We start from the raw sequence: 72089 nt of genomic DNA, 5'->3' as shown, positions 1-72089 counted from the left end.
AAAGGCAGAGGGCGGGCAGAGGAGTAGAGGAGTAGAGGCTGGCCATGAGCATGTGGAGAGAGATGGGGGAGGGAAATGGGGAGAGAGGGGGAAGGGGACAAGAGGACGGAGTAGGGGCAAAAACACAAGACAGATAATTATTTTCTAAAAAAAGCTTATACACCTAAGTTGCACAAGTGTACACATCTGTGTGTATTCACACACTTTCTTCTGTAACAGGAAGTAGAATATAGAGAAAAGCCGGACAAATTCTCTGCTCTTGAGTCTTCCAAACTGAAGCTTTAACACAATGCCAGGAGTGGAATTCATTCTCATTTGAGATCTGCTCCAAAGTAGCTTTCTGAGACTTTGCTCTGGACTCGTACCAGGCAACAATTTCCTCAGTCTTTCTCAAATAAGATTTATTTATTTGAGGATGCAGCTTCTAATTATTTGACTGAATGTGGGAATCCTGAAGAAGTTGTCACCAGTAAAAGATTTACAAGCATACCATCTTCCAAAGCTCAATTCACAATAAAACATGTAATGAATTGAAACTGTTCCTAGACGTACATGTTTATGTTGGTTCTTGTGATTTGATTGCAACTTCAGACCTGATCACACAGCCTGCTCACTTTGCAGTGTACATGCCTACTCTGAGCTATTTCAGTGGGACTGGGACTATTTCAGTGACTTTACTGTACATGAGAAATGTTCCACTCTGCTAGAAACATAATGGTTTAATTACAGAAAGCAAAGGTTTAATGTTTCCCCACTGTCATTCCTCAGCATGAAGCATCAACTTAGTGTAACTTTGTATTGGAATGTTTTATCTTAAAAGTGCATACTTGAGTTTCATTAAAAATAACTTAATGAAGGGCTACAGAGAAGGCTTAGTGGGTAAGAGTGCTTTCTCTTCTTCAAGAGAGCCTGAGTTTGACTCCTAGAACCCACATCAGATGCCTCTCAAGAAATTGTAACTCCAGCTCCAGGACATCTGTCATTTTCTTCTCGCCTCTGGGGTCACTCACACTAGGAGGCATACATGCACATGCACTGACAAATACACACACATGTACACACACTCACACACACACACACACACACACTTTTTTAAAGAAATCATTTAACTTAATATTGACTTGCAATTAGGACAGAATTTCCAAATTTCCAATGATTTCTAAAATGAACCTAAGCCTACTTCTACAGTTTTATTTATACTATGAGTTGATACTAAGCAGTGTGTGTAGCACTGACAATTATACAAGCACTGAAGATGCTCTATGTATTAATACTCAGCAAAGATTTGATTCTGTATGTAAAAAATGAATAAATGTGCCTATCTTATTGTTATGTAAATTCACTTCCATCTTTAATAAATGTTAAAATTACAGGTATATTAAAGAATTGTTTTAATGGTTGATTTGGATACCTATTTTATGTACCTATATATCAGTGCAGGTAAAAATGTATTAATGACAAGGGCTCATGAGTGCAGAGTTTAGGAAAGCCTACTTCCATTTTTAAGAAGGTTGCTTTCAACTAGGTAAAACAAATCCAAGTAGATTCAAGATAAAGGGGTTTATTGTCAGATATTCCAATGCTCCAGCTATTTTGAACACCACAGACAAGCATCAGCTGTTGGAGTAAGAGGTCTTCTACCTTGTTTGCTTCTGTGAGCTGTGAGATATCACCTGAATCCATGTATAGCATTTCTAGACATAACAATATCAACACGGAAAAGGAAAGAGACCATGGTTCTATTGAATGAAGACTCTTGTCCCTGCCCCTTTCTTAGCACCCACAACCTGATATTTTTGATGGTCCATAGGTCAGCCCTTTCCTTCTATCACCAAGCAATAATTTACAAATAAAGCATAAGGCTAGAAAATTTTAGGATCTATTGACGGCAATACCAGAATGTATTACCGTATTGACAATCTACTGATAATGTTAAAAGGGGGCAAACCCAGGAATGTTCTCCACGTAGATCTACAAGAGGAGAAAATGGCTTTTTGAACCTGTCCAATACTGCTCGCTTTTAATGTTGTTTGATTTGATATTTATCTTTTTCTTGGACACTTTCACTTAACATTCATTTGCCAAAATATTGAATGTTTTGACAAACTTCTGGAAAATTGATGGGCCCAGCAGTTTTTGAAATTCAAGGTCTAACTCCTTTTGATGATTTAGTAGAGCAAAAGGTCATGAGAGTTCAACTAATTTCATTTAAAATTCCCTTTCTAATGTCCAAAGGATAAATCATCAAAGATTAATCAGTGATGACTGGGTTGTTTCCCCTTGTTTAAAATGTCTAAAGACCTGAGAGCAGCTGGTCCCATCTCTTGTCCCTCTTTCTCTGATTTATTTTGTGAATGACTGCAGAATGGATCACCTTCTGGTCCTACATCACATGAAACCTGCCATTTATTCTGATCAATCACCCTGCTTTGTAGAATCTTGCTCAGCTAAGGTAAAAGCCTTGCAGAGTCTGGTCTTGGAACTGCTCAGTCCCTTCACCGTGCTGAGCCCATTCCTCCTAGACCATTTGTAGCTTTACAGTAGCCCCGAGCTATCTGATATAACTGAATATCAGCTAAGTACAGCATCCTGTGCGAAGGTTTGGGGAACCATGTGCAAGGCAACCATGATGCCTCTTAGGCTGCCTGGAGTCTAATAAAAGATGAGTCCCTGGGGTCCACAGGGGAGAACAGTTCATAGCTGTGGTGTTCATTGCTCTATAGCAGTTATGGCCCAATCCCCAAGGGTCAGTGTGGGGCTACCCTGCTAACATAAACCACCTGATCAAGAAGTCTGATTAACTTTTGACCCAGAATTAGTCCTGTTTAAAAGAAATGCAGGGACAAAGGTGGAACAGAGATTGTAGGAATGGCTGACCAGTGACCAGCCCATTTTGAGACCCATCACCTGGAAAAGCACCAATTAACGATGCTACGTTGTGCTTTCAGAGAGGAACCTAGCCCTCTAAGAGGCTTTAGCTAGCAACTGACGGAGACAAATGTAGATACCCACAGACATTGGACAGAGGTAAGGAACCTCTGTGGAAGAGTTAAGGGAAGGACTGAAGGCTCTCAAGGAGATGGCAACCCCACAGGAAGACTAGCACTGTCAACTGACCTGGAACCCTGAGAGCTCCCAGAGACTGAGCCACCAACCAAAGAGCATACACAAGGTGATCTGAGCCTTCCCCCTGCCATGCCACATGCAGCAAAGGACTGCCTTGTCTGGCCTTAGTGGGACAGTATGCGCCTAATCCTGCAGAGACTTGATGCCCCAAGGTGGGAGTATACCTGGGGGGGGGGCAACAGGGCTGGAATGGGGAAAGAACTCTGTGATGGGGGACCAGGAGAGAGCAGCACTTGGGGTGTAAACAAACAAACAAAGAAACAAACATAAAGCCTGATTGCTTTGCAGTATCAGCATTCCATTTTGCAGATGCAGAAGCTGAGGCTCTCAGACCTTCAGGAATTTTTCCTATAGAACATCATTCAGTGGGCAGGAAAGCACAAGTTCTGAATGTGATCCTTTAAGTTTCGAACATTTTGGTTCCCATTTAGTTTTCTCTGCATCCCCAAGCATGAGAGAAGTTTACCCAAGTGTAATACAATATATCTAATGGGGAGCTTCAGGAAAAGATTATAGTTCCTTTGACAATAGAGGGAGCAAACAAGAGTGCCAGGAGCAGGTATCAGCCCTTCGTGAGCCATGTAGACAGAAAACGGAAGTCTGTATACTTTGGTTACTATGTGAAGTGTCCTTCAGAGATAAGAGAAAACTGAAATGGAGAGCAAAGTTTGAAGACTATGAGCTCCAACTTTCCCAGCTTGTAATTCAGTACACTAGAAGTTTCTATGGGAGGAAGCATCTTCTATGGTTTGTTCATAAACTTAAGTCAAGATAACAAAAATATACAAACATACACGACCTTCTAGGGATAAGAGCAGGATTTAACACTCCTCTATGACTTTCACAGTAAAATACAAAGGATTACAAGTAGAAAGTTTGAAGTTTATATCCAATTAATGAAGATAAAGGGACTTCTCTGTTCTTTCTTCCCTTGGTCTTTTAAGGAATGGTGCTAGGCAACAGGACAGGACTGGTTGTGCAGAGTTTGGCTCTACTGTTCAACTCCAAATGAATGATTTAAACAGTATGAACTTTAGATAGGTCAGATATGATCAAGCAAGCTACAGAGAAGTAAATATTCAGGGACAAACAAGCAGTAAAACAGGCAAATGTTTGAAGAAACTTCAGTGGACTCCAATAGTAAATAACCTATGGCTCCTATCACTGTACCTCCAGATGATTGCCAACACTCAAATTTAGTGTTTAATTCGACAATGAGGAAAGAAGCAGTCTAAATCCCTGTTATTTATTGCCTTGTAGGACAGGCAAACACAGGGGACATTTGTTGGAAAATTGAGCAGTACTCTACACCACAGTCCATAATGCTACTCTGTACATGAATTCAATTTTAAGGTCTTTGAAGATTGCTAATATAGAGATTAATTTCAAAGACGAAGAGACTGAACTAAATGGCGGGATTGTTCTTGTGAGATTTGTTAGCTCAGCTTTATTGCCAGATAAAATGATAATGGCCTTCGCCATGCAGATATTCACGACATGTCAAAGTGATAGAATAAGTGTCCATAGAGTACCGAACTACAAGTAGGACATTTATGACCACCCCATTGTCAAAATTCAGGGCCCATTACAGAAGAGAACGCAGAAAGATTGCAAGAGCAGGAGGTCAGGAATGAAAACAGTGTCCTCTGGATATAACTAGGCATTTTAATTTATGTCAATAGATAATACTGAGAAAATATTTAGTGCTGAAAGTCGAGTATAAGTAATTAACTGCATGAGAAGGTCTTCAAACAGCCACTCTTTTCCACTGTCCTCATCAAATTTTCAAAGGATCTCTCTGCTATAAAGAATCGAAGTCAGTGAACAACAGAGACACCAGCACATCCATGTTATTATGAACAATGTCACTATTCATAAGAGTCAAGTCAAGGAATCAGCCTAAATGTCAATCATTGGGTGACTACTGACGGGGACCCCTGAAGGAATCAGAAGAGGAAGTGAATCACATTAAGGGACGAGAATGAATACCCAGGTACAGATTAACTTAGTTAACCTGGATCAGATTTTGGGGAATCTGCTGTCAGGTGGCTCATATTTACAAAACAGTAGAATCTGGGAAAAGGTTGCCAGGCAACAATCATTCCAATGCACGATAAAGTAAATGTGTGACTATATAGAACCTACTTTATAATGTATATGTGACCATGAGGGTGTCTTTATAGCTAAAAGATTTAGAGTCTGTTGTGGTCTCTGATCAATAGCGTGGAGAGCAGGACATTTTAAAGTAAATGTGAAAGTCAAGTACATCTTCCCTAAGGATGGGTAATGGTCTAGGGAAGGAAGAGTCTGGGATAATTATTTTGAGGAATTTGGGTGTGGTCTGCCTTTATAGCAAAAGGTGGGTGGGTGATGTCTGCCTCCACACATAGCAAAAAGATTATCAGTTCATTAACAAAATCCACTCTCGGCTTTCTTTTTTTTTATTATTTTTTTTTATTAACTTGAGTATTTCTTATATACATTTCAAGTGTTATTCCCTTTCCCGGTTTCCGGGCAAACATCCCCCTCCCACCTCCCCTTCCTTATGGGTGTTCCCTTCCCAACCCTCCCCCCATTGCTGCCCTCCCCCCATAGTCTAGTTCACTGGGGGTTCAGTCTTAGCAGGACCCAGGGCTTCCCCTTCCACTGGTGCTCTTACTAGGATATTCATTGCTACCTATGGGGTCAGAGTCCAGGGTCAGTCCATGTATAGTCTTTAGGTAGTGGCTTAGTCCCTGGAAGCTCTGGTTGCTTGACATTGTTGTACTTTTGGGGTCTCGAGCCCCTTCAAGCTCTTCCAGTTCTTTCTCTGATTCCTTCAACGGGGGACCTATTCTCAGTTCAGTGGTTTGCTGCTGGCATTCGCCTCTGTATTTGCTGTATTCTGGCTGTGTCTCTCAGGAGCGATCTACATCCGGTTCCTGTAGACCTGCACTTCTTTGCTTCATCCATCTTCTCTAATTGGGTGGCCTCCACACATAGCAAAAAGATTATCAGTTCATTAACAAAATCCACTCTCGGCTTTCTGTATGGAATGCAGGTATTTGATTTTATCCCCTCTATTGAGGAGATACCCTGCATGATTAATATTTCTGTTTATCTTAGGGCTTCTCTGTTAGTTCGAGGACCTCTGTGCTCCCAACAGATACATAAAGGAAGCCCAGTACATAAGACATAAAAAACACAAGTATTTCACTTGCAGGTAAGTGGATAAAACTGAAGAACATCATATTAAACAAAATAAGCCAGACTCAGGAAGAACTATTACATTCTTTTTAATTTGTATAATCTACGTTATATATATAATGTATATATTACATATGTATCTGTTGTATATAATTAGAAATACACTGATATAGTAAATACATATTGACAAGTAATATATATGTGACATTAAAGCTGAAGAGTAACTCTTCAGGGGTTGGGAGGGGAGGGGAGAGGTTAAAAGGGACAAGAGAGGTAATGACATATATACATATATATGTATATGAAAATGTCCTGATGAAACCCATCATTTCAATGAAGATATGCTAATGATTTTTAAGGAAAAAAATTGGAGCTAATTTTTCAAAAAAAAGAAAGATCTTCTGTATTTAAGCTACAGAACTATATTACACATGCACACATGCACACATACACACACACACCTTCCTCTCTACTTCTCCTCATCTGCCTCAACTCCCTCTTTCTGTTCTTCTTCCTCTTCCTCTTTCTCCTCTTTACCATCACTATCACCATCACCATCATCATCCTCATGCTATAGATGGAAAAAATGAATTTTAAACAAGGCTGACTTCTTGGAAAATACAAATTCAAGGACTGATGTTTTTGAGCCACTTCTCAGTCTTTAGCCTTTCCCAGTGGAAATGTGTGTTTGTTTATTGCTGTTTCCTTTTGGTTTGCTCTGTATGCATAACTTCTACGGACAGCAATTAAATATCTAATAAGCTTATTAGTCTTCATGTTTCAGGCATTGGGTGAAATTGTCTCCCTGATGTCACTGATGATCAACTGTCACTGTCTCTACAGGACTATATTTAAGTAAATATATCCCGAGCATATAAAATGTTGCTGTCTTGACAATGATAAAAACAAAATGTAATGAGCTTTCACCATGTGACCAGCTCCCTTTATACCTAGCTACACTGCTTCTACACTGACTATAATCTCTAGGCTATGACACTCAATAGGATGACAATGTTGATAGAGATAGCTGGTCTGATTTAAAGGTATCTTTGGCATTCAGTATGGAAAAGATATTATTCCAGAATCAATGAGTGAGCCTGTTTGCTTTATAAATGAGGAAAACTTAGCCCTAAATATTTAAGTGATTTTTTTTCCCAGCAGCCTCATTATTATCAAATCTATACTTCATCTAACTGTGGTCCTTCACAAATTAAAATTCTACCATTAGCATAATGTGGAAAAAACACTGAAATCTGTCTTTGCAAAATAATGGAACTTCCTTCTGGAAAGGATAGAAAATTTTTCAATGAAGGACAACCTTAAAAGGTCACGTTCTGCTTAGGCATGCTCCTTCTAGGGAGGTCTTCTAATGACCAGGTGCCTCACACCCCATACCTATAAATGCTGACTTGGTCTCTTCCTTTCCTTTCTCTCATTATTACGATATATAACCATATACATGTTTGTAAACCAATTTTCTTTGCTAGATGTTAAGTTTATGGATAGCATGAGGTTTAAAATTAATTCCATAAGGTGAATATTATAGAAAATGAAATCGTTTTGCTTTGTTATTTTAAGACAAGGATAGTACTCATAGCTTTATAAGATTGTTGTGGATTCTAGATATGCTTTATTACATACAATGTGTTAGTTGAGTATAGTGGTGAACATGTTTAATCCCAGCATCTAGGAGGTACATACAGTTATGAGTTTGAGTTCACACTGCCCTACATAGCAAGTTCAGGGTCAACCAGGACTATATAGTGAGACCCTGTCTCAAAACAAAATAAATATATAGTAAATTCTCACTGAAGATTATTTAACTATATCAAGCTACATACCAGTAAAACAATATCTATCAAATGCTACCTAGCCCCACCTTACCCCTTTCTACCTGCTGAAGTGAGGAAAGCTGGCCCAAAGGTCATAAGAGCAGGAAAATAATCCCTTCTCCTCACTGTCTATAGAACTTTTGAGAATGGAACACTCTACCTGGCCTGGGCAACATAGTGTGTTGGAGCTAACCAATCAGTCAACATGGGAACCATGACTAGGGGAGTGAGGATGATTATGGGAAAGGCAGAAAGGAGAAGCAAGAGAAAGAGATAGGAGGGCTGCTGGTTAATAACACACAAGCAAGCAAGTTTACCTTCTCAGTGTCTTTTAAAGGCAAGCAATAGAAACCATGACTGATTTCAGGACAATAAACAATGACCACAAATGCTTACATGCCAAGTTTATGGTACACAATAACTATGTTTGACTAAGACAGTTTCCTTCGATCTTAAATAGTCTCTCAAGGACGTGTACATAAGCAGAAGAACTTGACAGGATATAATGAACATTTGGTTAAAAGCAAAGACAGATGTTGGCACACTCATTCATATTAATCTCAAGCACAAAGTCAACCAAGACAACTCTAGAAGTGTTCCCCATATGCCCCCCCCCTTTTTTATCTACACAAGCCAAAGCATTTTCAGCTATTGACACAGAAAGACTGTGACTGTCTTAGGAATTTCCTCAAGAAGTATGGACCTTACCCGTCATTGGTACATGAATCCTGGCATGCATGCTCTGTCTTAGTTTGCATTTCATCTCTGAGAGAATGTTACCCATAATTTTTATCCATAATATGCACTTTATCAGTCACAGAGCATAAAGTTGCTCCTGTCTTAGGTTGTCATCTGAAAATACAGCTCTTACCCACAATGTCTAAACACTTGAGTCAAGGCAGCTTGTCCAGTCTGGGATATAGGCATTCTCATCTTAATGCTTTTCACTATATTCTTCTTCTAAGTCTTATGGTATACAGAAATACTTCCAGTATTGGTACAACTTCTAGTGAAATAAAGAGGCAGGCCCTGACTCATAGAATTATAATTCTCCAATTTTTAATACCTTTTACTCTTAGACCAAGGGAATCCTAATAGCAGAGTATTATTAGAGGTCACAAGTACCCCTGGCCTTGACCATACAGAAGGATTTAGCAAAGGTAGGTCAGGAACAAGTTTCCAATTCAGCTTCCACATCACCAATCATCAGGACACTCAGCAAGATCGAGTCCAGCATCATTCTTTGTTGCAGTGTTAGCATGTCTCACCAACCACTCTGGCAGCCACTGTGTTCCTTCAACATCCCGAAAACAAAACAAACCCAAAAAAAAATCAAAATATCAAAACACTAACATTCCCTCTTCCCTATATTAATACTAGATCAGGCCCATGCCATAATCCTGTCAGAGGATAAGCACACAGGCAAAATCATATTGGGTTTGAGGATGCCGGAACACAGTAGGTGATTTACCTGCTGCTTCCAAGATCAGAAAATTAAAAACAAATAGAACGTGATGAAGATAGTTATGTGCTGTGTGTGGGAGAGGGGGTTTACTTTGCCTTTTTTATCTTCAGCATTTGTTGTTTCAGTATATCATGACTCCACAGCTCCATGCACTTGTGGATTATATGAAATTTTTGTTTCTTGGACAATATTGAATTGCCATCAAAAGGTTTGAAAGGCTCTACAAATATATCCAGTGACATTGTCATTTTTTATGATTTTAGAGAAGCCTAAAAAGTAAAGCATTTTAAACAATGAGTAATAGCAGGTTTAGTAGCTTCTGTTGTCAAGACAGATGCACATATGAATCCTGAATGTTTATCTATCATGATAGGTATATGCCTTAGCTTCTCAAAGTTAAGAATATGAGTAACACCCATTTGTCAAAGTTGACTAGGCACTAGTCCTCACGGATTCACATCCTAATGGGGTAGAGAAAGATGTTGTGGGCATTGAGAAGAACATTGTTTAACAACAGCTCAAGAAGCATCTGGAGAAATTTGAAATTGCCTTCTTAAACTGTAGCATTTTGATGATGAAGAACATGTGATTATTTAGAAAGTTTAAACTGTTAGAGAAATAGCAGTAACACAAATTAATGCATCTACTGCTGAATTTTCCATAGACAGGGGCCAGGGAGGTCAGCATGAACCCTGATGTGCCCCACATAACATGCATATTTCCTGTTCCTCATGGTAGGTTGAGTTTGCTGAAACAATTGGGAAATTTGACTGTGCTGAGAATTTGGTATTTGTAAAGCTGGAGCAATGTATTGGCTATGTGTATATAAATTAAAAAGAGACTACTATTAAAAGTTTGAACTTAATTGCAACAGTGACAGCTTTTAATTCAATGACCTGAGCAGATGCAAATTCAAATTGCAAAGTTAACTTTTTTGAATCTAATATATGCAGTTCTTCCATTAGAGGATCCATTAGTAAATACTGAAGCCACTTGTTTAATAGGAGTAATACTCAAATTATGGGCAAATACAAACTCATGAAGACTAGCAAATTGTAACAATTTATGGCAATAATAAGCATTATCAAATTTTCCTGAAAAAAATTGGCAAAAACATAGGTCAGACATCTGTATTTTGATAGACCCAATCAATTTGCAATTTAGCAAAAGACACACGGATTTCATTGGGATCATTCCCAAACTATTTTCATGATTCTCAGCTAGATAGTTGTGCTAACATGCAACATACTTTACGAAGAGAGACCCAGTAATTGTATCCAGAATAAGGGTTCATTCTACCACAACACAACATTAGGTGTATGTAAAGTAAGTAAATATAAACTCTCCATAGCCTCGCATATTCAAAATAATGAAGTATTTGTTGTTCTATAGCCCTTTCAACTATAGATAATGCTCGATGTCCTTCCTCAGTTATAGACTGTGGAGATAAAAGATCAGAATATCCTTTTAAAGTATCAAATATTGGCTTTAATTCTCCTGTAGTTATCTTTAAGAGTGATCTAAGCCAATTTATAAACTCCTAACACCTTCTGAAAATCATCTAAAGTTTTTAATTTATTTTTCTCAGCTATATTTTTGAGGTAAAATATTTTCAATATATTTGGTGTCATAAATACATATGGGGGACTCACTGAATTTTTTCTGGAGCAGTAACCAATCCTGCTTTTTTTTTCAAAACCTGTTATAATTAGACGTAGACTTGCAGCAAAGAACCTTTATTTTTGTAGACTAACAATAAACCATCCATATAATTAATTATGTACACATGTGAATATAAACATCTAAAAATGGCAATTGCTTGAGCTATAGACTTTTGGCATAAAGTGGGACTATTACCCATTCCCTGTAGTAAATCTTTCCTATGGTATCTCTTCATAGGTTCTTTAAAGTTGGTAGATGGAACAATAAAGGCAAATAGCTTGCAATCTTGGGGATGAAGGGGAATGATATAAAAGTAGTTCTTTATATCTAGTATAATCTTACAAGTATTAGAGGGAATAGAAGAGGGTGTAGTTAATTTGTGTTGTAAAGCTCCCATTAATTCCATAGTTTCACAGACCTTTCTTAGATCTTGTAATAGTATCCACTTCCCAGATTTATTTTTAATCACAAATATAGGAGAGTTCCAAGGAGAATTGGAGGGTTCAATATGACCACTGTCAAGTTGCTCCTGCACAAGCTGTTACATATTTTCTGCATCAAGAGGCCACTGATCCACTCATACAGGAGAATCATTGATCTAGGAAATGTTATTAGCATTGTATGCAGGTTGGTCAGTGACCTCTATTGAAAATAACCCAACCTGGTTTGGGATCTCCAAGTTCTAGGTATAATAGGGTCCTTTCTGCCCTGGCCCCATACTTCTAGACCTCCTGTTGATAAGAAACCCCTGGTTAAATATTTGTTGTTTGACTGCATCATTAGAGCTAAACAGTATAACACACATTTCCTTCATAACATCCCTTCCTCCTTAAGTTGAAAGGGAGTCCTGAAACAATATATGGCTGAAATTGCCCCATATGCCCCTTTAAATCCTCCCAGTGTAGGAGATCACTGCTTTATTCAGGGCTTTGACTATTTCCTGTCCCTTGTAGTTAGAGTCATAGTTGCCTGTTTAGGCCAGGCACCAGGACACCATTTGGCAGTGATGTCAGATACATCAGCATCAGTATCTAAAAGACCATATTTTTTCCCATTAATTTTTAAAATAAGCTCTGGCCATTGAGAAGAAATAGTCTGTACCCAATAGGTATCATAGGATCCAAAACCAGAATTCCTTCTATATTTTATTTTACTTCTATTATGTGTATCTACTGTGGATAATAAGAGCAATTGAGCTATTCTCTGCTCTGGTTGTAACACAAATATGGTTCCTGGAGAGGAGATCATAATTTTTATTTCCCCTCCATAATCTGAATCAATCACCCTTGGGGCTAATATTATCCCCTTCAGGGTGGTATTGCTTCTACCTAAGAATCAGCCTATTGCTTCCTGTGGGATAGGACCATGGACACCAGTAGGCAATGTTTATATACATACATATTTCAGGGGTCAGTACTGTATGGGTGGAGGGACCAAGGTCCAATTCTGTGATACTTGGGGTGGCTCAACAGAGGTCTCAAATGAATTTTCTTACTGTGGCACAGACTGTGTTACAGCATAGCATTGTTCTAGGGACTGGGACTGGTCCCTGCTCCTGTTTCCCAAAGGTTATCCTTCTTAGAATTTGCACTCTTTAGTGAGATGCTTTCCTCTTTTATACTGGGACACAATCCTGGATTCTTTATAAGAGCAATATTAGGCTTTACATGATCTCTCTTCTGCGAACATTGTTTTAATTGATGCCCCATTCTTCCACATCCAAAACAACTCCCTGGAGATCTGGGATGTCTATGAAAATTTTAAGGCTCTTGTTGCTGAAACAAAATCTGTTTAATAGTTTTGCCATGCATATGATGGTCCTATATCCATGCATAAAGGTATATATTCAGAAATATCTCCATTCTTTCTATGTGGCCAAATTGCTTCTTGCCAAACAGTCTGCATTTTCATAGGCTAGGTGCTTTACTAGTGAAAGGTCAGCATCAGAATCATGAAAAATTCTGCCAGCAGCTCTTAGGAGTTGATCCACAAATTCTTGAATGGCTCATCTGGCCCTTGTCATATTTTTGATAAGTCTTGATGAAGCATCTGTTTTGTAGGTAAGCACCCCATTAACTGCTGGGATATCTCTGCATATTGTCCTTCTCCAGCCAGCATTTCATAATTTATCCCAGCATTACTAGCATGGGAATTTAGTTCAGCAGTTCTTTGATAATGTTCATCTAATTCTGTTCTCCAAAGTAAATTATCACCTCCACTTAAGCAAGCTCTAGCCAGATGTTTCTAATCATCAGGAAGTAAAGCATCTGTAGCTAAATTCTCAACTAGAGCCATAGTGAAAGGAACAGTATGCCCACATTGGGCAAATGCAGCTTTCAATTCCTTCAATTGTTTAAAAAGTGTAGGTTGATGAATTCTAACAAGATTGGCCCGTGCATCCTGCTCCTCAAATACAGGGCATTGTAAATGAAATCCTTGTATATCCTTTCCCTGGTCCAAAGCATGCTGCAATCCTGCCTGCAATGGGAGCATAATGGTTTTTATTGAGGGCCAAAGCCTTTCCCTCATCTTAGGGTGCAACACCACTAAAGGATCCTTTCTCTTCATATATGGATCTAGACCTACTATAATACTAAGTGTAATAATAGTCTCACCATCACTATCATCATCATCACCACCACCACCACCATCATCATCATCATCCTTTCCTTTAGTCTGTAACTTTCCTAAATGTTTTCCATTAAATGGTTAAGACATTGTATAGATGTTGAAGTTGTTCCTTCTGCTCATCCTTATGCTTATATCCATGAGTTACTGAAAAAGCCTGCAAAAGTCAATCCTTATTGTGATATCTTGTAGCTTCTTCCTCTAAATCTTCTTCTTCCTGTATCAAGAGGCTCCTCTTTCAGTGCTGTTATAGCCTTTTTATCATCCTCATAAAAAGGAGGGGCAGTAGGCTGGATAGTATTATCTTTACTTAATTTAGCCTTATCAGTAATCACTGCTACAAGATCTAACACTACTTGGACCTTTTCTTTCTTGTGTCTAGAGCACAAGCTGTCATTAATTAAAGCCCACAAGCTACTAGTATCCACAGGAATTTTCTCACACTCATGGGTATCATAGCGATCATGCAATTTTTATCCTACCTTTATACGGGTTTCTAAATTTATGGTTCCTTCTACAGGGAACCAGGGACACACTTCCTCTACAAAAAACTTAAGCAACTGCTGCTGGCTTATCTTAGCTCCCTGTGCTCTAGGCATATGTACAAAAAGTAAGCAACTATTTCCCTGTCCCATTTTGCTTGTTTCTACCCTAACTTTTCCTGTTTTTTTTCCTGTCTTTAACTTTTTCCAATCTCCCTTACTTTTCCTGAGCTCCCTTACTTTTACAGACCTTCCTTATTATCGATGTTTTCCTATGTCTTTTACTCCTGAAAGTTACTCACCACTGCCAACACTTTCACTTTTCCCGAGTACTCCATTTCCATTGGTGTCTTTCACTGCTTCCCCCAGTAGTCAAGATAGGCCAGTCAACATGGGAACCATGACTGGGGTAGTATGGATGATTATAGGAAAGTCAGAAAGAAGATGCAAGACACAGAGATGGGAGGGCTGCTTGTTAATACCACACAAGCAAGCAAGTTTTCTTTTCTCCGTGTCTTTTAAAGGCAAGCAACAGAAAGCATGACCAATTCCTGAACAATAAACAACAACCACAAATGCTTACATGTCAAGTTTATAGTACACAGTATCTATGTTTGACTAAGACAGTTTCCTTCAGGCTTGGACAGTCTTTCAAGGATATATGCATAAGTGAAGGAACTTGGCAGGGCATTGCACCCTTCTTAATTAAAAACAAAGACCAATGTCGGCAGACTCATTTATGATTAATCACAAACAAGAAGTCAGCCAAAGTTAACTCCAGAAGTGCTCTCCATAATAGTGGAGACGGCCTTGATGTTGAAAGCATCGGTAAACCAGCCATGAGGGTTCAAAACTGGGAGAGCTGGTCCAGCCCTTCACCACCTGATGATTTTTGGAGGGGGAGTTCCATGCCTTGACTGGGCAGCACAGTGGAGCTGGCTCTGAAAACATGGGTCCTGGTGACCTAGCCCCAAGAGCATGAGAGCGAAGTGGGGAGCTGACCTTGCCTTCTATTGATGTTGGCACTGGGTGGTGTAATTGGAACAATGCTAGAAAGCTCACCCTGGTGGTGTGTATAAGGGATAGCCTCCATGTTGACTAGCTGAGCTGCCGCCCAGGCCCAGATCCAGGGCTTTGAGTTAGCCCATTCCACAGTCTACACCATCTGTGAACTATTGGGGCAAGTGAAAGGGTGATTCCTGCCTATTCAAGACTGCAGTATCTCAATGACACAGGTTAACAACAGGATAACTGGGAGGAGTCCCGGTGAAGATCCACCACTGATAGTGTCACAGAAGCCAGAGACCTTGAACCAGACCAATGACTTGTTAAAATGAACATTTGCAAGTGAGAATGTGTGTGGACAGAGGGGTATACTGTGGGACACACTGTGACATGCTATAGCTTCTACTGTGAAATGTTTTCTGTTTTGCTTTCTTTGTGCATTTTTTATTCTGGTGGGGGTTGAAAAGGCAGAGGGTAGATTTGAGGGGAAAGGGAAGTGAGTGGGACTGGGGTGCATGATGTGAAACTCACAAAGAATCAATGAAAAAAATTTTTTAAATAACCAGGAAAAAATCCCCACACGCTAAAAATTACATTATAATTTCCTCTACAAAGGAAAGGTAAGTGTACAAACAAGGTTTCAGAGTCTTAATTTTGTGACTATGCAAATGCTCATAGAGCCTTAGCCCACCAGTAAGAACTTCAAAAACTATAATGTATTCCATCTATCATGAGAGTCGTTGAGTACAATCATCATGATATGAGCAAAGCACAAAAATCCGAGTAAGAGAGAAAGAACCAAAAGAGAGAAGAAAGCAGGTCTTCACTTGTTCTCTGCTCCTAATAGTCCCCACACATTCCCAGATGTGGCTAGCGTGTGGGACTTCTTTGCTTTTTCATTCTCGGACCCACTAAGGTATTTACTTAATCCCAAACAACGGAACACATACACTCATACATCTCCACATAGAAGCTCAGAAAGATTGCCAAAGACAGAACACCTTTGATTCGGTTTCTCCCAAACTTGGAGAATCCAAGCGATTTCTTCCACTCCTCTTTTCTCCTCTTATTTATTAGTGGAGATTGTCCTGGTTTTCCCACAACGGACCATCTATCTGAATGTCCTAAGAGAACAAAAATGATATCTTTTTGTGAAAACCTCACTAAAAAGTTCTAAAGTGTAGATGAGGGCAAACCAGGATCCTGGACCCAACAGTAAAATCCAGTTACTGGAGTTTCCCTCTCTGGTTGTGATTTCCTCTGAAGTAACTCATGTGCCATATTTTCATCAAGCTTTTCTATCAGGAGGTAAAACTTGGATCATAGGCATTATAGGAAGTAAGATCCTTCTTACATGATTTCATGATTGCTTTGTGACTACACAACTGCAGAGGTACAACTTTAAGGAGTTGATTGTGTACTTGTACTCTCTAAGGAGTTTTGGCTATTGAACTGAGGTCTCCAGGCTGGTATGTCAAGCCCCTTTATTGGTAGAGCCCTCTGTGTGTCCCCATGAAATTTTAAGGCACATGCGTGCCTTACATTCTATTTCCTTTTCCCAGAACTTGTAGCATGGTTCTTCTCAGAAAATAACTTTGCCTTTGTGTCATCTGTGTGTGAGAGAGAGGCAAATTTAAAAGGTGCTTGGTATGTTCAATATCTCAGTCAAGTAATAAATTCTGTATACCACTTTATGATTACAGAGAGTGGGAGATAAAAGATTCCAGTTCAAGACCAAATTCATTCTCTTGATCATTCCATCTTATATAGGCCAAAACCAGCAAAAACTCCTGAGAATTCTGGTCCTAGGAAGATCCACCATTTGCCATGAAGAAACCCACAGACAAGCAAGGGGAGTGCATGTAAAAACATTTCAGTAAAACATAATGTTGGTGATATGCTGAGTTTTGACATATGCACTATGTTTTCACTTAGTTCAAGTACTTCTTTGTTTAAATGCATGCCCTACATTTTCTTTCTACTGTATGTCAAGTTCCTGGAGAATAGAGATAATTCATGGATAACTTTATGTGCCCAGTGGCATTTATCACAGCACCTCCTTCCACATAATCACAAGTGTTTTCTGGTCTTTTAGTTACTATTCTCAGCACTGACCAGAAGCAGGTTAGATCAGGGACACCTAATGGGCTCCCATTCCAATACAGACCATCCCTGCCTACAATGGTTCAACGGGACAATTTTCTGAGTTTCCCATGGTTCAAGGGTGATATGCATGCCCTAGAAATGAGCCCTCAAATTATGAAGGAAGGTTGATTTTTTTTCCCTAGTACTATGTACATGCGAAATGAGGCTCTCCCAAGATCCTGGGCAGAGACAACAAGCAGCTTCTCTAAGTTGGTCACACTGACATGAGGAGAAACAACTTCTAGAAACTGTAGCTGCTAAATTTGGGTGTAGGATAGGACAGCTCTTTGCATAGAATTTTCAGCTTAAGGTATTTTCAATCCGTGGTGGTGCATGCTGGTGTACAACTCCAAAGGAAAATATCTGCACTGCTAATATTCCTTATCAATTCTTTGATCACGTGACTGTGCCTCGTGTTCTACAAAATACATCGAGAAATAAGGTCCTGAGTGAGTTTTGGAACACAGACACAGACACAGACACAGACACACACACACACACACACACAGACACAGACACAGACACAGACACAGACACACACACAGACACAGACACACACACACACACAGACACAGACACACACACACACACAGACACACACACAGACACACACACACACAGACACACATACACACACACACACACACACACACACACATCTTTGCTTGCCACCAAGCTGACTATTCTTCATAATCTGAAAACCAACTGCTTGTTTAGAAGACTCCCACTTACTGTAATTGTGCTGCCGCAGTGTAGCCATTTTGAGCATCCTAAGAGATCTCCGCGCTAGCAGTTGGACTCCCTCTAAACCTCCTTGAGAGTGTTTATTTGAAAAGATTACCTTGGTTTCCTTCAGGGTTAAAACATGGTCACTGCAGGAAGATAGAATTTGGAGCAGTGGCAAGGCAATGTCTGATAGTTACTGCCCTTGCTAAGTGACAGAAAACAAAATAGAAAAACAAAATGCATTCTAGCCCACACACGTTAAAACATTTTTTAAACACCTAGATTAGAGAAGATAGGTATTACAAATAACATATTTGTTGGAGAGAGTGAAGAAATCACAAACTTGCTTGGATAAACACTATTAAATGCATACTTAAGGGGCTAGTTGCGACAGTTCCCCTCTGGCACTCCCTGACAAGCTTGACTCTGGCTGTAAATTAGGTTGCAAAACTTCCTTGTCAGAGAACTCACCCTGTTAAGAGGACTCAACCCTGGCTTTGAATCCACAAGAACAGAAAAAATCAATGTGACAGAAAAGCAGTTGCTGGGTCAAACCTATGCAAGGAGAGAACGAGGCTTAGATTAACCATGATTTGAGGGTGCGTGGAAACAGTGCAAAGGGGCATTCATGGTGTCTCTGAAACAAGGGAATGTAGAGCATTGAGTGCTTAGCTTATGCTATCCACAGATGCTCCCTTGATTTATAAACAAGCCCGTGATTGCCGTGGGAATAGGAAGGCATTGATATTCATGTGTGACCAATCAGATGTATCAAATCTAGGCGATTTTAGCTGAAGGAATGGAGCACTGGACTTGTCCACTTATAAGCTGTGGCTAATGAGGACTCCATCTTCTCTCCTAGAACCTGGGAGGATCTCAGGCTCTATATTAATTTTAATGTCCCACAAAAGGAGTGCGGAGGCCAGGTATGAGAAAGCAAACGTTTTTGACCTGGATGAGGACTAGGAATAGAGTCATGAAAATGGCCAAAAAGATTTGCCAAACAACCCTGTTTCTCCATCTGACCATGAGATGGCACCAAGGAAGGCAAGAGTCCCCCAGGGGTAGGGGAAAATTCCTACGTAGCCATTACTTTCCATTAGCCAGTGAAGACCATCATGATTGCTGCCATTGTTACCAATTTTGATAGCTGAGTATGCATCCGAGGGGTGAGAACCTCCATCAGTTGTCTGCAGACTGATCTTGTCCTAGAGCCTGGTACCACACCTCTCTCCCTCTCCACTTAGAAGTCCTCCCAGGGTACAAGATTCCTATGTCATCTCTCACTACCAGGATGAGGATTCTGCAAACTATTATGGAACATTCTCAAACATATTTATGCAACTAATCGTTGCATGGGGGTGTCCCTCCCTGGTTATACATAGGCAGTTAACACTTGCTGGGGACGAAACATCTTTTTAGTAGTGTAACCACTTACAAGTTGCCTGTAACTTGTCCCTCCTATAAGTAACTTGTCCCTCCACGTTTATATTAGTAGCCCTAATTAAAGTCATTGATTCACCAAACTAGACCTGAATGGAGTCATTTCCTTGGTCTGTCATTGATGCCCTGTGAGGGAGGGAGCATCTGAATAGACATTGTTGTCTCCCTAGGAAGAGTTATGTAACCAAAGTCTTAGAAGTCACCCCCTCTGCCAGTTCTTGGCCACAAAGTGACTCCTTACTTTATTTCCAAAACACAGTGAAGACTTTTCACTAGGCTCTGTTTTGTTGTTGGTTTTTTTTTTTTTCCAGACCTGAGGACAGAACCCAGGGCCTTGCGCTTGCTAGACAAGCACTCTACCACTGAGCTAAATCCCCAACCCCACTAGGCTCCGTTTTGAAAATGTCCTTCAGGTTTCATTTTCTAGAGTCAACTCTGTTGTATAAAACACCTGCAAAACACATAATGGTCGCCAAGGTACAGCAGGGTTGTAGAGGTGCCTGTCCCATCTGCAAGGTCTCTTGCTAGAGAAAACAAAAGACTAAATCGTGTCTCTGCAAATGTGATGAGAACATGGAAACTACAGAACCTAAACTACAGAGGAAAAAAAAAGTCAGAGGGAGGTAGAAAATGCCTCTAAGGAAGACTGAGTTAGAGGGATGGAAACTACGAGATGTAATCCCTATGATATTTTAATGATAAGTTTTCTAGAATTCCAGAATAAGGAAAAGGTTGCATTGATGTATGTACTCAATAGTCCTTAAAGTGTGCACACTAGCAGTACAGCTACTCATCGACAGTTGCCCCCTTGATACTCTCTTAGCTTCGTGTATTAAGCAGCTTCGTTGAACAAGTCAAATCATTCTATTTTCTGGTAAAGAATGTGTGCCTATCAGTGCAGTTGTCTTTGAGCCTGAAAAAAATCTTATTCAGGGTAATTCACCAGTCACTTTGGAGCACTCTCTCCAAGGATATTCACTGTTCACACAGCTTCTTACCCATGCTGTGTGGCTTTCCACAAAAGCAGGCTCCATCTAATCCCTCCCACTGTCCCTCAGCTCTCTCACCTAAGTCACTCTCCAGTCATTCTACCTGTTTGTTTTTCACCCTTTTGTTGCTAACTCCCCTAAAGATGACAATCAGGGACTAAACTGAAGAGTTAAGAAATATGCACCCTATCTGTATTCCAAGAATAACATGATTTTTTTTAAGACTGGGAAAAAATTTTATGATCTTCTTGCTAATACCAAACCCATAGGTCACGAAGAACGTTCAATGTGCCAAGTCTGATCTTAAGCCCTTGTTATGAAAGATCTTATCCAATCTCATGGCAACCCTAAGAAACAGACATTTTATTACTCCTCTTCTGTAGGTGAGAAAATAAATCTTAGTTTGTCCTACATAAACTGTCAGAGATAGGACCTGTTGGAACTAAGAGAAGTGTAATTAACTCCTTTATAGCAACTGTAATCAATTATTGACAGTACGTGGTGGCCTAAAACAATACAACTTGTTTTCTTGTACACTTCTGGACTCTGAGGTCAGTTGTAGTGGTCTAAAATCAAAGGGACCGTGGAACTTCTCTGGGAGAAAGTATTTTCTACCTTCTGCGAGCCTGGAAGATGGCTTCATCCTCTGGCTCACAGCCTGGAATTACATCACCCACTTCACCCTGTTGCTGTGTCTTATCTCCTTTCCTCCTTTATCAAATCTCCCTCTGCTTTTGTCTTGTTAAGCTACTTGCGATTACACACAGAACCTACATGAATACTTGAGGATCATCTCCCCATCTCAAAATCCTTCACATAATTATGTCTGCAACAGCCCCTTGGCCATAAAAGGAGCAACCCCGAACTCTTAGCAGTAGAACCAGTATAGTTTTGGAGGTGGAGTCATGACTTAGCCTATGAGAATGAACACTCAAACTCTCTCCCACTCTACCACGTAGCACACCATCTTCTTTCTAGATAAGCAGTTGTTACTGTGCCAAATGACTGATCTTCAGCAAGTCGGTCTGTATCTCACATAAATTGAAGAGAAAACGTGAAGTCATTTTTCAGAAGTTCAGTGCCAGAGCCCTGGGCTTATGCTTATGAAAGTGTGTTCCCACCATTATACGTACCCACTCCCTAGCTGTGCCAGTCTCAGAACCCTGTGGATCACGGATAGTGCAGAAGTCTCAGTCTGACCCACTATGAGGAGCAGTATAGGGATTCCACAAACCTCTTCAAGATTCATGGGAAATATGAAACCTAATGTTCCCCATCTTCCTTGAATTATCTCTGGAGAGCCTTTTAATGTAACCTCTATGAAAGCAATATCTATAAGAGCTACTGTTAACGCCATTAAAAATAACTCATAGAGGAGCTTAAAAACAACTTAATTATCACAAAATGTCATTGTTCTGAGTTTGGAAGTGGGAGCCCTGAGAGGTTCTGACTTGAGTCTTTCATGAGGTTGCAGTCATCATGCAAGCTAAATCTGAGGTTATCTGGAGGTTTCATTAGGACTGGGAAGTCATTTCCAAGATGGCTTGCTTAAGTGGCTTATTGGTTAAGAGCTTCGGGTCTTTGCAACAAGGAATAAGCCATAGGCTACTTGAGTGTCCTAGCATCATGATAGCTGTTCTTTTACAGTACATAGTTCATGAAGACAAAGCAAGATGTCAATCACAGTATAGTTTATGATCTGGCCTCAGAAGTAAAGCACCATTGCTTTTGTATTGCATTGATCACACATCCAGTAGGGATGGAATTTGACCAGGATCCGGATATCAGGAGGTAAAGCTGCCCGGGAACAGGCTAGCTGGGCAAGGTGCTAGCTCTTTCTGTAATTCTGTCGTTCTTTGAGATACCTCGATAGTAGTTTTCCTTGTGGCTATCCTAATTCCCATCCCCACCGACAATTCACAGACTCCTTTGCCTTACTCTATCAAAAGCATCTGTTTTGATTAATTTTTGTTTCCCTGTTTTCTCGGTGACAGAATGGGTTGGGACTGAATTCCGTTGTAATTTTGATCTGCATTTCACTGAAGGGTGAAGATGTATGATATGTTTCATTTATTTATTAGTCCTTTCATTTATTTATTTTGTCTCTTAAAAAGTGCCTACTCCATTCACTTGTCCATTTACTAGTTAGATCATTTTTCACACGGAATTCAATTTCTTTGAGTTCCTCACACGTCCTTTATAGTAATTCCCCAATCAGATCAATAGCTAAAGAGATCTTCTTCTATCCTGTAGACTGTCTTTGCACCCTGGTACTTATTTCTTTCTGTAAAGCAGCTTTCAGCTTGATACTATTTCATCAGTGAAGTCTTATTATTTCCTGAGACATTGGAGCCCTTTTAAAAAGTCATGTCTTTCACTGTGTTTTTCCAATTTTTCCTCTGGTAGTTTCAAATGCTTGGCTCTTTCATAAAGTTTTTGAGTTATGTTGAGTGTAGGATTTTTGTAGTAGGATCTGATGATTTTTTGAGTTGCTTCAGTTTCTGGTGTTATATCTCCCTTTTCATTTCTGATTTTGTTCATTTGGATACTGTCCATGTGCCCTCTGGTTAGTATGGCTAAGGGTTTATCCGTATTGTTAATTTTTTCAAAGAACCAACTCCTGGCTTTGTTGATTCTTCTGTGGTCTTTACTTTCTATAATTTTTATTATAAACTTATTTTTCATTCTTGTTTAGATTTATTCCTGCATTATCTTTTTAAGGTTACTGTGTGATCGTTTTCTTGAAATCTTTCTTAACATATTCATTATTAGTGCATAGAAAACCTAATTAGCTTTGCATGTTGACATTATATAACTGCTACTCTGATGGAGTTGTGTATCAAGTCTAAGAATCTTTTGGTAAATGCTGAATAGTCTTTTTAACACAGGGTCACGTCATCTGCAAATAGGAGAAATTTGACCACTTTTCTGTAGTATTTGCATTCGTCTTATTTTTTTCTCTTGACGTAGTGCTCCAACTAAAATTTCAAGCAGTATACTGAATAAAACTAAAAACACTAGACACCCATGTCTTGTTTGTAATCCCCTCTTAGGAGCACTGTCATTGTTCTCTCTGGTTGCAGTTTGCTAAGTTTTCACCTGTGTTTGATTATATGACTTTTATGTCCCAGATTAGCCTTTATCTCAAAACCCTCCTGCTCACAAGCCCCACATGTGTTCATAGCCTCCTATGGCCAGATGTTCCAGGTCAAGCTACTGAGACATTCTTGTTTTCAGAGCAGCTTGGCTCTTTTCAGACTGTTCTGTATCTTCTATTGTTACGCTACATTTTCCACAAGATTCCTCAGCTTCTACAATAGAGAAAATAATTCCCCCTAGGTTTCCATAGCACTCTGTCCATCTGCTTGTCAGTAATTTTTAAGCTTTGTTTTAATAACTTAATTGTGTTTTCCCCAAAGTATTCTGTGATTTTTCGATCATGAGGGCCCAGGACCTCTGATGAGAACTAAATTAAGCTGATGAGTAAGCTTCTTTCAATAAGTCACCTTTCCAATCCATCAATTATGTGACCTTAGTGAAAACCATCCAAGTATTGTGCATGCTGTTGGGTGAATATCATCACGGTTCTGCCCTCAGGATACATAAAGGTGCTGGCAAAATGGCAAACGAACAAGTTCTTCCTCCTTCTCTTTCTACATTTTCTGTCTTCTTTTTTAATTTCCCTTCTCACTTTGACATTAAAAGTGTCAATGTGAACATGACCACCATTTATTTCACTGGTAAAAACCAGTATAATACCACAAGTTAGCTTGAGGTTGTAAACTGTACGTTTTCTGAAAACCACATATATAAGCCTCAGACACCTTTTAGGAAGATAATGAAAGAAAATAAACAGTCACATATCTAGAAGGCTAAAATTCTTTTCTGTGACTGTATTCAATGTTTCAAGTGAGTCAAATGCTAAAACAAATGTGTAACTGTTTTAAAATATTGACTAGAGACCCATCTGTTATGTTAGTAGAGATAATAATGCTAACTGGAATGTAGATGCCAAAGGAAACCCCATCTTTTCCTCCCTCCATATGTTAACAACTTAAATGACTGCCTATCTTTTAACAATGCACACTGAACATTTATTAAATGTGATCCTTGAAGCTGTTTCTTTTCATTCTAAATTTAGAAACGATCTACGTTTCCCCATGTCAAGTGGATACATGGCTTATGTCAAATCACTTAAACCAAATCATAGCATTTTTTTCTACATTACTAGTGCTTCCCTGCCACGGAGTCCTGTTGAGTATGAGAAATATGTAAAGCATGTCCTTCCATAGAACAAAATGATATTCCATAGGTTCAGTCAGCAGCAGTAATAAAAAGAAGATAAAAATTAAAAAATAAATCACACAGGTGCAAACTGAGCAATACATGGATGCTGAACCCAGAATCCTTATTCAGTGATAGTTTATGGTCTGAGGATGCAAGTTTCAAAATCTCTCTTTGATGACCTATAATATACTAAGTAGACTAGTATTCTTTCAAGTCAGTCTGTCACTCTTCAGAATGCTTTTAGGATACATGAAATCAACATCTACTAAGTATTTATACTGCATCATCTTTGCCAGGCACTAGAAATACATGAAATATTTAAAATATTATATTTTTACCTAAAGAACTTTACAGTCTGGCAGAGAAATTAGACAATATAATGAAAAAACTATAAAACAAAAAGTGGGGTGTGCAAGATAGAAAGAACCTCCAGCCCATCCTTGGACAGCCGAGCAGCAGAGACTTTCCGTGGTAGGGTAGACAGACAACCATGCTTCAGTCAAAGGACATGTGGAACGAAGCGGTGCTTGTGCTCCGTAGATTGAACACCCTGACTGAGCACAAGGATGGGAAGCAGAGACAACAGACCACAGGGAGGGAGTTGAGGGTGCGTTTAAATTGGGAGCCGAATGAGAAGCAGAATTACATTAAAAGCTGAAGCTGGACAGTGGTTAATAATAATCAGGTTTGAGTGGGGATTTCATGCCCTGCTGTACCTTTATGGCATCTGGGAAATCCATGAAGTGTTTCACCTCAGTTCTTTTTTTTTTAAATTACTTTATTTACATTTCAAATGTTATTCCCTTTCCAGGTTTCATGTCCATAAGCCTGTTATCCCTTCCCCTTTCCCTTCTTCTATAAAGCTGTTCCCCTCCCCATCCACCCCCCCTTACACTGGGGGCTTCAACCTTGGAAGGACCAAGGGTTTTTTCTTCCATTGGTGTCCGACAAGGCCATCCTCTGCTACATATGCAGTTGGGGTCATGGGTCAGTCTATGTACAGTCTTTGGGTAGTGGTTTAGTCGCTGGGAGCTCTGATTGGTTGGTATTCTTGTTCTTATGGGGTTGCAAGCCCCTTCAGCTCTTTCAAGCCTTTCTCTAATTCCTCCTATGGGGGTCTGGTTCTTAGTTCAGTAGTTTGCTATTAGCATTCACCTCTGTATTTGACATGCTCTGGCTGTGTCTCTCAGGAGACATCTATACCCGGTTCCTGTCAGCCTGCACTTCTTAGCTTCATCCATCTTATCTAGTTTTGGTGGCTGTATATATACGTGGACCACATGTAGGGAAGGCTCTGAATGGCCATTCCTTCAGTCTCTGCTCTAAACTTTGCCTCCATATCCCCCCTATGAATATTTTTGTTCCCCCTTTTAAAAAAACTGAAGAATGAACACTTTGGTTGTCCTTCTTCTTGAGCTTCATGTGGTCTGTGGACTGTATCTTGAGTAATTGGAGCTTTTGGACTAATATCCATTTGTCAGTGAGTGTATATCATGTGTACTTTTCTGTGATTGGGTTTCCTCACTCTGGATAATATTTTCTAGTTCAATCCATTTGAATTCCATGAAATGTTTCACATGGGGTTGGATAGCATCATTAATCTGGTAAAAGGTGAAACAGGAGAAACCCATAGCCTTTGGGTATGTGTAACTGTGGCCTGCAACCGCATTTTCCTAGTAATGGTTGGGCCTAGCAACAGAGAAGTAAACCGGATATAGACAAATATGGCTTGCACTTTGATAAATAGGAAAATTTTAAAAAATTGTTTAGTAACCCAGGGGCACATTACAAAGAAGGTGCTAACCAAAGTACTGATTGCAAGGATAAAGAATGAAGCTGGTCATCCCTGCTGACTAGCATTTGTAGCGTGGGAAGGCGCTCTGCATGCTACCATAGGAGGTGAAAGTTTGTCATCAATATCAGCCATTCGTAACATTAGCCTACATAGAGTGGCCTACAACAGTGATCTGTCTGCAAAACATACTATGGCCATGGTGGCACAAATGATATGGGAATAACCAGCCAGACTTTAATCATATTTAAAGTCGATTCCTGAGATAGACCCCAGATCTAACACTGCTAATCTGGCTACGAACCTGAGATTAGATAGGCACAGGCTTAGAGGAAACCTACTGCTGTGATTCTGCAGAAGAAACAGTAATAAAGTAACTCCCAATAACAGATTGCTATACCTATAGATCGGTGTTGCAGTCAACAAGTATCAGTGAAGGTTGTCCTTGGAGTAGATGGGAATCAACAGAGACCCACAGCTGGATGATGTGCGGAGTGTGAGAGACTTTGAAGCACTCAGCCCTAAGTAGGAAGTTTGTTTTGTTTGTTTGTTCGTTTTTATCAAACTTCTTCCCTCAAGGTTTAGAGAAATCTGTGGAAGAGAAAGTCAAAAGATTTTAAGAGCCGGGGATATTGGAGGACTTCAAGAGCACAGTATCTTCCAGATACAATAGGAATAATGCCAGAAATTGGCAATCTGAACAAGGCCTGTGCAGGCTCAGGCCAAACAGGGTCCTGGTACTGAGAAGGGTACATGTGCTGGGGTCTCATCCCTAACCACACACACCTAACCAATGGACACCCACTAGCAATAGGAAAATCCATTTTCTCCACTGGAGTATTAAACACACTACAGGATAGGTAGGCCTCATGCCCAGAAGGAGTTGTCCAACACGAAACAAAACAAACTCAGTCATGTTTTATTAAACTTTATAAACTTTTTGTTTCATTTTGTTTTGCTCTGTTTTTCATCTAATTGGCCTTTTTCTTGTTTGTTTTAGTTTTTATTTTGTGGAAATTTTTGTGGATTTTTTTTTTGCTTTGTTTTTGGAAGAGAGGAGGGAATAAAGAATACAATTTAGGAGAATAGAAAGTTGGGTAAAGTCTGGGAGGACTTGGGAAAGGGGAAAGCATGGTCAAAATGTATTGTACAGAAAAAGTTAATAAGAAAAAGAAATAGCTCAAATTTTATAAAATGATGCTGAACTTAAAGGGTATCTTAAAAATCAACCTGGAAATTAGCTAGGTGAATAGAAAGGAAGTCAGATGCCTGGGATTTTATACATTGGCCCAGGCCAGATAATCTATAGTCTGAAAAGTCATAAGAAAAGTGGAGGTTGAAAATAAACCTGATGAACTTTGTTTTCATATATTAAAGATGAAACATTTTGAAATAACTCTTTGTACCTGTACTGTGTTAATGTTCCTTGGGGTTCAGGAGACATCCTTCTTGAGTTTAGAATATGAAGAAATGATCTGCTCCTTTTAGAAACCATGACCTTTACTACCTAAACACTAGATACAAGGGTGTGCTTAGGTATTCTCTGGTACTGTAATCTAAACTCAGTGCAGTAGATTTACTTACCAAGCCTCAGAAGACAGAGCTAAGGGTGCTCATGTAGTGAGGTTGATTTCCCCCAAAGAATGCTCTGTAACGGGACCAGATTCCTTTCCCCCAACTCACCAAGTAAACTGGCCATCTATATATCTGTGAAAACTGTATGAGGGAGGTGAGGATGGCCAGGAATTATGGAAGGTCTGTCCACAACGGAGAAGTTTCAGAAGTAGGGAAGGCTCTTTAGCGTCTGTTGCACACAGAGACACATGCACAAAATAAGAAGACATTCTATGTAGATATAGTCCCAGAGCTATGCAGGGATGTTCTCCAGAAAGGGCCATGCAGAAAAGAAGCAACAAGGAAGCAAGTTACTTTCCTAACGCTCTAAGTCAGTAGTTCTCAAGTGAGTCATGACCCCTTTGAGGGGTTCGAACAACCTTTATACAGAAGTTGCTTAAGACCACCAGAAAATGTAAATATTTACATTACAGTTCATAATGATAGTAAAATTATAGTTATGAAGTAGCAATGGAAATGATTTTATGGGGGTGGGGGTGATCCCAACCCGTGAAGGTGCGTTAAAGGCTCACAGCATTTGAAATGTTGAGAACTACTGCTGTAAGCCAATAGGATCAGTGATATATACTGCTATCGTCCTATGATTCCGTATGTCCAACACATTCTCAGGGGCCAAAATAACAATGTGCAGGTGTGTGTGTTCCTTTATGCAGTGTCCAGAAAAAAAATCTTTTTGGCCATTTTCAGGTGTTAAAGACCATCTCTAATTCCTTGGCTCTCACCCTTTCCTTCTGTTTTCAAAGCCAGCAGTGGCCAGCGGAATTCTCCCACGGCAATGCTCTGGCAGCAGCCTTGGCTTCCCTTTGTTACTCTTGAGGGCTTGTCGATAATATCGAATCAATCGATTGCCAGTGTCACAACCTTCCATATAATCTAACCTACTCTTAGTTTCCAGACATAGGGACATGGGCATATTTGGAGGGAAGAGAACCCTGCTGTTGTTCTGTTTCCTACTGCACATGCCCCAAGTATAGGAAGCCCTGGCTTTTATCCGTTTTCTGTCAGAGTACTTGGATTTATTTTTTAGTGAAAAAAATAAATGAGCCACAACGATAAATTCCTCCAAAAATATTACGTTCTGCCTCACATTTTTACCAGGCAATTGGCAAAAATATTTTTTCCTTTTTAAAAAAATTGGGTATTTCTTATATACATTCCAAATGTTATGTTATTCCCGTCCCCAGTTTCCTGTCCATAAGCCCCCTATCCCCTCTCCCTCCTCTTCTATAAGGGTGTTCCCCTCCCCATCCAACCCCCTTATCCTCCTCCGACAATCCCATACACTGGGGGGTCCAACCTTGGCAGGACCAGGCAGAAATAATTTAAGGTCAAAATACATACTGATTTAGCACTGAAAACTCTGGGAAAAGATAAATTATCATTCTTCTTGATGAAATCACATAACCCAAGAGAGAAATGTTTGTGTTAACAAGAAATTAAACAAAAAGTAAAAGGAAATGAAGAGCTGATTGATCGATATATAGATGATAGATAGATAGATCGATCGATAGATAGATAGATAGATAGATATGATTGGTAGATAGGTAGGTAGACAGACTCATTTTTATAAGACAAACAAAGCAAATTCATGAAGAAAAACACACATTGTTGTACTGAGAATAAGAGTAAGATAAAAAATAATAAGAAACTGGAATGAGGACGCCCAGAGCAATAGAGAAGATACAGAATACTGGAATGCGGTAGTGCTTACCTTCCTATATAATTTCACTAAAAAGTCATTACATTTTTATTTATTATAGTCTGTGTGCTTGATGGTATATAGGGAAATGTTCATCAAGCAACCCACTCAACAACAAATGAAATTCACTTTGGAAGGTATCTGGTCAAGAACCGGTGCTCATTATGAAGACAGAACAAACACCCTCCCAATCTGTAGTCCATCTCATTTCAGTCCAGGAAGCCAACAGATAGTTTAACTGGTTTCTCCCGTTTGTGAACTAACAATCTCCAACATGGAAGGCGAAGAAAAGTGAATAAAGCTCTCCCGTGACCCAAGCTTGCTAGTCCAGCTCTAAAAATGAGTCACAAATGGAACCTTTTCCTCATGAAAATGTTTGAGGAAAAGCTATGTGCTTAGTTTAGCATAATTGACCACAATAATTACAGTGCATGAGGATTTACGTTGTATTTATAAGACTGCTGGGCCTGGAGAGCAAAGGGGGATTCATTGTGGAGTGGGGGGGTGGATTTCATAGCTTGAAATCCACAAAAAGCCATGCACATTTTTAATGTTACAAACTAGCAATTATGGGCTGCAGAAGTATTCGTGCTTGTTCAGATGTTCCATGGGGAGCACAGTTCATCTTCTCAATAAATTCAGCTCTGAGGAAAAGTGTTAAATTGTCAAATCTATTTTTATGATTGGCCTCATCTCCAGTAACGGGGTACGGACAGGCCCATCCTTTAAGAGAGTCCGAGTCTTTTCAAAAGCTATTTAGAATGAAGGTACGATTCATGTTCTTGAAAGGGAAATAAAGTGAAGCTATGATTTAATTCAAATACTAAATATTATTGATAGATTTATAGCACACATTAGTCACTGATTTTATTTTGAACTAGTAATAATAACACAAATGCCTCTTTGTTTTCACATAGAGCAAGGTTATCTCCTAGGGTACTCCTCCATACACTGCCAACTTTATCATTTATCAAAATAAGAGAATACCAAAGTCATTAATTTAACCCTCATTGGAACACAGGATAGGTATAAAGACGGCCTCAGATCAGCATCATAAATGTATTGTAGCATGAATTGACTATCCTACCATCATTGTGGAACGAAAGTTTTGCAATTTAAGTTTATTTCATAGATCATCATAGTGTTGGCAGATAGTCCTTACAAATGAAAAGTTTCCATGTGTTAAGACTTTTTAGTTTCTTTTTCCCAAAATGAATAAAAGCACAGAGAAACAGGAGAATGGGGTGCGGTGGCACATGTTTCCGGTGGACGAGGTAAGAAGTGAATCTCAATTGTTCGTCTAAGGAGCTCTGTAGCTTGTGTTTTTGTTCTCTGTGAATCCTGGTTCATTGATAAGGCTCAATTGGCTGGCCAGTGAGCCCTGGGGATCTACCTGTGCCTCTTCAACATTAGGATTACAAGCAGAGAATCACCACATCCTGTTTCTTTACTCAGGTTCTGGGGATTGTGCTCTGGTCTTCATGCTTGTATAAAAGTCACTCTACAGACTGAGCTATTTCCTCAGTCCTCTTGCTGGAGTTTTATATTGAAACTTTTCAATGGTTATCTGAATCTGACTTTAGCCCATCCTGTCCTTAATCAAATGATGTCCTCTTTTATGAGTACCGGGAGGGTCAGACCTACACATAAGCCACACACAGCCACTACTCAAGCAATGATAAAGTAGACCAGAGGCTAAACTATGACTGAGCTAAAACAACTTTGTGGGATTCATACAATAACACCATCACCTACATCCACCAAGAGTCAAGATTTTATGCCTGCGCTGACTTCTGGGAGTTACTGAATCCTTATTCCCAACATATTCTATTTTGTGTAGCAAGATAAAATTTGCACACTTTCCTTATGTGTTTGGATCTTTGAATTGCCCCACCCTCCCAGAACCCTCTCTATACTACTTTCCACATCCTGCTGCCACTCAAACCTGGCATTTGTGCTAGCCATATTATAGTAGAACTGAACTCTTGTTACTACAATAAGAAGTTAAATTCTATTGCATTGTGACCCAATACAAAGACAACATTAGTTACCCTGAAACTCCCCATCTTTCAGCAAACCATTTGTTGAGGGTCTCTTCTCTATTAGGTACTGACTCTTCAAAATTGGGACCTGTCACGCTCCTCCATCCTCCCTCGAGATTTTTGGGTTGTAACTGAACACTGAGGAAAGGAAGCAGACGAGCCTGAGCATTTTGCCCAGTGAAGCATGAATCCAGAATGTTCTTTAGCTTATGAATCCCAGTCAAGATGATAATCTGTTGGGAACCCAGTCAGAGGCGTTTCTTAGTCTCCTCACAGGGGTTTGTGGAGATTAAGGCTATTTCTAGAGTATTTCAAAGGTTGTATAAAAGCACAAAACATAGTCCAATGTCTCCCTGTAGTGCTTACTTCGAGGCATCCAGAGAACACAACTCAGAAGAAGAATGTGAACTACCCATATAGATTTTAGACTTACTGCTGATTAAAATTTAGTCATACTTAGCAAAGTAAAGAGACAAGTGAAGTAAAATTTGGTAACATTTATAATTTAACCAATTATATACAAATATTGTTTCAAATGTCGTTAAAGTCCCACATGCAGCCTACAGTTTATCACCGTTCAGCAAGACTTACAGTGCTACTACTCTGTGGCCATGAAAAGTTTAGTGACTATCACAATGGACGTAAGTGTTCAGTTAGCAAAAGCCAATCCTCTGAAACATCACTCTTATAGTAGACTGAAACTGTATCAAGCAGTCGGCTCTTATTTTGAGTGAAACAAGCTGTCAATATAAAATAATGTTTCTGAATGATCGAAGCTTACACTCAGATTACTGATCCACCTTGCCTAATGATTGGCACAGATCTCATTGGATGTGAAAGGGTTTCCATCACAGCAAGAATGGTGGGGGAAAGGTAAGTCATCTTAGCACTTGGATGAAGATTTGAATTCTAAACCCTGTGGGAAAAAATACTCTCAGATACTCAAAAATGATCGTGATAAGAACTTTTATGGCATCACAAGAAAGCAAGCCGCAAACACCATTATAGTAGGCTTCCATTGCTGGCATATCTCAGCCCATGTCTGTGGTAGTGCTCTGTCCTTGCCAAAGATCATGGATGCAGACACGAAGCCTGAAGGACTGGTCTCCAATCTCCTGTTAATTAACTTTACAGACACAAAGTTGCTGACCCTGGAAAGAGAAGCTTTCCACCACTGAGAAAGAGTGTGGAGTCCTTTCCTGTGTGAGAATGTTTTGCTTCAACGTAAACAAACTGGAGAGGACAGAAGTGAGGTTCAAGTAATCTCTCATCAGAGTAAACAGCCAAGAGAGTCAGGATATCATTTTCCTGGAATGTGTTGTGGATTCCAAAGGCAGGCACACACATGTCAGGGAACAGACTGTCCTCTGATGGACAGAGCCTAAGGACTTAGGTAAATAAATTCATGCACTCATGTTGACATTTCTTCATAATAGTTTTTTATATTTAGATATTTTTTGAATCTTAAGAAGAATCAAAGCATACCAACTGTTTTTTTTTTCAAACCACAACGTAATCCTGAAGGACTGTCCCAAGCGACTTCTTTTGGAGCCTCCTTGGGTATGACATCATGTTCTGGTATCGCTGACGCCCACTTTTCTTGAGTTTTCCTTTTATAACAAGATAGAGACAACAGGGGGACTAAAGAAGCAAAGCTTAACAGGCCAATTGAGGTTTTTAGCACAGTTGTAAGACTGTGTTTGTTAAACTACTGAGCATGCAACTAGCTAGGAATGCATCACCGAAATTCCAGGTGAAGGTCCACCACTTTGGTCCACCCTTTGAAGAGTCTCTATAGTTTGGATTGGATGAGGTGACCAAAGTATTCATCTTGGTATGCATGTCTGTGTGTTTGGGGGTGTGTGTGTGTGTGTGTACGTGTGTGTGTGTGTGTACGTGTGTGTGTGTGTCGTGACTTTTAAAAATACTTAAATTTGGTTCTGTTTCATTTTGTAAATGTTGCCCGGAGACAGAATTGGCCACCCTTTCACTCGATCCAGCATGAATAGCTGATTTGCCAACACACATTCTGGAACAATACCTTTCTGTATTGAAAAGCTGATCCGGAATAAATGGGGCAAATCAGAATCTGTTTCTTTCTGTGCTCTTCAACTCATCGACACTGCTTCGTCCTTTTGTTAAAAGCCTTCTCCTTCCGTCTCTGACTGCATGTCCATTCCCTGAGATTCGCTCTTTAAAAGGCTGATCAAAGATATTGCTAGCTAGGAGTCAGGAAGTTAGTGTCACAACTCCTCAGAGGTCAGCTGGAGGGCTGTGGCCGGCACCATGGGAAGTAGTAGTCCCTGAACAAGGAAACAGGGCCATGCATTTCTCCAAGGCCACGTGACAACCAAGAATCATCCAGAGGCAGACCAGAGGAAATATTCCAGGAATGGCTTTGCGGTTAACTGTGTTTTCCCACAAACTCCTCAGGGATTTTTACGGAACCTGTCCAATCTCTGCATGTTTATGTGAGGACTATTGCCTGAGTCCTTCGTTTCTCTATTTTCTACATTGAATGATGTCAAATGAAACATAATTGAGCCATTAGCAGGACTGCAAATGGAATGGACTAGAGTGAAACTAATTCATAAAAAAAAAAAGTAACGGGTAAATAGATATATAAAATATTCTTAGAAATTTTTGTGGGGGGATTGATTGCTTAGTTGGTTAGTTAGTTTTGTTTTAAAGGGTTTTGTTGTTGTTGTTTTGTTTTGTTTTTTAGTGAGAAAGGACATTACCAAAAAAGCTTCAAGTAAAAGCCGTCTCCACCTGCAGAGGTCTAGTAACAGATGTGAACCTTAACCTGACCTACTTCGTTTGTTTCCAAAATGGTCTTTCTTGCTCTGCAGCCCATTCTCTTTAGTTACTGCCTTACCTTTGGGCTGTACTGTTTTCTTCCCTTCAGTCAATGGAGCAATTTCCATGCATGAAATGGCACAAACAAAGGGGAGTTATTTAGTGCCCGAATGTTAGCAGGAACCTGTGTTCTGGATTCTAAGGAGAAAATAACTACCGCGCACATGGGTGGGTGGTGAGGGCAGTAGAAGCATGATTGTGAACCAGTGTCTTCTTTTCCTATAGGAATAAAATTGGGTTTTTCACATGCCCACTTCTATACAAGTGAAAAGCCAGCACAGAGCCAATCTCCACCATCCATCATAATGGCTGGCCTGCTTGACTGCCATTGTAAAAGCCAAGGGCTTCTGCTCCAACTACCTAATTCCTCAACTTCTGTTCCAACCGTGTCTTCTTTCTTCCTGTGGCAGAGTTTCTTTCCAATGTGGTTTCTGAGCTTTCTGGATTAGCAGCGTTGAAACTGCAGTCCACGTGCTTTTCCTTCCCCTCACTAATGAGGGTGATGTTTGAATTGAATCTACATCATAGATTAATTATAGCACTGGAGAATAAGATTCTGCTTAAATCTGGGACAGGCGATGTCTACCTAGCATCAAGGTTAGAGGTTGGATTTGAAATTCAGCTGCGAGTAATGCTCTGAAACAGAGGCAAAACAGGAAGCCTTTCTTTTTTCTTTTTTTTAGGAGCTGGGGACTGAACCCAGGGCCTTGCCCTTGCTAGGCAAGCGCTCTACTACTGAGCTAAATCCCCAACCCCAACAGGAAGCCTTTCTTATAGATAGTGATTGGCATTGTGTTTGTTGGCTTTTTAACCCAAGCAAAGCCATGCATTACAAAGACACTGTTCAAAAGACAACTAGTTATTCTGCAAAGTCCATAGGTGGGAGCTGGGAGAAAACATAGCATTAAGAAAAGAATTAAAAGAAAATGTTGCAGAATCCTTTAGTTCTGGGGTTCATTATCTATTGCTGGTCCCAATCCAATAGTAAATATTTTAGAGTTGGTCCAACATAAACAACCTCAGTACCAATTTCTTTTCTTTGTGTCATTTTTCTTACATTTTAAGATGTAAAAGCCATTTCTGATTCCTTATTTGTTTACAAACCATCCACAAACCAGACTGAGCTCACAGACTTTAATGAGACTAATATCTAAAGCCAAACTTTGCTTTAGAAAATATATACAAAGCTTCTAAAATCAGAGGCTGGGGAGAGGTTTATCTTCCTTGATTCTCTTGCAGAATTTAACTCCCTGCAGCCGTAGCGTGCAGTATGCCACCATTTCTAAGAACAACTCCCGGGATCCAATGCCCGTTTTGGGCTTCTTCAGGTACCCACACATACATGCACATACAAGATAATTAAAAATAAGAAAAATAAAAGTAGATTTAGAAATTAAGACACTGAATTGTTTAAAATTAATTTCACTGGTTGTGGTTCAAGTGTGGGAAACAAGTTTTAAAAATATAATCCAAATTTGTCAGGTCAGAGGGTAGAATTGTCAGTTTCTTTTTCTTCCCCCGTTCCAGAAAAAAACAATATTAAATCTAAGAAAATAATATAATCTATTATATAATCTATCATAGCTAATTGGGAAGAGTTGAAAATTGGAAATTTTCTTCTTTAACAGAATTTTCCTTAAAAGTCATAAAATATATAATACCAAAGGATTGTCTCATATAGCCTAAATGGACAATCATGCATTCTCCATAAATAGAAAGGTGTTAACTAGTGGTTCAGTTATCTAAGGGGAGAACACACAGATAAACTATAAAATGTAGAGTCATGAGTAACAATATTTTTTATCAGAAAAAGTAACCAATGAACAAAAGTTCATTATGTGAGTGCTGTGAAATGCTTAACAAAGCTAAGGGGGTTGGGGATTTAGCTCAGTGATAGAGCGCTTGCCTAGCAAGCGCAAGGCCCTGGGTTCGGTCCCCAGCTTTAGAAAAAAAAGAAAAAAAAAAAAGCTAAGAACGCCCCTCTTGGAAGGCAAGTGTCAGCTAAACATAGAATGGCAGGACCAATAGCCTGTCACTGTGATGGCCTAGTGTCAGTATTTTATTCTCTGGTATCTCTTTAAATACAAAAAAATTAAAGCCTTTATGTGAATTTAAACTCACTTGTAACCAATTCCCATCATGTTCTCATCAATAATAATAATGATGATGATGGTGGTGGTGGTGGTGGTGGTGGTGGTGGTGGTGGTGGTGGTGATGATGATGGTAATAATAATAGTAATAATGAGAAGGAGAAGAAGTTGGACAGTCCTGAGCATCCCTATGGACTGCTAATCTCTACCTAATGTTACCTGTTCCTCCAGACACCCTGCACTTCTGAAGTAACCCTGTACCCCTGTTGACTCACAGGAGCCCACTAAAAGTAACAGAAGACACCTTACTCCATCAATGTGTCTCTGCCCTGTGACAGCCTCCCTTTATCCCCAGCTCTCCACAGACGCTTCTCGCTGAGAGTCTAGACCATGGAAAAGGGAGGAATATTATCTATTCTTCTGTACAGGTTTATGAATCATGCTTATATCAAACTTATGGAAGCCAGAGGACATTTTTAATGCACAAGAAAACTACTCCCATAAAGAAAGTGACTAGAAATCCTTGAGTGAAATTATTTTTAACCCATATTTTCACCTACCCACGTCATCTACAGAACTAACTTATCTGTGTACAATTGTGCTGTAGCAATTAAGAGAATACTGTATTAGCCCCATTTCACAGATGAAAATATTGAACCTTAGAAAGGTAAGGGATAACGTGCCCAAAATAATAAATCTAAAAAGAAATAGAAATTGAGTTGGGTGTGCATGGTTTAGTCTCACATCCTGACTCATTTAATTCTATAGTCTTGAAGATGCTTTCTGTTAATAAAGCTGCATTAAAATTAAAATATTTCTGAATATACTTCTAATTCGTAATGCTATAGTGCTTTTTGCTAAACTTAAGGCGTCATTTTCTATTAGTTAGTTTTTTATAAAGGAACCAAATTGATAGCGTGTGTGTGTGTGTGTGTGTGTGTGTGTGTGTGTGTGTGTGTGTGTATAAAGGGAATTCACTAGACTGGCATTTCAGATGTGGTCCAAGTCGTCCAATAATCACTGTTTCACAATGGAAAGGCCTAGAATCTGGTAGTTGTTGCGTGCATGGGGCTGGGTTTCTCTGCAGTTCCAGTCTGACACTGAAAGCCAGGAGGAAGGTTAGATGATGGTCTTCAGTTCACTTTGGAATCTCTAGGAAGTTAGTTCTAATAACAGTGATGGAGCGCTGCAACAGGTTAGATAGATGTGCCAGCAAGAGTGAGAGCGAGCAGGCAAAAAACAAATTTCCGTCTTCTATGTCCAGAAGGTGCCATCCACACTGAGGATAGATCTCCTACTTCAAATAACCCTGAGTAAAACAAATCCCTCCCAGAAGCAATCCAGTGATTGTGTTTTAGGTGATTCCAGTAGTAGTCAGGTTGACAATCATGCTTGGCCATCCCACACTGATTTCAAAGCCCCATCCCTGATTGCTGTACACTAAAAGATATCAGCATCAAAAAACAAGAGAACGCTTCAAGCTCAGAAAGTGTACTGGACTCACGTCTAAAGCAGCACTCCCATGGTTCACTTTAAAACAAGCTAGTTGGTACCTACATAGCCCCAGCTTCCTTGTATACTATTTATCCATGCTTACCTGCTACTCCTCACCAATATTCCCATATGCATTGATTGCAGATTGTTCCCAAACCTTTCTCACAACATGGCATTGTGGGTGTAGCCACTGGAAGGCCCTTTATCTGAACTTCAAATGTCCTATGACTACACAGATATCCCTCAACCTTAACAGTAGAAACAAAAGAGAATATTAACTTTCGACATGACAGCAAAACCGTGAGTCACTCTGAGCACTTGTTTACCACTCAGAGTGCTGGAGGCCTTACAGTGGCACAGGTCATCACCCCTGCCAACCCTGGGAATCATATGATTCTTGGATTCTGGTAGTAAAATATGCTTGCCTATTATACTTTGTGCTATCCCAGTGGGTGTTCCCCTTATACTTACCTCTCAGAGGCTGTTACAGTTGCCTTCTCCTAGTCCCGGTCATTTTTCTTGCTCCATATGTATGATGATGTAGACATCTTGCCTTGTTAGGTTGTGTTGGTATTTTCTTATCGGTTGAAATAAGTAATGTAAGACCAGAAGGGTTCGTTTTGATCATGGCATTAGAGCTTACAGACTCTTGTGGTGGAGAAGGCAGGTATGGGGTTGTAGAATCATGAAACAGCTGGTTCAGGGGTGAAGAAGCTGAGGTCACCCAGAGGTGTGCCAGGTTTTAACAACACACAGCAATGGCTGTTTCTCCCAAGGAGGCCATACCTCCTAAAGGCTCTGTGTTTCCTCACAAAAAGCAAGGAATAAATGTTTAAATGTATCATCCTCTGGGGAACCTTTCGATTTAAATTATAAATATGATCTTCCCTAGCTTTCTTAATGAAACACTCACTCTGTAATTACCAGAATGGGGTAGAAGGTCATATGAGATACGTGTTTCTACATGCTCTGCATACGGGTCTTCCATGCCAAAGGGGCAGCAAAGTCAGAGATAAAGGTCTGACTGGCAGGCATCATTACCGACGTGATAGTAGATAATGACTTAGGAATACTAACGAGGCATGGAAGCAAAGCTAAACACAGGAATATGTATGATAAATATTTTTATTAACCCTTTTCAGAAATCTGAAACTATCTGGACTCTGTTAATTTTGGATTGGGTAGTTACTATGGTCATATTAAAATGTCTCAGCTTTAATTTCCCAGCACATTGACACTCAAGTACAAGATGCAGTGTGCAGGTCAACTACTTATATAATACTGTAAGTGACATGCACAACTGGGATGGTTGTCCATAAAAATGAAGAAGGCTCCTAACACAACTGACTATATTTAACAAAAGATAATGGTGTGGGCCTGATTTTATAAATAAGTTTCTATACATTTCTATACATTTACACACATATAAACAGATATTTCATATATTTCTCACATAGCCTACTATGCATTTCATAACAACACACACACACACACACACATATGTAGAGAGAGAGAGAGATTTCATAACAGAGTTTGTGAGTCCCAGACTCTTAAGCACCATCCTAACATTGCTTCTTTAAACACCACCTTTACACCTTTAATCTTTGATTACCGTCCTTCACAAAGTGCTCCTACAAGAGTCTTAACATAATCTGACTTCAAAATCTCACACTAAGTGTTCCAAGGTGAATTGTGTTTCCTTAAAATTCCTATGACAATGGCCTAATCCCTGAAATCTCAGAAACTGACCTTGAAAGAAGTGATTAAGTTACTATTGGGACCTTAGAGTAGGTCTTAAGCCAACAGAATAGATTAGTGAACACGGAACACACAGTCAGGGGGACAAACAAAGCAGACAGAGTTTAGAATGTGAACATCTACAAGTCACAGAGCAAAATCCAAGAAGCAACTAAATGGCCAGCTCCTCGACCTTGGGCTTCAGGCCTTCAGAAGTGTAAGGACATAACTTTCTGTACTTTAAGTCACCCAGTCAGTGACCTTTTTGTTATGGCAGCCACAGCCAGCTGGCATACTGCAGAACTTGCATAATTCACAAAACTTTCGACATGAAGAGGTGGCCCAGACATGTGCCCACAGACAGGGGAGCCAAAGAGGAGGGCTTTTAAGCTGAAGATGTTAGTGAAGTTATTTACTTCCCAACTGGTAAATTGCAACCATTATGAAACAGAGACGCCGAGATCATGTCGTGAGGATTAATGAGATCACCTCAGTTAAGTGCTCCTTTAGAGATTAATTCCATAATTTTGTCACCTGGGTTCATAATTTTTTAACTCTTCTTTAATGCATGCTGTATAAAGTGGGCAATGCCAACAGTCCTTATTAATCTTCTTTCTCTTATCTCATTACTAATTAATGTTGCTAGGGTGGAATGGTGGGAACCAAGGCTAGATGAGAAGGGCAAATAAGTCAGAGAGCAATGAATTCCTTCGTTTATATCTCAGCATTACATCCTCTTAAATTATAATAAATCCATATCAGTCTCTCAAAGATGAAAAGAGAGACAGAGTACGGTGGAGATGAAGACAGGAAGAAGAGGAAGATGAGGAGGAGGGGGAAGAAAAGAAGAATAGAAGGTCGTATCGAATTAATGTGTGGGGTTTTTTTCCTAGATGGGCGTCTTGTTCTCAACTTCAGTTCTTGCCCTTACTTCTTTCTAATAACCATAATCCAAGTAATTTACATTGAACTCCCAGTGAAAAATAAACAAAGTAAGAATAGTAGTCTGGGGTTTTTAAAAGTATCAAAGAGACAACAGGATGCTGAGTAATTCCTAAAGTAAAATATAGAGACAAAATCCCAGAGAAATAAAATCAGGGCTATCACCCTTGGAAGTCATCAAAAGCTACAAAAGAAGAGACGCTTGGGAACTTGTGCTGGTGAGAATGGTGCCACATGCCTTTAATTGCAGAACTCAGGAGGCAAGGACATACACATTCCTGAGTTTGAAACCAGCCTGGTATGGCTAGGGAGTTCCTAGATAGCCATTGATCCTGTCTCCAAGAGAGAGGAAAAATGAAAAGAAAAAAGGAAATAATAGAAATAGAGAAGAAATAAAAGAGAGAAAGAAAGAAAGAGAGAGAGAAAAAGAAAGAAAGAAAGAAAGAAAGAAAGAAAGAAAGAAAGAGAGAAAGAAAGAGAGAAAGAAAGAAGAGAAGCAAGGAAAAATAAGGACAAAAAGAAAGGCAGGGAGGGAGGGAAGAAGGAAGAGAGGAGGGAGGGAGGGGGGGAGAAAATATTTCCACAGTTTAGTCTGCGCAAGTTCCCACCCCAGATACTTTAGGCTGGTTGGTTTAAATCTCTGAAATGTACTTTCTCATAAAGTTAGAAGTCAAAAATTGATGTTTCGCCTTTCTCTCCCTGGAAAGCTTCTTGCTTGCTGGTTGGCAGGTAGACAGCTGCCTTCCTATTGTGTCCTAATGTAGCAGGGAGGAACGGAGGAGGGGAGGAGAGAGGGAGGAGGACATCCCAAAGCCTCATAAAGACACTAATGGTCTGGATCCATGATCCACCTTTACTATCACCTTGCATTACTTACCTTCCTACTTCAAATATAGTAACAAGGGAGGTTTAGAGCGCATGGATCTTAAGATGGCGAACTTTGTAATAGTAACCGGAGAACTCGTAGCCTTAAGATAAGGGAGCCTGGAAAATTTCCTAACTCTGCCATAGGTCTGTAGTGTTGTTAGAGGCTGTGGAGCTGTGCAGGGAACTTTAGTTCCCAATGCCATGACAAATTCTCTGGGCTGCCTGGGATCACTGTGTATCTCAGTCAACAGCAGCTAAGTGAGTATTCATTCATAGTACAAACCTTGGCATCTAACGAACTGTTTAAATATGTACCAAACTTTACTTCCCTGAGTTTGTTAAATTGGAGTCAATAGGAGGAGTTAGTGGGAGGAGTTGAGGAGACATACGGTCACAATTTATTGTATAAAATTATCAAACAGTTAGTGAGAATTGTAACTGTCCTCTGACTGAAACAGGTGCAGAGACCCACAGTCAAACATTGGACAGAGCTCAAGGAGTCTAAGAGTTGGGAAGGACAGAGGGCCCTGAGGGACTATGAACTCTATAGGAAGACCAACAGAGTTAACTAACCTGACCCTTGGGAGCTCCCAGAGACTGAACCACCAACCAAAGAACATACTGACTGGTCCGAGGTGCACCGCGGTCTTCATTTGGGTCCCATCAACAACTGAAGCAGGGAATGTCCCTGAAGTTATAGCCTGCCTGTCTGTGCATCCCATTCCCCTAACTGGACTGCTTTGTCTGGCCTAAGAGAGGATATTCTTAACCTTGCAGAGACTTGATGTGCCAGGATAGGGGTATACTCGGGCCGCGGGGGGGGTGCGGGGAGGGGGGGATCTTTACCTTCTTAGAGAAGGGAGGAGTAACTGTGGGATGGGAACACTAAGAGGAGCCGGGATGGGGCACAGTGACCAGGATGTACGGTGAATAAATAAATTAATTAATAGGAACAGCAAAGAATATTTTTTAAGATTTGTTAATATACTACAACCTCTATAGTTCAGCCTTTTACTGGAACTTGGCACTGATCTCAAAGATTCAACACAGGACCTGGTCCTTGCTCTACACACCTCTCTCTTACCTGTACTTCTTTCTCTCTCACATCTTTTCTTCTCCTTTTTGCCTTCTTGACCTCTTAGCACTCAACCCCCATTCTTGTTTTAGCTGTTTAGCCATGATGTCGTGAGTCATCGACAGGTTTCGTCCTGCCGTGTGGGAAATCATGTAAGGAAGAGGCTGAGTGTGGACAGAAACATATCAAGGCTACTTGAGGACACGTGTTCCAGAATTTCTCTCAAAATAGGGCATTTGAAGGCCATTTTGTAATATTTAAAATTCCATCTATTTTAGTGGGTGCTGAGTGACATGTAACTAAAGCTGCCCAGATGTTGGAGAAAATATGAAAGAAATGCAAGGCCAAGTTCTCCCCATCAAATGTTTCCATTCTACTGTAGCGAAAGCAGCAAAGGAAAGCATATCAAACAATTATGGACGCAGTGAGAATTCAGAGAAGACTAGAAAGGAAGTGTGGGTTCAATGGGGAATTGAACAATAAGTTATTTGTAAGTTGCTGGAAAAGAACAGAAAGCAAACAGCCGAGAGGCTGAGGGATCAAATGCAAGTATGTGAACAGAGAGAGTAGGGGCTCAGAAATAACCGTGAATACATGCACTGCGTGTCTTCGTGTATACCGTACATACATTATTCCACTTTACAGGCATTAATATCATTTGAAAAACAATTAATGGAGATTTAAAATACCCATGCACTGGAGTGTGTATGTATGTGTGTATGTGTGTATGTGTGTATGTGTGTATGTGTGTATGTGTGTGTATGTGTGTATGTGTGTATGTGTGTGTGTGTGTGTGTGTGTGTGTGTGTGTATACACACACGTAGAAGACTTAGAATTTGACATCATATCTATGAGGCACAAAACTATGTTTTGAATTATCACCCTGGATCATATTTCATTACACTCACATTGTAAAAGATCGAATGGGAATGACAGATTTGAAATATAGACACCAAGCAAGTAAAGTGTGCACACATATCCTGTGTGTATGTGTGTGTGTGTGTATGAGTGTATGATATACACACATTCATATGTGAAGAAAGAGAGAGGAAGCAACATGATAAGAGCAGTTTTTAGAGCAATTCATTTAATCTTGATATAGTATAGTCCATATATGGCAAAGAATTCTTTGGACCAATTAAGAGACTGTGGATACTGTCTAATCACGATATACTGCAGTTTGGGACTACGATGGTAGGCACACAGAGAGCAGTGGCTGAAATATAAACATTAGTTTAAAGAAGAAAAATTAAGAAAAAAATCAAATACAATCTCAGAGATGTTGGGATAAAAAGTATGTGCTACAGATAAGCAAACATTAGAGAGAGCAGGTAGCTGCCATTAGAGGAGGGTATTCTGTGGTATATCCAGCTCGAAGCAATGGCAGGACATCTAAGGCCAGCTTGTCCTAAGCACTCTGAATGAGACAGCATAGGAGAATAAACAGTTGGGAACAAAGCAATGTACTATCAGGGTGCTACTCACAGGCATAAAGAGAGACAGCCACGGGCACAAAGATCCCGGGCCTTAAAAAGCAAAGTCCATTTCTTCCCATGTCTGCTGAGTTACATATGTTTGAACCATGTTACTTCTCTGACATTTTAAATAATAGGAACGGTAATGACTAGAATATTCTAATTTCACATTATGCATTGATAATATAGTATGCTTGTATACCATGTTGTCTTAAGGTTAACATGAGATTAAACTCAATATCCCTTAAAGATTACATTCTGGAAGTCAGCCTTTCTAATCAAGCTAAACTCACAGCTCTCTAACAAACATGAACTTTGTTGACGTTGCCTTGGGTAAAACTGAGTCATCAGGAGAAAAAAAAAACTTCAAAATCGGAAGTTCAACCACACAGAATTTAAATTTTCACTCACAATAAAGCAAATCAAACCTTTGAGGCTACCGGGCTCGCTCTGGTGTCTCCTCGTGGTTTCCGTCTTAGAGACAAATAGAGAGGAAGAGACAGATGGGGGAAACTCAGTTTTCTTTTTATGAAACTAACCCAGAATGTATATAGGACACCTCTCCTCTCAACTCATTGGTTGGGCCTTGAGGATCACACAAGGGTTATCAGGACAAACAGCTCCTCATTGGTACTGCTGTGATCAGTTCAGATGGCAAGAATCTGAGAGGCTGAAGATCTATTACAGAGAGTGGCTGCAGAGAACATCTAGATTCACATCCTCCTTCTCACCATGTGGCACTCCTCATTCAGAAAGATTTTCCTAGGGGTCATAGCAGAAAGGACTCTAAGAGGAGGGTTACTGGGAGAGGGGACAGTGCTCAGGATGTAAAATGGATGCATCTAAATTAATGGGGAAAAAAGATTTTCCTCTCTGGGTGTCAAGCTGCTTTTTAAGTGACAGATTTCTCCTGTACACCCGTCGGCATCCATCACGCACTGCCATTTAAAGTAGAGTGAAAGTGTACCTGAGTATCACTGTGGCACGCCACACCTTACTTTACGCAGACCGATTGATTCTGAGGAACATGTTTTTGAAACTGCTCTTCATAGCATTATCAAAAGAGAAAATGTAATCATCTCTAAGCTCTCACGTGCACGTAACCATCCGGCCACATGTTCATAATGAAAAAAAAAAAAAAAAACTCTCACATCTTGATTTACCCAATTTCTTTTGTTATAAAAAAAAAATCTTAATCTCCATCTGGGGTTTCTACCCTGGCTTTGACCTTGTAGTTCCCAGATAAAAGACACACATGACCTTTATATTTATAATGAGCCTTTATCAGCATCAATGCTGAGCTGCTATCTACCCTCTATGATATTAAAATCTAATTCCTACCAATAACCTCAAGTTAGTGTTTACAATGCTTCATCTGGGCTGCTCTTAACTCCAATTGGCCGGCCCTGAGGGCCATGCTCTCTTGACTCCTCATCCATGGTGCCTTTACTCCTCTTTCCACCTTCTTCTCTGCCTTATGATTTCCTGAAATCCAAGATCAGGAACACCAAGCTCCACTTAACTCAATTCTTCGAAGCCATAGACTGTAGGCATCTTGATTCACCAAGCAGAAATAACTTGGGTGGCAAGGTCACATGTCACTTGGGTCTCTGTGTGGACTCCCTTGGGCAACCAGACCTTGGGGATCCACACTTAGCATTACATTATATAGCAACAGACTAAACCTCGACAATCCTCAGTTAAGTGAAGCCCAGTCAGTGAGCATGGAGCCACCCCATCTCCACACCTCTCCCCTCCCCCTCCTGTCAGAGCACCCCACCTCAAGGGAATTCATAACCACAGGGATGCACAAGGTGACATGGAGCATATTTCTGGAATTTGTTTCTCAGAAATCTGATCTTGACAGGTAGAATAATGTTCTGCTCATTAGCTAATAAGCTATCTAGATTCGAATTTCATGTAGAAGCAAAAATGAGCTCAAGTCATGACAGATTCTCCTTGGATGGTTTCTCTTACAAGAACAGGGTGGGAGTTGGGGATCAGTTAAAAAAAACAGTCAATAAAAAATCAAATACAAGGGGTTGGGGATTTAGCTCAGTGGTAGAGCGCTTGCCTAGCAACCGCAAGGCCCTGGGTTCGGTCCCCAGCTCTGAAAAAAAAAAGAAAAAAAAAGGAAAAAAAATCAAATACAAATTAACAAACAAGATTAGGGAGATTTTATTCCAATGACTGATTCTGTGGTTTTTAATTACTGAAAGAAAAGAAGTGTCCAACACCATGTGGTGCAGTGTGGTTATTACAAACTGTGTGGGCTGAGACCGGGCCTCCAAGTTAGTCTGGGACTTTCTGGTTGTGTCATCTCACTTCCGTGTTGCCTTTAATGTTATTCTAGATGTATTACATAGTGAAATTAATCACTTTGACTGCACATAGTCAAAGTCTAGGTTTCAAGATGTTGAATCCACTTCTTAAGAACAGTGTCACAGCTTCTTATTTTCTTACTCATTTTCTAATGAAGGTTTCCAGCGATGGGGTCTCCTGGAAAGCCCGAGTTTCCATGTAAACCATTATTGAACATTTTCTCATTGTGGTAGTAAGCCCTTGTTAGCTACATAAGGTAGGTTGTACCAGTGCCCATGTTGAACGACCTCATTGTGCGCATTAACAAAATATAAGAGTTTTGTCCAGTGAGACTTCCTCATAGACCAAAAGCGTTCTCCCACAGGCTAATAATTGCATGATAGGGCTTGTTTCCAGAGAGATGTGGTAGCATACCATGCAATTCCAGCATTCTAATGGCTGAGCCCAGAAGACTACAAAGTCAACAGTAGCCTGAGCTACATAGCAAGACTCTGACTTGCAGAAAACAACATGAAGGGAAAAAAATAGTTCTCAGGTAGTAAACTAAACTACCAACATTATTTTAGTAGAGCTGTAAAATGTCTCTGTACTTCTTAAGATATCTGTCAAAAAACTTCATCACCTACTGCTATTTTTTTTTATCATCTAGTGGTTTGCCATTGAGAATTAGAGAAAACTATCATAAAGATAATTAAATGAGTAGTGCCTTATGTGGTTTATCAACAACTCATATTCTAGATGTCTGATCAAGCCAGCAATTAAACCATTTAAGCACTGCCAAGATAAAATCAGATTGAAATCAAATTATGACACCTTGTCAAATATTTTCCCAGATAAAAACCAGAAAGAAGTCAATATCCCTTTTCTTAGAAACCAGAGTCTTCAGGTTATAGAATAAATACCATTTAAAGAGTCCTAGCTCAAAGAGCTGATGCTTGTTTTCATGTAACCTATGACACCATAGTGGTCTTAGACTTTTCATGTATCCTGTGACATCAAAATGGGTCATTGCTTCCTTTCTCTCTTGACGTGTATTGTGTGTGCTTTCATCCACATGCTACACATTTAGAAGTATATCCTAAATCATAGTCTGCTAGTGCCGTAACATTCTCCAACCTTGCAGGATAGGAGAAATGTCTTTCCTATTTAATCTCAACTTCCCAGTATCTGGCACAAATATGTTCAATTTTTTTTAATGAATTAGTAGATTAATAAGAAAATTCTAAGAATTTTACTCAACACTCTATAGAAATTGCTTTTGACAAGGACATCCATTGGTAAGTCGAGCTGTCAATTTTCAATCATTTTATTTCTTCTGTCTAGTGTTGATGTTGATCTTCCAACTACATTGGTAGCTACATTTTTCTGGTTTCTCTTCACCATAACCTCAAGGTTCAAAGACTACTCATTTCTGTAGCTTTAAATGACACTTCATTAGTCACTAATTCTAATAATTTTTGCTAGTTTCTCTTCACCACAACTTCACAATTCAATGAGTGCTCATCTCTGTAGCTTTAAATGACATTTATAATTGCAGCATACCCTAAATGTCAGAATACTCTATGATTGGCATCATTCCTGACTTAGACACTTAGTGCCAATCTCAAGTCAGCAGGTACAGAGCTGAATTCCTGCCTCCCATTCTCCCATGCACACCGTCTAACCTAAACATCCTCTGTTTACATTTGTCCCTGGATCAATTAATGGTTTTTCCATCCTCCAGATGCTGAGTTGGTTACCTACAATTCTGTTTCAAGCAAATTGCCCCCAGAGGCAAAAACAAAAAAAAAAACAAAAAAACTGGCTTTTCCTTCCTTGAACTTCTGCTCTTCCACAATACAGATTCTGTCTAAGAACAGCAGGCAAGGAAATAGTGGTTCACAAGTTTCCCATCTCTATGCACCGAAGACACTTTAGATGACTGAGTAGAAATAGATACCCACAGGCATTATATGCCACTGCCTCCTAATTAGACTCCCTGTTTCTGCCCATATAACTGAGATGGATTCTGTAACTATAATAAAATATCCCCCATGGACAACTTAAAGAAGCAAAGATTCATTTTGGATCACAGTCCACCATGACATGGGGATAGAAGTCGGGGAGTATGACAGAGATCAGCTCACACCATGGTGGCAGGAAAGCAGAGACACATGGGCTGTGCTAGTGAGATTTTAATTTGTCTCCTATATATTCATTCCAGGTCCCCAGCCTCTAGGGCGTTGCTATCCTTACTTAGCCATGTCTCCCTGCTAAGTTAGAACTTTTCTGAAAGATCATCACAGATGCCCAGTGGTGTGGTTCATTAATTCCCTAGGTCCTCCTCAAGTTGACAGCTACAACTGGCCACCCTAAGTCCTCCTCTGTCATCTCAATAACCAAAATATCTCCTTCAATCTAGCGTTATTTTGTTTTTAGTGTGCATTCAGTAGTGTGTTGAGATCAATTTCTAAATGTAAAACAGATCAGGTCACTTCTATGTCAAAATAAAAGTAAACAATTATTATGTTTGCTGATTTAAAGACAAAGTATTCACTTTGATTAAAGTAAGCATAACATTTATTTTATATTTGTATACCTTCATTTTCCAAATCATTTTATGCATACTGGTATATTTAATCTTTGTTAATACCTCTTGATCTTGAATATGATATTCTTCCAGTATTTTTAATAAGCATTATAGTTTTACCTTGTCACTCACACACACACACACACACACACACACACATGCACACACAAACGGAAGGTTTTGCTTCTTGTAGTTTCAGTTACTCAGAGTCAAATACTACCCATCGGAAGATTCCAAGCTACAAAATTCATATGTCCTGAATTACATACTATTCTGGGAAGTGTGGTAAAATTGTGTGCCACGATCCTCTGCCAAGTCTCCTGAGTTTTTCCAGTGAATCCTTTCTGAGCTAGTCACCTGTTGCTCAGTTCACACATAGTTATTAGCACAACTGTAGGACTCCTGAAGTGTAAGTTTTCAAGTAAGCCTTGTTTCACTTAATAATGGCTCCAAAATAAAAGACCAGTGATGCTCAAAAAAAGTCATAAAGCTCTCCTCTTTTTTTCTTCTTTTTATATTTCTGTTATTTTTAAGAATGCATATGTTTGGTGGGGGAGGAGGAGCAGGGCCTATGTGAACGTGAATGCACACAGAAGAAGGCATTGGATTCCCTGGACCTGGTATAACAGAAGGTCTGAGCCACCTCACGTGTGTGGTAGGTACTGAACTTGGGTTGTCTGTGAGGGCAGTGAATGCTCTTAGCTACTGAGCCACCTCTCCAGCCTCATGAAGTTAAAAGTTCTTAAAAAGAAAGGAGAGGCCTAGGGGTTGGGGATTTGGCTCAGTGGCAGAGCGCTTGCCTAGGAAGCGCAAGGCCCTGGGTTTGGTCCCCAGCTCCGAAAAAAAGAACCAAAAAAAAAAAAAAAGAAAAAGAAAGAAAGAAAGAAAGGAGAGGCCTTTCCGGTTTCTGCCTGTGCCTGGAGCTAACCAGGTCCCACACGACTCTAGCATGTCTGTCCCCTTCTATGATGAATTTCTTTACAGATCACTATGTATTTGATTGAGCTCTCAAGTTCATGAAGCAGTAAGAATCCTGGGTCTTACATTTTCTCTGAGGTTTTATGTAAATATCTGTGGTTTAATATTTTAAATGTTAAAGTCCCTAGACTCAAATGAGATCACCTTGGTCACTTGGAAAGCCTGGCTTCTGAAGAGACATTCTCTTTAGCACAGACATACATACATGCCTTTAAAGGTTGGTCACTTGGTTGACCTCATAGAGGTCAACCTCAACCACATAGAGGTTGGTTACCTCTATGTGTAAGCATGTGCCCTGCACTCATCAGAGGACAGTTAACATCAGCATGTCATGGTTTCTTAATGCCACGGGGAGGGAGTTCTGAGAAAGCTGAAGTGAGGAGTTAATGAAAATAAACAACAGGTGAATAATAAAAGAACACTTTGAGTGTCAAAGAGGAAATACTCTGAAAATACTTAGAACAAATGATGAATCCCGATACGCTAGGGGCAATCTGTTGGCATAAAACAAATTTTAACTATAAGAAAAAATGGAGAAGATGAATCCTGCTTTGCATGAATCATAGGGAAGGGTGTTTTATCGATGAATGAGGGGATGTCTTTGCTTGGCAGTTTAAAGTAGAAGAAATATTCCAAGTCATTCAGTTGCTTGTTTGTTAATGTGATCAGATATAATTTAGCCATTACTACATGATTCAGGACATGGTACTTAGATATTTAGTGTCTTTTGCAGACAATAAGAGTAATTCTTTTAACACTGCCTCTAGGAGCTCCTGTGCCATTTAAAGAGCGAGATGTGTAGGTAGGGAATCCTTAGTAAGCTGTAGAAAATCACTAGTGAATGTAAGAACAAAATGCTCGTGCCCGGAAGAGTATGAATAAGCACCTCCATCCCCCAGACCAATGTAAGGATTGTGGGGGATGTGAAGTTTATGGCCATAGCACCCTAAATTGGCCTGATACCTTCTAAGCTCTAAAGCAGGGTATAACCAGGGGTGGGGATTAACTAGTGCTTCTTGGGAGAGAGACATGAAGAGGAAGGAGATCTAGACAAGGAGGAAGGGTAGGGGGACGGCTACAAGCTCAAAAGAAGCAAGGTAAGTTTGGGGTAACTCAAGATGATTTGAGACAAAGTAAATATGAGGAAAGAAAATGAAGAGGGAGAAAAGGGAGGAGCAAGGGCTTGGAAATGGATAGAGCACATTTTAACAGAGTTTCAAATGCTGCCCTCTGGTAACTGCATCTAACAATCGGGCGGCATTTTAGAGATTCCCCTCCAGCATCAGTGTGGGAGTGAATTAAACTGAGGCGATTTGAAGTTTGTGTTTGTTTTGTTCTTTAATGGGCTAGATCATCTCCATGCTGGAGAGATATGATAAACACCTAAATAACGAATTACCAGTGGGAATAGAAGCCAGATATGTTTGGGGTTTGAGGTACCAGAATCACAGGAAGCTGTTGTGGGGTTCCACTTGGCTCAAGATGTAAAGTATGTGGGATGTGGAGAGGGGGAAGATACTGGGCTATTTGTTTATTCGTCGTTAATTTTTTTTTCACTGCCAAATTTAGATGCTTGTGAACTCACTGGAGAAAGGCCCATTGGATGAGGGGTGAGGATACAGATTGATCAAAAGACAAGGCGCTAAAGATACTGATCTGGGAAACCCTCCACCGGGAAGCAGGAACTGGAGATGAGAGAGATTAAGATGACTCCAGAAAAGTAGTCAGTGAGAAAGAAAATAGCCTGAGAACAGAACTCAGAAAAGCCAACATCCAAGGGAGGATAAGGAAAGCCCACCCACAGAGGATAAATTGGGAAAGAGAGAGAGAGAGAGAGAGAGAGAGAGAGAGAGAGAGAGAGAGAGAGAGATGAGGCCTGAACAGTGTGATCAAGCTACAAGGCATTTCTTAGTGACTTCAGTTAAAGGAATGTCTGGGAATATGTGGGCAGCAGCCTGTTTGGGTTCTAGAAAAATGAATAGGACAAAATTTAGGATGGACATAGAAGCTGGACAGTGAAGTTAGATCATGATAGGGGGAAATAGACGTTTATTGAGTTCTCTAGTAAAGTACTTGTCTGACATGTGGAAAACCCTTCAATATGCAGTAATATATATGTGTATGTGTATGTATATGCGTATAATGTATACGTACATGTTTGGAGTTTGAGGTAATGGCCAATTTGAGGTGCCAGAATCACAGAAAGCTGTCACAGAGGTCCACTTGGCTCAAGAAGTAAAAGTATGTGGAATGTGGAAGAAGAGAAGATACTGGGTTGTTTTTTTCAATGGTTTGCTTTGTGCAATGCCAAGTTTAGACACTTGTGAACCCATTGAAAAAGGGTATGTGTGTGAGTGTGTGTGTGTATATATCCATATATATATATATATATATGTATATATACATATCTATCATCGGTGCCTGCTTTTGAGTCTTAGTTTCAAGATGACATAAAAAGGGGGGAGAAAGAATGTAAAAAGGAGAGAGAGAGAGAGAAGAAAGAAGAAGAAGGAGGAGGAGGAGGAGGAGAAGGAGGAGGGAGAGAGAAAGAAAGATTGGTGGGGGGAACAGTGGTCAGACCATGGCCAGCCTATTGTTGCACCAATTATTCCCACCTAAGGAGAAGACCATTAGGTGTTGATTACTCAGAACACTGTGGTAAGTGTTCCAAAGTAAGTGTCTTAGATGCTCATGTGATTCCCATGCTCTGTGTCAAGTTGCATTGTGTCAGGAATGGTTTATAGGAAGCCATTTATAGGAACGTTGTCAGGAATTGAATTCCTGAAGCCCAGAAGAACTGAGTACCCACACATTGATTTGGGCTGCTGGTGCTTCCCCTCAACCTCCACCAGAGTTCAGGTAAAGGTCTTGCTTCATAAGGATGGAGGAAAAAAAATATCTGGGACAAATAAATTATACTTTAAAAAATAAATGTATTTCTTTTATTGAGTTCAGTGGCACATGCTTGTACACCCAGAGTTTGGAAAGCTGGGGCAAGAGGCTCCCAAGTTTGAGTCTAGGCTAGACACATAGAGAAACCCTGTCCTACCCACTCACCTATAATCTTCAATAAAAAAAAAAGAAAGAATGTGTGTGTGTGTGTGTGTGTGTGTGTGTGTGTGTGTGCAGTACATTGCCTTCTACATAGAAAAAGATATTGAACTCTAAGATTGAAAAGTATAAGGGAGTGGAAGTAAAGAAAAAACTAAGTCACAAGTAGACAGACTAGAGGATTTTAAGAAGCTATAGAGAAAAGATTTGCCTTAAGAGGGCGAAAATATCTTCTCTTGAGAGTAGGGTCAAAAGTATTGGGTGAGCAGAAATACAAACACATTGTTGGGTAAAAAAAGGGGAACTAAGGGCCATCTGTGGGTCACTGATTTCTCTGTGCAATAGTCTGATGCATCTTAAAGAGAGAATCATCTTGAAGGTCCCTCTATTTCACACCCTGGTTAAAAAATAAAAAAGAAGGGTGTGACTAGAAGGTGATAATTGAAATGTACTTCCCCAAGAAGACCTCGTACCCCCCCAAGTCAATCCCAAACACCCCCTTTGTTGTGAGCTAACTGAGATTTCACTGGAATACCAGAAGGTCAGAACCCTGGAGGACCAGAAGGCCTGGCAAAGGGAAAGTGGCTACTGCCTTACAGAGAACTCAGGCCCTGACAGATGTCATTCAGGTCTCCAAAGACGACTCCCAAGTTAATAAATTGTGAAAATAAAAAAGATTTTAAAGTAATGTACTTAATTCATTACTCGACTTACAGTTCAGTATTGAGTGTGACATTTTATTTTAGAGGACAAGACTCGCACAAAGAGGCATAAAATACCATTCCAGTAGACCTGGACGGTGGACTATGGAACTAATGGGTTAGTTATGTTCAGTTTGGGACTTACTGGCCATCTCCCATCTTCCTTCTTTCCGATCTTTCTGCCTTTGAGAAGGCTGAGTTCTTGCCTCATGCCCATCTCATGATTGGATTATGGGAGCATGAAAGTTGTCTGGCTTCATGTTCAAGGTTAGAAAGACATCCTGCCTCAGGAAAATGGCACATCCCTCACTGTCAGGGTTATGCATAGAAAGCACACTTCCCACTGCTCCTCCAGACTTTTAGGGGCCTTCGCTTAGGCCAAAATTGCTGATGGGTGTTCATGTTTTTCAAAAGAAAAAAAGCATGAAGCCTTCCCATAAGGAAGTTCGTGTAGGTCAGGTGTAGCGTCAGTCAGTGGGAGACAATGAGTTTGTCTATAGGAAGTGACAAGAACCGAGAAAACAAATTTTCAAAAGGTCTTCAATTCTCATCTTGCTTTGTTCCTCTGGTGGTAGCACTGCCTCTAGAAGCACAAGTGTCCTGCGTCTCATCATAGAGTTGCTTGTCACTGGTGTCCTCATTGAATTCTACACATGTGTGGCTTGTCTTCAGAGGCACAGTGTGGTGTGATGTAACACACGCTTGACTGTGGACTCAGAGGCAGTGTGGTGTGATGTAACACACGCTTGACTGTGGACTCAGACTGCCCAGATATAGCTCATTAGCCAGCTCTGTGGCCATGAAGAAGACCCACATAGGCCTGATCCAGCTAATAAGCCTGTTTCCTGCCAGCATACACACTACAACAGAAAACTGCAAATGATTCTCCATGATTGGATTTCATAATCCCTTATTCCCACAGAGCAGTTAGTTTTATCTGCTCCTCCTACAATGCCTTCTGTTATTTGCTTATAATCCTCTTTTGTCCCCAGGCAAGATCTTTTAAGGCCTTCTTTGTGCCCATTTTTACCACTTAAAACCTCTCATTCTGGTCTTTTCTAAGTCTGTCTCATCAAAATTATTCGCGAGGTAAGAAATCAGAATTCCTAGTTGATATTTTGGCTACAGTTTTGAAGGAATAAAGTACTAATATGTAACAAATAGTTTAAAAAGAAATGTATTGTTGCCTGAAAACATAGCCAGTCAGTAGAGTGGCTGCCTAGCATGCTTGAGGCTTATTTTGTGTTTAGCACCCTAGAGGTCACCATTCAAGCCTTCAGACTGAGGCCAAGCTGAACCTTCACATGTTGGAGTAGCACAATTGCCTGCTGTGCAGTCAGTCAGAAAGCTCACATTTGGTCAAATTCTCTGCCATTTGCCCTAGGATAAAGCTGGGCTCACAGATACAGCAGAATCCTGTGTGCTGGAAAACCATTCTCTCCATAGGGAACATGATCGTAGATGGTTTTCGCATTTACCATGGCGCCTTGTTATTAAGCTGCTATGTGGATGTGGACCTTTCCATTTGCATTTTAGATGGCTTGGAAATTGCCAGACTTCCCAACAGAAAGGCTCCTCCTATGTGGAGGTCTGTTGCTGAGCTTGCATGACTGCTGGCTACCATGGAGATTCATGCCCTGGGCAACTCACTGGCCTTTCCACAGAATTTTACAGAAGTCTTGCAAGCTCACCTCGATTATTTTGAAAGCCTAGAAACTAAGACCTCAATTCTCAACACTCTTAGGCTATATAGCAATGAAATTGGTCAAACAACCACAGCATACACACATACAAATAGATATACAGAAAGTGTTTTAGGCAATGTTCTCAGCCTTACTCATTGTTTAACTCATCATTTATTTTTTACTTATTCACTTTTTATCCTGCTCACTGTCTCCCTCCCAGTCACCCCCTTCTCTTCTCTGATCAGGTGAGGGCCTCCAAGGACCTTCCATCCAAGTCTGCAAAACTAGGCACATTCTTTGCCACCGAGGCCAAACAAGGCACCCCAGCTAGAAGAACAGAGCTCATGTACAGGTAACAGCTTTTGGGATATCCCCTGTTCCAGTTGTTTGGGACCCGGATGAGGACCAAGCTGCACATCTGATACATAACTGCTCGGAGATCTAGGTCTCCAGCATATGTGTGTACTTTGGTTGACAGTTCAACAAGAAATGCCGAAACAGGGATAGTGCAGAGACTGAGAATGACCAACCGATAAGAGGCCCAACTTGAGACCCATCCTATGGGTAAGCACCAATCCCTGACACTATTACTCTGTTATGCTTGCAGACAGCAGTTTAGCATGACTGTCCTCTGAGAGGTTTCACCTAGCAGATGACTCAGATAGACGCAAACACCCACACTCAAACAGTGGATGGAGCATGGGTTCTCTTATGGAAAAATTGGGGGGAAGGATTGCAGGCCCAGAAGGTGATAGGAACTCTACAGGAACACCAACAGAGTCAACTAACCTTGGCCCCACTCACGTTAACCACACGAAGTTAGAATAAATTTTACAGCCAGTGTCTCTGTCTCATCCTATCACTCCTCTATGTATAATTTTAACCTTTGGGCCAGCAGTCAGATTACATAATAGGTGGAAATACACTCATGCAGAACTGATGACTTTAGTTGAACCCTATAACTAGGAAGATAGCAGGACATACAGTAAACAAACAAATAAATAGTCCTCATTAAAATAAAATAAAATGCCTGTGGTAAGGGTGTACAGGGGCAATCTCATCAACCAAGGCCTTACATGTCTTCGGGAATGAATCCTAGCCACTGGGTATAGTCAAACTTGTCCTGGACAGCTGTCCTTCTCGTGAGCACCTTCAATGGGCTTAGTCTTGCTAAGGGCCCTATCTCCCTATATATTGAAAACATGTGGTCTTTAAAGTGGTAGAATAGAACCACATTCATATCCTCTTTAACTAATGCAGGGATCTAAATGTATACACCACCATTAACAATCTTTATTTCTGTCTATCCCTATGTTCTTAGAAATGGTCCAGCAACTGTCTCTCTGTCAGCCAAAAATAAACTATAAAATTAAATGGACATTAACTATGGGTTCCCCACCTCTACTCTTTCAGCTTTTCTTCAGTAAGTATTTACACAAACTTCCCTTTTAAAGCTTATTCCCCTGCTATGGTAATGAGGCTTGAAAATTTCTATGCGTGTGTTATTATGTAATTTGTATACAGTGAAAGAAAAATCGTTATTATAGATTTTGATAAAATTTTATGAAAATGTCACTCTGTCGTAGCCTTACCAATTTGTAGAATATTTTCACCAACTGTTCACTTACTCTGCAGTCAGTAATGCCTTCCCATGTATATAGGTACTGCCATTCTGATTGTATCACATGGATGAGTCTGACCTGTTCCTGCCCTTTATGTAAATCAAATCATGTCTCCTGTTTGATTTCTGATTTTCTGATTTTCTTCTCAACCCCATTTCTAATGTATTGGGAGTTTATTCTATTTATTGCTGACTAATAATTTTACATAATTACTTGACAACAGAGACATGGCCTACAAAATGCATCTTTTTTTTTACTTGAGCACACTATGTACTTGATGTACACAGGATAAGCACAGTATGTACATCCATAAATGAAGATGGCCCCAACAGCACTAAGCAATACAGTCTTAAGGGATTAATATCACATGTGTGGTCTCTTGTTGACCTAATAACATTATTCATTCATGACTTTATCTATCTGAGGTAACAAAGTTGGCTACTCTTTCCTTGATGACATTTTTCTATTATGAATAATGTTTTATTCTAATGGAAAACTTTTTCTGAATGCACATGGAATGGCTTAGTCATAGGATTTTTTTTCTGGAAATAATCAACTTTTCATAATGAAGTGGCATTTTTATATTTCCATCAGCAAGCTATGAGCTTTCCAGCTATTCTAAACACAGTAAGGTGTACAATTATGTTTCATTCATTCTTTCTCATGAATACAGGAATATTTGTTAGCCAATTCAACCTAGTCTTATGGCATAAAGCATATTTCCTGTGTTCAAGTTGAACAATGATGATTCTTACATTTATAGAACATACTAGAAGTACATGGTAGGTTTTTCCATTCTGTGGTTAAAATAAAAGAATATCAACGGAAAAGTGGAATCTCTCACCCAAGTGGAATTTCTCAATGAATGTAATTGCACACTCTTGAAATGAAAAGTCAGTAATTTTTTTCGTGACTTTTTATTACCAGATTGCTTATTTAGAGAGAGTCTCTCATCCTTAAAGGGTACATTGGGAATTCATGCATCCTTTAGCTTTTACCTTGAGGTCTGTAAGCTTAGGAGCTAAAAATTGTTATCATATTGCTAGGTAGGCAATGGTTGCTGAGCAAAAACAGCAGCCATGATCAACAGGTTTCCCTGGAGGAGATGCCTAAATATGAGACTCAAAGTTTTGCCTCAACTGAATCAACGTGGCCCTAGAATTTGAGTTAAAGAGACTCTCCATCTGGAGGTGAAATCACTTGAACTCCCTCTGCTGCTCAACACATCTCAAGTATGCATTAATGCTGACTAAAACGCTCTCTGATGCCATAAGCTATTTGCTCCTGGCCTAAGGCAAAATCAGGTGTTTCCTAACCAGCTCTGTTGAGGCTGAACCCAAGAGATGCGATATGGTAGGACTTGAGAATAATCTCTTCAGAATCTGATTAATACTTAATTAAGCAGAAGCAACTTCTTCTCTGTCGAAAAGTCTTTGAGTGTCAGAGAACACATTCTGGGTTTTCTTTTACTATGATTTTTTTTATAACGGTTGCATTCAAAATTAATTAATGTATCATTTGAACAATATTTACTCTGAACTAGCCCACCATAATAAAATGTTTTACATATTTTGAACAAAGCTGTTTATGTAATTTACTAGTTAGTTTGTCCCTTAACACAAGTTGGAGTCATCTAGGAAGAGAGAACGTCAACTGAACGGAAAAAGATCTCTGTCAGATTGGCCTATAGTCAAGCATATGGGGCATTTTTGGGCATGTTCACAGTGCTACCACTTAGCTGCTAAGCCACATGTGTACAAGAAAGCAAACCGAACAAGTCACAGAAAGCAAGCCAGTAAACAATGTTAGTCTGTTTCAGTCCCTGCCTCCCTCCAGGTTCCTGCCTTGACTTCCCTTACGACAGACTGTAAGCTGTAAAATGAAATCAAAACTTTCCTCTTCAAGTTGCTTTTACTCCGGGTGCTTATTACAACAAAAGAAACCCTAAGACAGAACTCTATACCAGGAGTAGGGTGTTACTTTGACAATCCTGAAAATGTTGTTTAGACTGGTGTGTGTGTGTGTGTGTGTGTGTGTGTGTGTGTGTGTGTGTGTGTGTGTGTGTGCATGCCTGTGTGCTTGTATGTGTTTATATGAAAGGAGCTTAGAACTTTGAGTCAAAAAAAGAAAAAAGAAAACAAAATATTAGGTTCTTACAGGTTAATGGGATTCTTGTATGGTGAGAGCTTGGAATTCAATAATGTTGAGGGAAATACAAAGGCATGGTTTGGGACATTTCAGAAAAATGCTTAATAATCCTTCAAAGATTCTATCAGGGCTATTTATGTGATGTTTTATATTAAAAATATATAGTTTCTGATTCAGTGGTGCTAAAGAATCATTTGTAACAATAGATTAATATCACTAAAGTGAACCCTTTGTTTAACTGGAACAACGGATGTTTGTTATCTGTGGCTAAGGCATTAGCTATGATTACAAAGAGACAAACATTATTGAAGAGAAATCTTCTAGGAGTATTTCCTCATGATTAGCATACAGAAGTTGTGGTCCAGAGAGGGGCAACTATACATCCTATGCTGGCAGCCAACATTGAAAATATGTTAAGAGTTTCCCAGGTGATATTGGTTCTGAAGGCATCAAGAAGGTGCAGACTCAATTTTAGTGGGAAACTAAGCATTGAACAATTATGGTGATAGCCTGAGAATCTGAGCCTGCATCATATAGCAGGAACAGAATCTTTGAAGAAAGACCAAGAGGCCATTGGCAAAGGTGCAGTCTACGGATACTCCAGCATATTAAAAATACAAAAACCATAGTATGACTACCAAGTATAGAATGTAACTGAGCTGAGACTGTGAAAGGAGCTCTCTGTGTTGGAAATGGGAAATCCAGAGAAATTTAGTTGTCTAGGCTCTATGAAGGACAGGAGATTGTTAGTGAATTTCAGATGTCAGATGTTGGTCTGTGGCATTTAATTGGCACTGTTAGAGTTCAGTTTTGATTTGATCTTATGGCTGTATTTTCATCCTTCCCTTATGGACTAAGACATATTTAACTTATTTTTACATCTTATAGGAGCCCACAAATAGGATACTTGGGATTTTTGGAGACTTTGGACTTTTTTAAAGAGACTAAACTTTTAAGACTATAGGAATTTTAAAAGTTAGAGTAAGTTTTACATTGTGTTATTAATATTAAAATAATACCTTTCATATTGGTTGTATTCAAACTAATTAAATGTACTATTTGATCAAAATTTATAGTTCACCATGATAATAAATTTTATTTTTTTAAAAACAAGGATTTTCTATGTGTAATTTATTACATACCTATATCTAATATATTTCAAATAACTAATCCCAGTCCTAATGTTTATCCTTATTAAATCAAATTACTTATCCTTTTAAGAATACATGTATATATCTTTATATTTATGTGTACACAATTGTCAGCTTCATAACTAATCAAACTTAAAGTTTGGAAACAAAGCTACAAAATCCTGTAAGCCAGGCACACCATCTTTCAAAAGTCTACAAGTAGATAGCTAGCTATCACCTTTTCTGGACTCTTGAAAAGGAACCTTTTATAATAAACAAGAAGTGGTTGAAAGCTGGAGTCTACAATGCTCTTAAATCAACAGACACTTTACCCAGAGTCCTGAGCAGTAGCCAACAGCAGTAGTACTGAGTGTAAAATGTTTTTTATTCTTTCTTGGTCAGACATTTTTTTTCAAATCTCATCGTGATCATCTCAAATTATAAAAACATATTATTTGTCTACACCCTTGGAGTTGCCAGACCATCTAAGATTTCAGTCTCCTCTAAGAAAATAAGGTATATAGAATTTCTTGGGAGGCTATGAAAATGGATAAAGGAGAAAACAAGAAAGTCCTTTATTAATATTAAGGGCAGAATAATTCTTATTCTTTAGAATCAGAAAAACTCAATATGAATGCCTCAATAACATATTGCCAAAAGTCTATATCTAAGTGAGTAAGTAATATGTGGGGTGTTTCTCTCTGAAGGCTTTATACTTTACATGAGTGGGTAAACAAGATGAAATAATGATACGAATATCAAAGATAGAGGCTGAGGGGAGAAGCCAAATTTAAAAGAACTGAAAAAAATTCTCAAATTTTTGGAATATCCAATTTCTCTAAAATACCCATTAAGAGTGAGACTTGGAGATTGTAGAAATTAGAAATCAATGTCACTGTTCTTTTCAAGCATATCTGACATTTGCAGTCTGTCACTATTTACTGTTCAGCCATGGATGCGCTAGATAATTTCCAGCCCCAGCCCAGAGTCGCCCTTTTCTTCTTCTTATCTTTCATAGGAGACACTACTACTGAAAATAGACAACATGATTGGAAAGTAAAGGTGCTCCTATACTGTGAGCATAGCATATAAAACTTTAGGCAAATTTAACCAGTTAGGAAAGACAAACACTAGTTGGAGTGTTCACATCAACAGCCGGTTACAGTACACATTTGCAGCCGAGTATAATAATAAGGTGAAAGCTTTGGATGTCCCTGTTCCTGAGAAAATACGTGTGCTTTGTGACTTTGGTGGGAGTAAGTGTACTTATGTTTCTAAAAGGAAAATCCCCATACTTGCTTGTATTTCCATATATTTTATGTATATAAAATAATATTTTTACTTCTGGGAAAGTCTATGCCAATATTGCTTTTTTTTTCTCTTCCTATTTGATGGTAGTTGGTTTCTTACGAACAGCTTACAGAGAAAATGAGAAAATAGACAAAACAGCTACATGTAGAAAATTCGCGAAAGAGACAAAGAATATCAACACAGTTAGGATACAGATGAGAGAGAGTCATCAAAGGACCTCCAGAGGGACAGCAGGCATTAGTTTGAACAGCTAGCAAGTGAGTTGTAAGGATAGGACACTTCTGAGAGAGGTGGTGAAAGAAGGGGACTTCAAAGTTAGCAGAGCTGAAGCAGCAGCCACTAGACTGTCCCCCTTCTGAAAGTTCCTTATATCAACTTGTGTGGTGCAGGCACTTTTCACGTGCGGCTGGCTATTAGGTCTGAGACCCATCTCTTCTCTTGATTATAGTTGCCCAAATTCAGCCCACTTTGCAAATACCTTATGGGCTCTGCACTTTTCTTGAACGACAACCTCACCTGATCATCAGAATCTAGGACTACTTATCAGAGATGACCCCACCTTCACCCCTGAGCTTTAGAGGAACCTCCTATCGGGTCTCTGACCCCAGTCTATTATGTTCTTTTCCACCCAAGGAAAGCACCATTTCCATCTCAAAAACGCCTACTTTCCAAATAGACTTATTAACTCAAGAAGTTGGCCCATTTTTTAATAGCTCATTAATAATTATGAATAAGGTTTTATTTACCAGATTTCAGTAATATGGTGTTCCTGTCTAAAATTAGCACTGGACACTATCCTTAAAGACTTATACATTAGCTAGCAAAGAATGTCAAGCATTGCCCTTCACAAAGAAGAAAATGACCTTTTGTTTGAGAATTTGTGGAGGCTTAGGGGTCACTTACTAACTGATGTTCTGCCTTCTGCTCACCTACAGTTGGAACTGGGCTGACTCCAAAACTTTGTTTAATGTAAAATTGGTTTCTATATGAAACAGGATAAAGGGAGAATGTCCAGAGACAGCCACAAGGATGAGCATTTAGTTTGAAAATTGATTGCAGCAGAAAGCATCTCGCAGTCCTCACTTTAACAACTAGCAAGGCTGGCTTGCTTAATTCAAAAAAAACTTGTCTCTTAGACAACATGTTCACTATTTAAATGAGTTGAATCATGGCAAATGTTGCTTTCATTTTTTTCTTCTTACAACCCCTTCTTCAATCTCCACCTTTATTTCCTAAGACCCCAGCGTCAGTTCTATAAATGTGAAGGACTGAGGCCATATATCTTTTGAAGTAATCTACTTAATTACCCAACTTAGCCCCAAGCCATAGAGGAACTAGAAAGTCAGCATGTTTGCTTAGTGAGTCTCTGTGGATGGCAAAACTTGATCAACCAGCTTCTCCTACCTGTGAATCTGACCTGTTAAAGCCCCACAGGGTAGGGTGCTGTGTTGCAAAGGCTGAAAAAAGATTTTTACTTTTTCCCTGTGCCTCGTCTTCCAAGTTGCTTTAATATGTACAAACTTATACATATTAAATTTGTAAATACATATGTATATATACACATATGTAGGTGCACGCACACACACGCACGCGCGCGCACACACACACACCTTTCCCAACAAAAAGTTTCAGTTCCCTTTCATCTCAGTCTCTCTTCTGGTCTGTCATTTACATTTTGTGTTCCTTCTCCAGGTTCTCAGAATTACAACCTACCCTCCCATTTGACTGAGAACCTGGTGAAATGTGACCTTTATTATTCATCTAAAGCTATTCGTCCTTCTCTCCTAAGTTGCTGAGAATACAGACATTTCTTAGTAGACCCTGATAGTTAATTTGATCTTCGTACTGGTGAATATTTTTTGTTTCTTAAAGTTATACTAACCTGGTTGCTATGTCTCCTAAAATTATACGGACCTCGTCCCTACAACTCTCAGAGTTATATTGGCATGGTCCCTCTGTCTCCCTATCTTACTGGTTTTCTCATATGTCTTCGTGTTAGCCAGGCACTGTCTTTAGATCATTATTCTCCATTTGTGTTGTGCTCTCTTCCTAACTGGTTTATCTGTGTCTATGAGTCAAACGCCATTTATGTGCTAATGTTGTCAGTCTTAGGGTTACTATTTCTATGATGAAACACTAAGACCAAGGAATAAAGATTTATTTGGCTCATGCTTCCCCCACTGAAGGAAGTCAGGGCAGAAACTCAAACCCGGTAGGAACTGGAGGGAGGAGATGATACAGTGGCCGTGGTAGGATGGTGCGTACTGGTTTGCTCCACATGGCTTGCTGAGCCTGCATTTTTATAGAACCCAGGTCAAGTATCTCAGATGTGGCCCCACCTGGAATAAACTGGACCCTCCGATATCAATCACTAATTAGGAAAATTCCCTATAGGCTAGCCACAGTATAATCTTATGAGGGCATTTTCTTAATGGAGTCTCCCAGTGATGCTAGCCTTGGTCAAGATAATACAAAACTGGCCACCATATTCCCCAAGTTCAAATCCTCAGTGCAGTTCTCAATGGAGAGACTGATGCATATGCGGAACTGGGGTAGCCACATAATCTGTAAAATTACACCCAATTAAATCACAAAACCAGACTCAACTTGCCCAAAGCTACAATCACTTGTTTCTTCTTTAATTTTCTTGTTCCAATGTTGTCTAAGTCAAGACACTGCCACTCAAACAAATAACTAAAAATCTGAGTCCTTTTCTTGATATTGGCACCTACCTATTCATCCGTGTAGGTAGTTAATGAAAGCACATTTTAGATTACTTTTCTTCTAAAGTCTAATTTATCTATTACCCCAACGATTGTGAATACAAGGCCCTGGGCTCTAAAACTGTGGCAACCATCATGATAACCTCATGTATATTTTTCATTATCTATTAGCCACTAATGTTATATTAGAAGGGTGCATCCCTTTCACGGCTCCCTGTCTTCATAAAACCCAGCTCCTTCACATGAATAAAATATCTCGGCCCTCTCTATAGCTGTCATGCTTGCCCCTCATCCTCACCTCTTCTTCCATAGTTGGCCACACAATTTACATTTTAGAACCCCTTAAATGCTGTGGCTTCCCGGGAATCCAGTATTTAATTTCTTGCTTTCTTCTACTATTCAGAATCCCTTCCCATTGCTTCTTAATCATTCTTTCAGCTCTGCCAACACCCTTTAGCTGCATAACTCCTACTTGTCCTTTAAGAATGAGCTACTTATAATCCCTTCGAGTTTTGGTTGTGTGTCTTTTTTAATATGCAACAGCCCTAAGACATCCCCAGGGGCTGGGGTGAGTGTCTTTCCCTACCATCACCCAACCCAACCCAACCCCACACTAAGTCGACTGTCTATCTCTTCTGCGATTTCACAGTGCCTTGCACTTGTCTTTCCTAAAAACAGATCCTTTAGTCTTCGACACAGTGCCCTGGTGCAGCTTTGGCTCTCAGTCTATTTGCTGAGTGAGTGAGTGAGTGTGGAATAACAGGTTGGCTTCCTGCTGACTGGGCTTTTCGCTGAGTACGGGCTTGATATATGATGTCATTTCTCCCCACGGAGCAGGAAAGCATGACAAATCACTTCTCACCGTTTCTGACAGAGTTGCCTCTTAGCAGTTCTGCCTCACGACTTTGTTCCAAGTGTTAGGGCTTTACAGAGTATCAAACACATCGAGTTCTAAGGGTGGATATAAAAATATAGTCTCTTATTGTGGAAAGCTGTGACACACTTCCTCCAATACAGGAGACAATGGAAGGTCACATATTTCTGCTTGCACTCCACGCTTCTCATTGGAGATGCCATGGCACCAGTCCAAGCTTCCCCTATATATCTATTCTTTACATGTTCTCTGGTAGGAGTACAAATAGAGTAAATGAGTGGAAGGTTTATTTCCAAAGAAGGAGGGGAATCTAAAAGAATAAGAACCATCACCCCAATAATCAAAAGAGAATGTGGGGCATTTTTGCACTAAGCATTTTAAACTTCAGACAGAAAGAGCAAAGCTTCCTGTAACTCTCAAGTGAGCGCCTGGGGTCTGCCGCATGGGAAGCATCTGGAATCCAGCAGGTCAGGTCAGAGGCAATGGGAGTTACAATGGTCATGTTTCGCAGGGAGTGATTAAATGTGCGGAAACTGGAAGTTTGAGAGAATAGGATGTGGACACTTTTTAGGACAAAGGCAAAGAAAGATAGACCACAGAAATGCTGAAGGAAGGGATCTTAAAAAATAAACATTCGAGAGGAATCCAGAGACCGATACAAAATGCAAAATAACTACAGCCAGCACTAGAACAATGACACAAAAGGAATCATTGAAAGATCCACACTTAACTCAAAAAGTAGCAGAAGAAACAACTGTCTGGGAATAACCACATCCAACATGCTTTGCTCAGAAAAGGGTCAAAACAGGGAGATGTGGCAAGATGGAAAAAAGGTCTTTGATTTTAGTTTTTAAATGTTTTACTGCATTTTATCTATCTATGTATCTATCTATCTATCTATCTATCTATCTATCTATCTATCTATCTACCTATCTACCTATCAATCATCTATCTATCTATCTATCTATCTATCTATCTATCTATCTATCTATCTATCTATCTATATGTTTGTTGAGTGTTCACAGTGGTACATGTGTGGAGACCAAAATATCATGTGAGCTCCTGAGATTTCCTCAGGCAGCAGTCACCTTTACCTCACTGAGCCCTCTCACCAACCCGCACCATGGCTTTTTGAGACAGGGTCTAACTACATTGCCCTTGGTTCCTTGAAACTAACTATGTACGTCAGGCCAGCCATCCTGTCCCTGCCCCTTATGTGGTGGGGTTATAGATGTGTGATATCACTCCTGGCCAGAAACAGATTTTTGGTTTTGTGGTCAGAAAGTTTTACAGCTATATTCACAACAAAGTTTTAGTGAGTTTTTTTTAAGTGTATAAAGCTTCCGTTGTTAATTCTTATGTCATGTGTAAATGTTTTTGTTTAAGTTTTTAAGAATGATTCTACAAGCCAGGCATGCATGGCAATGTAATCCTGGCCTTTGGAATGCTGAGGCAGAAGGATCTCTTGAGCTTGAGAGTTTGAAACCAGTATAGGCAGTATAAAGACCCCATGTGAAAGAGGACTGAGGGCTAAATAAATAAATAAATGAGTCAGAGAATAAGAATAATTGCTATTAAACTAGACCATCTGAGTTCAATCTCTGGGACCCACATGGTACAAGAAGAGAACAGATTTCACAAAGTTCTCCTCTGACTTCCATATTCCCCATGATACATATACACCACACATAGACATAGTTGTGCCTATACACCCGTAATAAAAATATAAATATTTTTACAATTTTTAACTCAACAAAACCTTTCCCAGAACACATGCATTCTAAGAAATTATTCTCTGTGGATATATACATGAGAAGTTAGGAAACAAAAAAGGTTAACTAGAAAGGGAAAAACTAATTGTAAAAGATAGGATAATCGTGGTTTAGTTGATCCAAGCTTCTATAACAATATATCACTAGTAGATCATTTATAAACAATAGAAAAGTCTTGCTCACAGTTTGAAAGGTTGAAATGCAAGACCAGGGCAGCAACAGGCTTGGAGGCTCTCTTTCTCTCTGTTGCATAGATCCCACTTTTTGCCATATCCTCATGGGGAAAAAGAGGCAGGTAAGTTATGTATGGTATTTTTATGGAGATATTAATTTAATTCATGAGATTCCTAGCCTCATGACTTACTTCCTTTCCATACTGGAGACTGTGTTTTGATGATTGGTTTTGTTTTGTTTTGTTTTTATAGTGTGAGTGTCTTCTCTGCATGTGTGCCTGTGTATTTTGTCCATGCATGGTGCCTGCAGAGGCAAAGAGAATGTGGATCTGCCAGACCTGGAGTTACAGAAGATTGTTAACCTCCATGTGTGATCTGAGAATCAAACCAGGGTCCTCTGGAAGAGCAGCCAGTGCTTTTAACTACAGAGCCATCTCTCCAGCCCAGGAAACCAAATTTTTATGTATGTGCCAGGGGCACATGGATATTCAGCACTCAGGTGTACGCTAAAGAAGTCACTTCATTTCATAGCTGACTTGTATATTTACAAATCAAATATGGGTGTGCTAGTGTGATACATGGGTTGGTCAGTTTCATGTCTCATCTGTGGCTTTGACAAGGTTTTTGACAGGCACACAAAAAATAACTAAGCAAAGCCACTTAAAGGAATTTAGGCTAAAGCATTTAGGGGCGTCAGTCCATAGTCAGCTGGTTCCACTTCATTGGGTCTGTCAGATCAGACTGTCATGGCAGCAGGAGTGTGTGGCAGACAAGGCTACTCACCCTGTAGCCATCAGTGAGCAAAGAAAAGGCAGGTGTACAAAATATATTCTTCAAAGTTTTCCTCCATGTCCCTACTTTGTCCAACTGTAACACACACCCTAATAATCATTCTGGTATGAACTCATCAGTGAATTAGTTTCATGAAATAAGTTAGAGCCCCATTGTCTGATAGTCTCAAAACTTCAAATAACTCTGCTAAAAGAGCCTTCCTTTAGGATGTAATCCAAACTGGACTCAAAAGGCAGACTGTGTTCAAATGCAAACTTTGGCATATCACATCTGTATGACCTTGGTCCATTTATAGCCATAAAATATGGATGCTAACATTCACTTCACTGGATGGCTGAGGTGGTTAGAAGACAAAACAAAACAAACAATAACAACAACCACAACAAAAACCTGTAAGAAATGGCCTAAATCCTGCCCACAGTGCCATGCTCCACCAGGGGCTTGGTGACCCACCCATCTAAACCACTCTTTTTTTTTTTTCTTTTCTTTTTTTTTTATTTTCCGGAGCTGGGGACCGAACCCAGGGCATTGTGCTTCCTAGGCAAGCGCTCTACCACTGAGCTAAATCCCCAACCCTAAACCACTCTGTTATATAGTGCTCTATCGTGAAATTTGTTAACTTTCATATGCTTTCTCTCTACTCATTAGAATCCTGGCCTCAAATGACTTTATTTCCATGGTTTCCACAGGAACTGTAGCATAAATTAAAAGTCCATTCAGATTCTCTACCATGAGCTCCAAGTATCAGCAGGACCCATAAGCAGCAGTGGATCTACAACTGGGACTATGTCCTTCTTTCTTTGTCTCTGAGCCTCTATTTCCTTTTCCCAGTAAGCACTGTAGCTGCTGTAACAGTTGCATAAACCAGTGTCACAGCTAAGAAGCATAAGATCCGTTCTTCATGCATTCAAAATTCTGTCACTTGTTTCATTTCCCCTCCTAAAACCCTCTCACTCTGCCTCTATCATATCACCTCCGATTTGAAATGCCTCATAGAACACTCCCCTGCTTCCAGTAGAGCTGACAGTATAGGGAAGGAACATGCAGTTCAAATTCTAGCGTTGTCGCTCATTAATTATATGTCCTTGCTAACACTCTGAAAAGAAGAATGGGTCCCACAGTACCATCTATTGTAGATTGTTCAAGCTTTCTCTGCCCACTCAGCTGGGAGATCCTCATGGACAATGTTGCCACAATCATGCTGGATGTGCAGTACCATGTGATGCCTGGCAGAGAACCCAAGAAATAAAGCTGAAGTGAGTTTGAGTCTGGGTAGACTTCAACCCTTCGAGTATTCACTCTCAGAATCACCGCTGTTCCATTGTTAACTATACCTCAGAGGACCTGTACATGGGCACGCACCACAAACTCCTCATTTGACCAAAAGAAAAATATTTAACTATCTGTCATCTATTAAAGGGAGTGTGGTGGCTGGTTTTATGTCAATTGGACACAAGCTAGACTCTTCTAAAAGGAGGGAACCATGACTGAGAAAATGCCTCCATACGACCAGGCTGTAGGCAAGCTTGTGGGGCATTTTCTTAATTAGTAATTTATATGGGAAGATTATTACTAGGACGGTAGTCGTGGGCTCTACAACAAAGCAGGCTAAGCAAACCATATGTAGCAAACCAGTAAGGTTTACCCCTTAGCTTGGCCTCTGCATTACCTCCTGACTCCAGTTTTCAGCCCTACCTGAGTTCCTGTCTTGACTTCCTTCAGTGATAACTACAATGTAGGAGTATAACCCTTCTGTTTTCTCCTCAGTTGCTTTTGGTCATGGTGTTTCATCATAGCAAAAGTAACCCTAACTTAGAATGGGAGACCATAATATCCTGCCTTTTCATTCACATTAAGATTTTGCATTTTAAAGTGAAAGTGCATTCCATCACTCTTACGTGCGTATGCATAAAATGGAATATATTTTCTCTTTTTATTACATTGACTGACCAAATCCTTGAGAAAAATCACTATGAACTGATGAGAATCATATCCTTTGAAAACAGTTTTTCTTCAAAGACAGAAAATGGAAGGAGGAAATAGGATTTATTATACTTTACTTTCATTTCCCAAAGCATATTATGTAAATAGTTTCTCACTTACATGCTTTCTCACACAAAACAACTATGGCAATGATTTTTAAACCCTTGTAAATTAATTGCGTTTCAAACTGAGAAAAAAATATGAGCTGCTATCAGGTCTTAACAACACATAAAAAATATGGCACAGTTCTGGTTTGGGTCTCCAGTGTCGTGAATGTCCATCTCTGCTATTAGAAACACCATGACTGATAGAGACATCTTCTCCCATACTGTCAAGACATCCCTTTGCTGCATGATGACATGGTGAAATTCTGAACAGGGTGAAACCCAGCACAAGGTCAACTTGTGGCTACACGTGTTTCCTCTCATAAGCAAGCAGACATGGAAATCAGCGTCAGCCGCCACTCACAAAATGGACACCCCAGCAGTGATCACATTGACCTAGAAAACCAGCCATGATGAAGGTCTCTAGGCCAAGAAGAGAAGGGAAGGTGATAGAAGGGAAGCTATAAAGCTCTTTGTCCTGTGGGAGCAGGGAGTGGTACTGCTTTCCTGTGGGACACAGGGATATTCAAAGACTTTTATTCATTATTAGTAGTTGTTGTAGGATGTCATACATGTGAGGGCGGGTACAAGATAGAACAAGGAAGAAGGAAGGATGGGCAGGAGAAAGGTTTGAGGGAAGAGGGAGACTGAAACAGAAAGGATGGGAGACTGGAGGAGACTGGAGGAGAGACTGTGAGAGACCATGAAGGCTGACATTAAGATTCCTCTCTGCACATCTACAGGTTGTTATGAATGTTCTTAAGGGATGGATGTGTACAGGGCTCTGTATGTTTAGGTGAGCAATTATATCTTATCAATTGGATCAGAGGTTATTGTGTTGTGTGTTCTTTCTTTTGCAGAGTTAAGTGTAAGAGAGTGTGTGGCAGCTAGAGACACTGGGCTGCCTCATAGTTGGGATGCGTGTTTCTGGCAAGTTATCTTGGGGCACTGCAGTGCCAGATCTAGTGGGATAAAAGACAGCCATTTCTTAAAATTTTACAACAACAGTTATTTTCCTACATAAGCTATCCTTCAATAGCCATCATTTTAATGATCTTTACTCTAGAATTTGGAACTTTATTCTTTGTCCCCGTTTAAAAAGAAAATGGTACTCTGGTGGGATGTTTATATTGATAGCTGTGGCAAAACAAAGAATAAAGATGTGATTCACGAGATGAGTACTAATTCAGTTTCTTTAACCATATTAATCCAAGGAAATGTATGGCAAGCAACTTTGCTGAAACATTCTAAGCACAGGCTCCTTTTCTTATTCCACCCTCAGTTCTTCACACACATGGGGGATGAATTAGTGATTGCTCATCATTGCCGCCATGATCACGATAATTACCTTCAGTTTCCAAAGGTTTAAAAAAAGTGTTCTTTCACTTATAGCCAAATTAAAGCTTTTGAAAATGTAAATTAGTTCAGAGAGTGATATACAAAACACACAGTCTGTGTAGAAAATTT

General features: G+C 39.8%; 1 long non-coding RNA gene across 1 annotated transcript; it reads left to right on the top strand.

Moving 5' to 3' along the window:
* Positions 1 to 43001: 43001 nt before the first annotated feature.
* Positions 43002 to 71796, top strand: LOC120098865 (uncharacterized). The gene is made up of 4 exons (XR_005497528.2): positions 43002 to 56342; positions 56469 to 56554; positions 57312 to 57413; positions 67996 to 71796. It is a non-coding gene; the product is annotated as an uncharacterized LOC120098865 (long non-coding RNA).
* The last annotated feature ends 293 nt before the right edge of the window (positions 71797 to 72089 follow it).

Source organism: Rattus norvegicus, chromosome 20 (assembly GCF_036323735.1).
Source record: "Rattus norvegicus strain BN/NHsdMcwi chromosome 20, GRCr8, whole genome shotgun sequence".
Taxonomy (NCBI): domain Eukaryota; kingdom Metazoa; phylum Chordata; class Mammalia; order Rodentia; family Muridae; genus Rattus; species Rattus norvegicus.
The sequence above is the reverse complement of the archived record's forward strand: the minus strand, read 5'-3'. Positions and strand labels throughout refer to the sequence as shown.